We start from the raw sequence: 68,928 nt of genomic DNA, 5'->3' as shown, positions 1-68,928 counted from the left end.
ATTCAATTAAATAAACGTACTCTGACAGATATAATTATTTAAATTAGATATTATCAGATTTTTGTCGGATTTTCGTATTTACATGCAGGTAATTCTGTATTTTACATGTATGGACCCCTAATTTAGTTTTCTCTCGACATTCCCGGTCTTCCGTACATGAGCCCGTTTTGCTGGTCCTCATTGCTGGATTCGGACCACAGGCTTGACACAGGTGCAGCCCACCGAGATGAGGCGGGACTCCAGGCGGTAGTGGTAGTCTGCCGACCCTTCTGGCCTGATGCGCCGCAGCAGCAGCACCTGGTGCATGATGGGTCTGGACTCCAGGTTCCGGTCTTCCTGGCCCTGTAAGTTCAGGCAGCCCTGCAGCAGGCAGTGAGCCTCCGACAGGAAGGGAGGGAACAGAGTGTCGTCGGTGGTGACGCTGAGGATGGAGAAAGCGAGGGGACAAAAGATGATTAAAAGAGCTCTGTAAGCCCCGTGATTAAAGGGCCATGCCACAGTTTGTCACTCACTTGTACGTCCATGGCGAGATGGAGGCGTTGTTCAGCAGCCTGGTGTGTCTGTGGGTTTCCAGAGTTTTGGCGTCCAGCTGCAGGGAGACTGTTTCAAGCGTTGCACCATGCTTGTGTGTCCTTCCTGTCTTCGGCATGGCCGCTGCCTCTGTGATCATCATCATCATCATTATTGCCACGACACAGGCGGCCTGAGGAAGAGAAGCCACAAAACGTTTATGGTCCCCATTTTCAGATAACGTCACTGTAAAAACTTTTTCTCAGTTTTCAACGAGATACTGCAAGATACAATTTCAAAATCCAGGGTTATCTTTAGATGACACTTTATATTGTAAGCCTGCAATATCAGCGATAAAACCAGAGTGACCGGAGACTGTTGTGAGGAAGAACGTCATTTTAGCAGGAAGAGGCATTTGGCAGCAATGGAGAATAATTTTTTTTCATAAAATCAACACGTTTGTAAAACTTGTTCTTATGATGACGTAACAGAGGACTTCCAGACAATGTTGTTTTTTAAGTGAATAAAATGTAAAATAAAAGAAGAATAAGGGACCAGTTGTTGTTTTTATGGCACCGTTGCATTACATGAGTGCCGAATGGAAGTTTCTTGTGTTAATTTATCAGTAACCCCCTGAGATTGTGAAAAATAATCATGACAAACCATTTCAACATTTGCAAGTTGTATAGCTACGTAATCATTTAATTTGGAGCTTCGATAAAGCTTTTAGTGGCGTCTCTAACAGCTAACACAGGCAAGCGTTTTCTTACCGTCACTTTGTTTGTCGCTGAAAACATGCTGCCGGGTTTCTCTGTTCGTTCTTCGGTCGGATGTTCTGGTTGTTTCGTTTTTGGGGTTTTTTCAGGTCGAGAAGATATTGGGTGTTTTTTTTTAACCCTGGGGCTCTGCTGGAGGTTCAGGCTCTGCTGGAGGTTCAGGCTCTGCTGGAGGTTCAGGCTCTGCTGGAGTTTCACGCTCTGCTGGCTCTTGTCAGAAAGCGGAGGGTCAGGCTATGGTGTCGTCTTCCTTCTTGTTTCGTGGTGTTCTGTGTGACTGCAACTCGGAGCTGCTCAGATTTTTATGGTGAATGACACCTCCTCTCATGATGTCACCTTCTTTTCTCTCTCCCTCTTCTTTGATCTTCATCTCTAAACCACACAGAATACATGACGAGGCTTGAACGTCGACCCACTTTCGCGTTCGATCTCGAGGTTAAAGTTTTTTGGCACACAAAGAAAATTTGATGCAGATTTTTTTAGGTCAGCTCATCCTCTGGCGTCTCAGGTCTTCACCTTAGCACACGATATGATAATTCTTCATACAATTAAAGTGCATCTGTTTAAACGCTTCAAGACAGCTGAACTTTCGGTGCTCTGTGCTAAAGGCCTGAATCGCCCACACAGTTCTCTACGCCACAATTGTTTAATGTAGTAAATAATCCTTTATTATTTACAGTGAAAGAGCCCAAAGCAACACGTGTTACTGTCTAAATACTGTACATGTACATTCAGTGGCATTATTCCTCCTGATATGTCGTCAGCATCTGATTCCTTCAGTAAATATTTTACATTTATCTCTAAACTGAGTTTCAGATCGTCCATCTGCAGTCGGCTTATCAGCCATCATCTGCGGTCGCCAGTCTTTACTATCAAAGAGCCCAGAAAGATCTTCATTTCGTGTTTTATATAATGTTGTAACAAGCAAAATCCAGCCCTTCAACAGTCCTTATCATGATTGTAGATGATGTTATCACACGTGACTCCTTTGAAGTGGCTTTTTTCGATTATTTGGTTCTTTACATTTGTATATTTGTTACAATACGACGTCTGTGTTGTGTTTGTGACATCGTGGAGCTAAATTTACAGAGAATGTTCTTGTTTTCATTATCAACAAAGAAGCTCGGTTAACACTTTGCAGACCAGTCTGAGTCCTACTCGTGTTTATGCAAAGGAATCAAATTAAAATAATGAGTGAAAAGATCAAAGTCTCGAGCTGCAGCTTGAGGCTTCACAGCTGTCTGCTTTATACAGAAATACCAACTTGTTTTAGTTTTTGCTCTTCATTTTTGTTTCATTGTCAGTTTTAAAATTTCATGTTGTGTCAGAAATCTGGGTTCATAAAGAACCTGAAGATGATTCCTTTCTGTGTTCCTTGAGGCCCAACGTCAGGATCTGCAGATCTTCTAAGATGGTAGTTTCCTTCAAACTCCAAAGCTTGTTTCTGCCGCAGCACCCAGTGTGGTCTTCTGCTGCGTCAGCATTGACATGTCGTGCTTTCAGAGACCCTCCTATGCATATCTCAGTTTTAAGGAGTGATTATCAGAGTTGCTGTTGCCTTCCCTTTGGCTCAAAGCAGGGTGGCTATTCTCCTCCAGCATCAACAAGCATGTTCACTCAGAGAACTGCTGCTCGCTGGATGTTTGCCCTTTTCTGGACTACTCTCTGCAAATTGTAGAGAAGCTTGTGCAGGAAAATTCCAGCAGTTTCTGAAATACTCAGATCATAAACAAAAGAGAAGTGGACGGAGAGCAGAACCCTGTGGAACACCACTTTTAATGTCTCGGAAGGATGATTTTTAAATATTAACAAAACCGAAACTTTGAAGGATTTCATGTCAGTTTAGAAACTCAACATGTCTTTGTTTCTTTAAATCAAACGTATCAAATCAAGCGAGAAGAGGTTAATTGTTAAATCTGAGTGTTAATCCAGTCTGACACACTTTGTTGCATCACAGCCTCCATAATGTTCCAGTATGACTCATGCAACAGTCCAGTGTGACATCACCTCATCCTGAGACCCCGTGAATCGTCTTCCTGCCTCTCCTCCGCCGGAGTTTTGAGATGTGTGTTTTGTTGCGTTGTCAGAGCTGCAGCATCAGCCATGATTGCAGGATGCGAGCGCGCTTCAATCTCTGACCTGATTTGCAGTCGTGTTGTGACTCAGGCTGGTCTAAAGTGCAGCATCATCACTGTTTTCTTCTGTTTTCTTGCAGCCTACAGTATGTGACCTGGTTTGATTGAAAGCTTGATGTTTATCAGTAATTTTCTGCTTTCTGCATCACTTCACAGCCTCGGGATGCTCATTATCATCTTAACTTTGTTCTACATCTGTCAATGAAATGTTCACATGCCATTTAAGGTAAGAAAAGGGTCACCGCATTCGAAACTCGTATTTAAAAATCAACCGCACAACTCTTTCGTTTTTATTTTACCCACAAAATGTAATTACTGTAAAAGAACATGGCCGGAGTAAATAGAAATAACACAACATGAATAAAATTAAAAATGAAGCTATAAACTACATGCTACTACCATGCAACGCTATCTGGATTTAATATTATGTGTTTGCACCATTTAGACAGGCCTTATTCCTCTGGGGGAGGTGCTCTTTGTAACAATTACAGCTGATGCTGGGAAATCAGGAGCACACCATTATAAATATATAATGTACGTACATGCATCAATTTATCTGAAGGTGCATGTCTGTCATGCACTGCCTTTAAAAGTGCATGAAACAAACATTATGTGTTCAGGCTGTAACACATCGCACTTGACTTTTGCAGTTTCTGCTCTTGCACATCTCTTTAAGTCTCACAGCAGCTGTTTCACCAGTATGAACATTATGTCTCGAAAGCTGTGTGGGAAATTTCATGAAAAAGATCTCAGCATAGATAGCGTAGCTTCCCTGCACGATGCAGACTAACGTTTGCGATCTGTCACTTTTGGATTTGGCCTGAATCAGAGAAACTTGTGCTCTGGCTTCATGTTTCAGCTGTTGCATGGATTCAAACTTATAACAGAAATAAACTCTCATGCTAATGAAGTGCACCGGCTTCTCTTCGCACTCATCAAAGGCGTAGGCGACTCAGCCTCCATCTGCTCTGAAATCGTCTGCCTTCAATATCAACTTTCCTTCACCAAACAACACGTAGGAGGCCAAAATTCATTAGGACCCTCAAGTGACGTCTGTGGGTCGGATTTAAATCAGATTTAAATCTGATTTGTCGCGTCACATCTTTTCTGCCACTGCGGTGTCCGTGTCGAGTGCCTCGTATGGAAACGTGTGATAAAAAACAATTTGCACATCAATTAGCATCCGTCCCCTCTTTCTTTCAGCTTTTATGTGTATGCGTTGAGCAGCATAGTATAGCGCCCCACTATGTTGGAGCTGGTTTATGCTCATCACTACCATTGTTTTCCTTAAATGGAGTTCAGGTTTCAATGTGTTAGATTTCACAAAAACGTGTAAATATTTCCACATGCAACAATTTTTTTCTGTCTTCATGAACACAGAAGATATTCAACTGATTGAGCTGATCTGTGTGAGTAAGCCTAGAGGTTTCTTCCTGTTAAAAGTTCTTCATCCCCACCTTCACCAAGTGCTGCTAACAGTGTTGGGGAGTAACAGAATACATGTACCGCCGTTACGTATTTAAAATATAAAATATGAGTAACTGTATTCTGTTACAGTTACCGTTTATAAAGGGAGAATGGACCGCCATACCCGTGATGTGTCTGTGAGCGAGGGAGGGAGAGAAAGGAAAAGCACGAGCTGTCACGGAGCAGAAACGGGAGCTGGAAACATGTAAATATAATAATAACCACTGCAGCCAAGAAGAGAGCCTGACGAGCCCAGCTGTAAGTAAGCTATTAAGACTCGACTGTACACCGTGTTCGTGTTTTCCTCTGAAACAATAAGTCCCGTTGGAGCAGCCTTTCAACGCCTCTCGCTAGCAAAGTTGACCCAGACAACAAAGCAAAGCTAGTTTTCAGCTACGAGCCCGACACGAACCCGACGTATCAGCCAGAGGTCCCTTTACTGCGGTTCGGAGCCGCGGACCTGTTTTATATACGCGAGGAATAGTTTTCTACACGAGATCGCTGCAAAAAGTGCAGCCTTACCTAATGTCCACCTACTGTTACTCATTCATATTAAGATTTAAACATCTAGTTGGTGTTGGTGTGGAGAGTAACCTTCAGTAAAACTAATAAATCACACAGCAGTAGTACATTCATGTAGTTGTAAAAAGCTTAATAATATATTAAGTAATCCAAAGTATTCAGAATACGTTACTCTCATTGAGTAATGTAATGGAATACGTTACAGAATACATTTTGTGGCATGTAATCTGTAATCTGTAGTGACTACAGTGCAGTGGAAACACACTGGCTGCAATATGGGAACACTGGATTCTAAAATGTTTGATCTCATTGGGCTTCAGAACTCCTTGAATTTTAATCTCAAACAAGATTTTGGCTGTTCATGAATAAATGAGCGTGACTGAGTGATAGTGAAATGCTGCACCGATAGAACTCAAAGCAAAAAGCAAATCAGGTGCTCCCTCCATCAGCTGCATGCCTAATGAGCCAGCCCAGTTTATTGTGGTCTTGGTCAGTTTACTCAGTGTTTTTGAGTTTTTTACTCTTTCATGTTTCATGTATTGAAATATTCAGTATTTCTATTGTTTCGTGTATTTAGTCTGGGTCTTGGTCCTGAGTGGTTCTGGCATTTAATTCCTCTTTCAGTGTTGTGTTAAGTCTCCTGTATGAAGTTCATGCCTGTGAGTTTGTGTTCTTAATCATCTCGTGTCCTGCTTTGAAAGTTAGCGATCCTCATGTTTTGCTTTTAGCTTTGCTTTCGTTGTCGCATCTTCTGTGATTTAGTTCAGCTACGCCTTTTTCTCTCCAGCTGTCTCCACTTCCCCAAACTGCTTTCCTGTGCCTTCATTCAATTCATTTCAATCTACAGCTCGTGTCTCAGGGGGTTGGGAAGCGCATCTGTAACCTGAAGGTCGCCGGTTTGAACCCCGGGCTCTCTGTCTGTCCTGGTCTTTGTGTCCTTGGGCAAGACACTTCACCTACCGCCTACTAGTGATGGCCAGAGAGGCTGATGGTGCGATATGGCAGCCTGGCTTCTGTCAGCCTGCCCCAGGGCAGCTGTGGCTACAACTGTAGCTGCCTCCACCAGCGTGTGAATGTGAGAGTGAATGAATAGCTGCATTGTAAAGCGCTATATAAATCCAATCCATTATCATTACTTCAATTTTATTCATAACCAAAATCACAACAATAGTACAGAGAACCCCCAATAATTAGACAGCTCCCTACAAGCAAACACTTTGGCGACAGTGGGAAGGAAAAACTCCCTTTTGACAGGAAGAAACCTCCAGCAGCACCAGGCACCGGGAGGGGCGGGGCCATCTGCTGTGATAAGCTGGGGTGAGGGGAGGAAGACAGGACGAAGACCGCCTGTAGAAGAGAGCTATTAATAATAACTCATAATTAAATGCAGAGAGGTGTATAAACACAATATATAGTCGCTGCCTCCCCTCGTGCTTTGTCAGAGTGTCTGTTCACCTTGTTCCAGAGGTTTCCAGCCCAGGGTTCAGGTTCAGGTTTGTTTTCTGTTTCACCTTTTTGGATTTTTGTAACAGTCAATAAATGTCTCACTGCAAGTTCACCTCTGGCTTTGGTCCTCATGTCCACACGTACAACAAAGTGCTACACTAACAGACAAATATACAAAAAATGCGAATAATCCAGAGGAAGGTGAAGAGCTTCTCCCTCAGAGTGGACCATCCATCATCTAGAAATACTTTCAATTTAGGTCAACACATTTTAACCCCGAGAAAACAGAGAGGATCTCACACCTGTCAAGGATTCTGCTGTGAATTTTATTTACATCCACCTTTTTCTACATTACGTAGAAAAAGGTTACGTAACAGTTACGTAACAGGAGGAACTATGTAAAGGTCGAAGACGTGCAGTTTATGCATTTTAATTTACTTCAGCGTGATGGAGAGAATTCATGTGAACAATGAAGAGCAAATTTTATTTTGCTACAAAAATAAGTTCAGTAATCTCTATTATGATAGTAGAGAGAGGACAGGGAGGATTCACAGCCGGGCCTGAACAACATCCAGGTCAACTCAGTGAGAGCTCAGGTTATTAACCTGAGTTTGCCATGTATGCACTTTTTTTTGTTCAGATATTTCGTAAGCATAATACGGTGATATTTTGTTTCTTAGGCTGTTTCCACAAACTGTTTACCTCCCACTCTCACCAAAAGCAAGAAGAAATAAAAAATTGGGTCACAGTAATTCAGAAGTTTCAGCACAAAGAGATGAGGTAGGTGTTTGAGTTTTCGATGGACGTGATCCTCGCAGTGTGGCGTGTTTGACGAGCGAGCTGCTGCGTGTTGAGAGCTGTGCTGCTGCGGTGACTGGAAACAAAGTCAGAGTAGTGACGGGAGGGGGGGTTTCTGAGCTAACCAGAGCCTCTGCTGTGGTTTGGGGAACCACAGAGTTTGTGACATCTAGGAATATTTTATTCATTCAGAACTGCTTCTTAAGGTTCCCATTCATTCATGGCTCAGTCATTCCCTCTTTCCCTGCCTGGAAATTAAGCTTATGATCTCTACAGTCAAAGTGCAATGTGTCTTTATCTTTTGTCAAATTAGTCATTACATGTCTACTTAGGAAAATGAAGAAAGGTTAATTGTATTTGGGTAAGTGCAAGAACTGTGATTACAACCAAAAAACAAAGCACATGCCAAAACTTTAAACTGAATTTCCAAAAGTATATTTCTCTGTCTCTGTAATAATTCTGTTGACCTTTTACATAAAATAAAACTGATATAAAACATATTTGAGGAGCTAGAACTGATTTGATTAAGTTTGCCTCACAAAACACAGAAACTACCTGCCGGCTGAATTCAGTTTTACTGTATAAGTAAATTGTTTTAAGGTATTGCGTGTAAATGTGAAACTGTTCTTTATTATATTGCATACAGCAATATTACATAGTAAATTTTACTATTATGCGTTACATGCTATAAAAAGTGAAACAATAAGTTTAAACACAAAGCCCTGTTTCTATGACAACAACTTGTAAAAAGACCTAATTACCTAAAGAAGATGAAGCTGTTCAACTTCTTATTGGCTGAGCGTGGGTCAGACCGTCTCTATGCAGACAGCATTGGTTGTCAGATGGAGGCAGTGTCCAAATAACGTGGTACAGCTGGTCTGTGGCTGCTCCTCCATCAGCCAGCTGCAGAGAAGAGCAAAATTATAACATATGAAGATTTAAAAGAAAATCAAGTTGTAAAAACAATAAAAGTGTGATTTGCAGCCACCGTCTGTGATTTTCATGCTGCTTTTTAATCCTTGATGTTTCGTCACACTTCTCCCGTTCCTGGAAAACTCTGCTGTCGCTCCCTTTTCCGGCCCAGAACAGGCTGCTGGGTTTTTGGAGGAGTGCATGGTTGGTTCCATTTATGTTGGAAAGCTAGCTAACGAGATAGCTAAAGCTAGGCTTTAAGTTCTGTGTACGTGAGAGACACTACGAGGTCTGAAAATACCTCCCAGTTTTTCTGCGATGACGTTTACAAAGCTGAGCCTGTTTAATATTTGGATGAAAAAATAAACTTGTATGCAGATGATGCAGCACTTTTAAATGTTCCTGTGACCCCTCAGTTACTTCCAGTGACTACTTTGAGGAAAGAGAGGCCAGTTTATCTGCATTTATCCTTCAGTAGTTTACAACAGCTCACTGAGATTAAGAACAAGAAAAAAAATTTATCTGACGTCTCGATCACTGGTTTCGTTTTGCTGCTGCCTTAGATCTTAGTTCAAGCATAAAACTGCATGGATTCTGTTTTTTGATATAAAATGATTGTGTCTTAAGTCTAGTCTTTTTAAGTCTTTTTCAATCTGTACAGCTCTTGTGCCACATATTATAATAAATGACAATAGTAAAATGCAAGTTGTCTAAGGAGCTTGGGGAAAAAAGCGTCTGGACTTCTTTAAGTTGCAACTTAAAGAAGTCCAGACGCTTTTCTTTCCAAGCTCCTTAGACTGCGATGACCTGGGTGACTGAGAACCTTCACAGACATAAAATGCAAGTTATAACATTTTTAATAGACACAAAACATTGTATGGCTGGTGTCTCTTTTCCTTGACAATGAGAGTTTCTAACGTTTTTACTGTTACATTGCTCTCTTCCACTGAGCCTTTACAGGATGAAGTAACTTTGTTACTTTGTTTCTGGCCGTGGAGGCCAATAACGGTTGGCTGTCCTCTCCTTTAGCGCCACCCTCAGGTCAGACATTTTTATCTCACTACAGACAACGCTACAGCTAAGGCATCACCTTGTCTCCATCGCATTTGCCGGTGTCGCTGGTGAGGCTGCACAGGTTACCTTGAAACTTGATCGACACACGGCTGTGTGAAAACTCCTGACAGCCCTGCCAGTAACCAGCAGTGGTTGAATACTTAGTGATTTATCAGATGAATCCTCGTTTTGTCGGGTTTCCTGTGTCAAACCAGGTCAAAGGAAATATGCTGACAGCTCTGATAGAAATTCTCTCAGCTCAAACCTCAGGGTAGACCACAATCAAAGCTACACCAAACAGCTCCGCTGTGATGTCACTGCAGGGGGTGGAGCCACGGCAGGAGCTTCTGTGAGAACCTAATATGGAAAAAGGAAACATACAATACTGAAACATGGGGGCTAACTGAACTATGAATGCATTCAAACCTGCAGCTCTTTCCATGCTAGACACAGATGAAATGCATTGTTCTGATTGGCTGATTACACACATGCAGCTGTTTCTGTTTCTTACTGGTGGATTTTCTTTATTTGACACTTTAAGAATATGTCACTGGTTTCATTAGATTGGGATCCATGAATATGTAAGATTTCCCCTCATTTTTTTTCTCTGTAATGGAAAATCTCTCTTTTTTTACCTTCACAGAGAAAGTGAAACATTACGTTAAAACTCTGTGTTCTACCTCCACCATACAACGTTTTGACATCTCCTATGAAATAGTAGACATGTCTATCTAATAGTCTCTAATTTGTTCATGTAAATGGAGAGTCCTCGTCATATTTTTATATTTATTTCCCCATACCTCTACACAATCAGTTAAATACAATACTGAGAATTATGATCTAGAACCTGTTTGATTTTGTTCATGATTGAGAGGTTAACTGAAGTGATAAGAGCTAGCTTTTGAACACTTGAGTTTGTACACAACTGGTTTAATTGTCACGTATTAGTCCTAATAATTTAGTCTCCTTTACTATTTTAGTTTGTTCATTTTCTACCTGTGTTTGTATCCCATCATTCACTTTATACTCACCAAATATCATTGCTTTTATTCCCAGAAAGAATATATTAGTACCATTTCAGCAAATAATATTAAATTTGATCATTTAGAAATCTTGAACATCTCATTAATATATGTTCACACCAAGGGCGTAGATTTGGTTGTGGCATTGATGGGGACGGATGATTCAACCATCGAACCCTGCCCCGTTTCTTATTTTTTCCTGTTTGTTTTTGCTTCTTGATAAAAAAGGAGAAATATACTTGCCTACATATGCTATTCTACATGCTTTTAAACCGTTTAAAATTACAATTCATAGTTTTACATGTGAATTATATAATGTTAAATTACTATTAAACAAATGACTGACTAAGTATTTCAGGCTTTAGTTTACTTCAGCCATATTACATATCAATCAGGTATCATACAAAAGTAAAAATAGCTTCAAATACAGTCATGACAATAAAAGAATATGACTTTAAGGACTTAACAACATTACTTCAGTTACACCAACATCTCTGACACATTAGCACTAAGGAAACACTGAATGACCTGCTGGTTTTTGTCCATAAAACTACTCGTCTAAGATGACCACAAAGTAACAGATCTCTTAGCAACATTATGCAACATTTTAGGCACTGTTGCCCTGATCAAGTCAGTGAGCTGGGATGTTTTACTCTAAACATGAATTACTGTTACAGCAACAGACATGGACTATACGTCAGCTTGATAATCTGTTGTTAGAATTTATTTAATATTACTTTCTACACCAGGATCCTTTTCCACGCAGCTGACGCTGGTAACTGTGCAGGGGCGGATCTAGCAAAGTTTAGCCAGGGGGGCCGATAGAGCATGAACAGGGAAAAGGCGGCACAAAGACATACTTTTCTTTCTTGTTCTCATTTAAAATGTCTAGCTTTTAATAAATAATTATCTGAATCTTACAACCAAAGTTTTAATTTGATGTAAAATGTATAGAAGTCCATTACTGTATATAGTAACTGTTAAGTCTGATATACCCTAGTAAGCTATAGTACTTTTTCCTTTGGGAAGATACCATCTGTGCAGTCTGCAGTTCTGTAGAAGAAAGATGTTGAATCTATTTAATTATTCTTGAAAAATAATTTATTTCTGTGCATTTTTTTCACACTGCATCAAATTAAAGTTGATTACGTCGATTAAGCATCATGAGGTGGGGGGTGGTTCCCTTTTTTTTTTCACTGGGAGTTTTAGAGCCCTATTAGTTAGGTTGCTTAATATTTCTGCTAAGTACTCTTTAAAATACCAGAATAGGGAGGATGGAGTAGGTTTAAGTTTATTAGATTGATCAGTGTTGCTGAACTATGAAATATTTTGGGTGCAGTGTATTTTTACATACATGTATAACAGAATAGCGTTAGTGGGGGTTTTTTTTTAACTTGAGTATGAACCTATACAAAAAGCAGCAAGATATTAAAAAAAAAACAGTTTTATTGATTAAAAAACACTATATCGGATTCATATCGGTATCTCACATTAAAAAAAGTGGTATCGTGCCATCTCTAATATATATGTATGTAAGTATATATACACATACACACACATATATACATATACACATACATATTCCATCACTGAAAAAAGGAAATTGGGTGGTTGTTACATTTACAAAAGCCTAGCTTGTTTGCAAAACATGTTTCTATGGTGAACGTAGTGAAATAATCTAAGGTCTGAATGAAATTCAACAGATTAATTTGTTCTTGTTGAGATGACATGAAACAATCCTGTCAGAGAGATTACTTGACTGGACTCACAAAGTTCATAAGATCACACAAGATTTCAAAGCACAGGAAATGCACGAGTCAGAAGAAGCATAAAAGCATACGCACACCACGTGTAGGCTGTTGCAATATATTGTGGTTTAACCTGTCAAGGACAAAAAAATGTAAAGAAAATTCTGCATCAAGCCTTGTAATCATAGCTTTCCTACTTTTGTGAGGTCTGTATCGACAGCTCAGTGGTGCATTGGTTAGCATTGTTACATCACAGCAAGAAGGTCGTTGGTTCAAGTCCGCAGTCTGGTTAGTTTGCAGTGGGTTCTCTCTGGTTTCCTCCCACAGTTTAAAGTGTTGCATTTATTAGGCCTAGGTTAACTGGTAATTATAAGTGAACATTATGTAATATGAAGACAACATGCAGTATTTAAGTGACCAAGTAGTACTGGGGTAAAAAGGTATTTAATCAATCTGGAGAAAATCATAATATTCAAAGAGCTCAACTTACTTCATCTAAACATGTTTAATCACATTTTATCAACACAAAATTCACACGTTTATTAAATATGAATAAGTTGTGTTGATTTAACTCAGTTGTTTAAGTTGCTGCCAACGTGACTTAAACAACACTTTTTTCAGTATACCCAATTCTCCAAACTTCACAAACTGTTGTTCTTGATAAATGTATTTATTCACTTCCTTAAATGGACGACTGTAACTCATTATTATCAGGAAGTCCTAAAAACCCCTGAAAAGCCTTCAGCTAATCCAAAATGCTGCAGCAAGAGTCCTGACAGGGACTAGAAAGAGAGCAGATTTCTCCTGTTTTGGCTTCCTGTTAAATCCAGAATTCAAAATCCTGCTCCTCACATACAAGGTCTTAAATAATCAGGCCTCATCTTATCTTAATGACCTTGTAGTACCATATCACCCTATTAGAGCACTTCGCTCTCGCTCTGCAGGCCTACTTGTTGTTCCTAGAGTATTTAAAAGTAGAATGGGAGGCAGAGCCTTTGTACTGTAAAACTGTCTGTTTCGATAAAGCTTTTTCTTAGACGCCCTCTGGACCCAGTGGAGGTGGTGAGTGACAGGAGAACGGCGGCTAAGCTGTCATCCCTGTTGGACAACATCTCCCACCCCATGCAGCAGACTGTGACAGCACTGAGCAGCTCCTTCAGTGGGAGACTGCGGCACCCACGGTGTGGGACGGAGAGATTTCGCAGGTCTTTCCTCCCCACTGCTGTCAGACTCCATAATAAAGACTTTAACTGATCAAGCACACACATCCACACATGTGCAATAACACTAAGTGCAATAATCCTTTCTGTCATCGTTGTATTTTTACTCAGTTGTATATAGTATTTGTATTTGTATTCTATTTTTATCTTATTGTATATTTTTATTCTATTTTATTCTACTGTATATAGTATATTATTTTATTCTATTCTGTACAGCTGTGTACTGTATTTATTCTTATTGTATTCTCATTTTTGCGTCATAACTTTTGCACTGTCCACTTCCTGCTGTGACAAAACAAATTTCCCACGTGTGGGACTAATAAAGGTTATCTTATCTTATCTTATCTTATTAGTTATGTTGCAAAAGAGTGTTTCTTCTCCAGTCTTGTGTTCCCACTTCCCGCATTAGATTTGTGGAAGCGTGGATTTGGCACACTACTTTAAAGTGGGAGAAAAGCATTTCAACAAAAGCTCCTGTTTGACATTCACGGGGAGATATTTGACTATTTTTGCACAGGTGATTTCTCTCAAATGACTGTACAGTTGTGGCAGATGTTACTTGGTTGAAGTTGGTTGAATTGGCAGCCTAAATGGCAGCACTGAGGATTAAAATACCACAGCATGATAATGATGTCATGGGCGCAAACCTCCCTCGTTGCTTTGATGCTGGTTGTAGAATGAGTTAGTGTCAGCAGGCATCTGAGGTCAAAGTGACTTCTCATATTATTGCAAACAAATTTCAGAAAAATACCAGAATACCAAAAACATAATAGAGGCCCAAAGCATCACAGCTGCTGCAGACACAGTGCATATTACCTGCCAAGGATTCCCCTCTGATCTACGTGTTCCTCCCTCTGCTAGGTTACATTCACCCCCAATAGGGATAGACATGGACACCCCCATCCCCAAATTTTTATCTTTGAAACAGATCAAACTGTTTTCCATCTCTGAGCTCTTCTCTAATTGTTCTGTAATGTGCGCCCTCCTCTTGCCCTCTAACTAAGCAACTTAGGACTCAGCAGCTCACTCTGCACCTGGATACACTCTGGCGACAGTGGGAAGGAAAAACTCCCTTTTAACAGGAAGAAACCTCCAGCAGAACCAGGCTCAGGGAGGGGCGGGGCCATCTGCTGTGATTGGTTGGGGTGAGACAAGGAAGACAGGATAAAGACATGCTGTGGAAGAGAGACAAAGATTAATAACAGATATGATTTAATGCAGAGAGGTCTGTTAATACATAGTGAGTGAGAAAGGTGACTGGAAAGGAAAAACTCAATGCATCATGGGAATCCCCGGCAGCCTACACCTATTGCAGCATAACTAAGGGAGGATCTAGGGTCACCTGGTCCAGCCCTAACTATATGCTTTAGCAAAAAGGAAAGTTCTATGCCTAATCTTAAAAGTAGCTAGGACAGCCAGTGATGTTTCTTCATTAGTGACAGTTTTCTTGCGTCCACATTTTGGCAAATCCAACACTGAACCAGTTTCACGAAACTTAGCAAGCAGTTTGCTGACTGTAGCATGGGAGATGGGTGGTCTCGTAGGGTGTCTTGCATTGAAATCTGCTGCAATGACCCGGTTACTGCGTTCACCAGATATCAACACAATTTCGATCTGCTCCTCACGTGTTAACCTCTTCGACATGTCAATGGCTGTGAACAAATAGAAACTTGTAAATAACAACTTGTATCCAAGATGGCCGACTTCTAAATGGCCACCATGGTCACCACCCATCTTGAGGAGTTTGCCCCCTCACATATACTAATGTGCCACAAACAGGACTTTAATATCACCAACCATTCCCATGTTGTTACGGTGTATCCATATAAATGGCCCACCCTGTATATTTTATCCCTGCACAGTTGGTGTGGAGCACCCACAATTACGTCGTGCATGTACAAGAACAATAAAGCGCTATTCTACTCTGTTCTACTCTTCCTCTATTAGCTCCAAACATCAGTGCAGGTTTATGCTTTCTGTAGATCCACAAAGACACAGAGTGAAGCTCTTTCTGACCTTCTCTATACTCCACCAAACATGCAGACATCAGTAATAATAATATTCATACTCTAACAGTGGCGTATGGCACCACCCTGTTCAGGTGTAGAACAATAACACGTTTTGAAAGTGCACAAGAAACGAGAAAAAAGCAGGAAGAATGCAGTTTTTTTTAATATGATCCGTGTTTCCTGGTCGATCATTAGAGGAAGACGAGCACTTTGATCAGTCTTTACTAATCTGACCTCGTGCTACTGACGCACTGAGGCTCCACGACGTCTTCCGGGAATGGGGACAGTATTTTCAGTAGGCAGCAGTTTCATGTGCGTTGATCTCTATGGTTAGGTCAGCAGTGTTACTATGGAGATGAAACCACTTTCATAACAGAGAAACACGAAGTTAAACCTGAAGTTTCCTCCAGAAGCTGAAAGTCCTCAGGACTGCGGTACCCTTGTGGTTAACCTGTGTTACTGCAGCGTCTGCGGTTTCTGCTGATTTCTTCGATCTTCTCTCACCGTAGATTCACGTTGCTGTGTTTTTACCATAACAGATGCATTTGGTCACCAGAACAAGGAGAGGCATCACTGTTTGTTTGAGTCAATTTCAGACTAATGAATGACTCATTTAATTGTTGCGTGGGAGGTGCTACAGTCATTTAATCAAAGATTAATGGTCATGTAGGTGTGATTGTGGACGTCATACTGGTGCTGGTTTGTTTTATCTCTTCTGCAGAGCGTGCAGAGCATCTGTTTATTATCCTGTTTAAATATCAGGTGAACTGAAGTAGCAGCATGTCACTGAGAAACGCCGCCCGGCAGCTTTTCACTCATCGCAAAGCGATTTTATGGAAAATCTAACGATTATGACTTTGCTGCAGTTTTTCAGAGGGTTGAATTTGATGAGCTGGTCCTCCTTGGTGAAAACATGGTTCATGTGTTAAACATAAAACATCTGGCACAGCTGTGCCGGCCTGCACAGTCAATCATGATGAGAGTTTTTAAGAGGACCCAAATGCAGGACACCAGGACATGGAGTGAAATATATTATTGCTATTATGATTATGTTTATGATTGTTATTATCATTGTTGTTGTTGTTATTAATGAAAAACATAAAACCGACAAGTTTACAAAATAAGAAGAAAAAAAATGAAAACGACACACAAAAAAAATTCCACTCGTACTGATCAGCAAATTTTCAGCAGATGAGTTTTTTTCTGCAGTAATTTAATAATTCAGGTTACACCACAAACATTTAGCCCAGATTCTCTAAGGAAGTCAGTCAGTACATCAGCCCCCTCGCCAATAACATCAAATCAAAAGACTTTGGTATCATTTTTGATCAGCACCTGAAACTCGCATCAAAGGTTACCCAGTCTTTTTTCCTTCATCCGAGAAATATTGAAAAAATCAAACCTTTACTGTCAGTTAACCTCTTAAATTTTAGTCCAATCCTTGCATCCCGTCACTGACTTCCAGTGAGATTAGAAGATTAGATTAGAATTCTGTTCTTAACATGTGAGGCTCTGCATGGACAGGCCCTGCTCACACTGCAGAGCTCCTAACCTTCTGTGATTTTGGAGGTTGTTACGTCCAAACTGTGGAACAGCCTTCCTCGGTCAATCAGGTAGGCTTTATTTGTTATTTGCTATTTGCTGAAAAAGTCATTTTTAGCCATAGTTTGAAACCATGCATGTGTGTGTGTGCGTGCGTGCGTGTAATGAATTATGTGTGTCTTTATTTGAACTGCGAAGTGCTTTTCAACTCTGTGTTTGGAAAAGTGCCATAAAAATAAGTTATTATTGGTTAATATTATCATTTTTGGTTTGGAGCTGTGGAAGGACAAAAGCTTCAAGCCTTTAAAGAACATCTGTCAACATCAGTACAGGTTAAATAATCATTGGGCCACTTTTAAATACCAAGCTTTTAAATCAAATTAAAAACATGAAGGTGTGTATTTTTTATGAACATCAGGGTTTACAAAAGATATAAAATATTTTTTTTAAATCCTCCAATTTTAATCGTTAAGTTTTTCTCTTTATCTTGACCAATGTACAGAATTTTAATTAATTAATTATGAAGGACAAATGCACATTTCACAAATTGAAAAATGAAGTCTGGACATAATGTGTAGACTCTCAGCTTTCATATGAGCGTATCCACATTCAAATTGGATGAAGAGTTTAAGAGTTTCAGGTCGTTAACATGTGCCACACTCTTTCTATAGGGACCAAAAGTAATTGGACGATTAACTCAAAGGGTGTTTCATGGGCAATTCCTTTGTTATGTCATTATCAAAGGCCTGGAGTTGATTTGAGGTGTGGTTGCATCTGGGAGATTTTGTATGAACAGATGACATGTGGTCAGAGGAGCTCTCCATGCAGGTGAAACAAGCCAACCTGCAAAAACAGACAAAAACATCTGAGAAATGGCCACAATATTAGGAGTGGCAAAACCTACAGTTTGGTACATCCTGAGAAAGAAAGAAAGTACTGGTGACCTAAAAAGACCTGGATGACCACAGAAGACAACAGTGGTGGATGATCGCAGAATCATTTCCATGCTACAGAAGGCAGCTCATGACCCAAAGCACATCACATCATCTGTAAAACACGGCACAGGCAGTGTGATGGCTTGGCCGTGCAAAGCTGCCAGTGACACTGGGACACTAGTGTTTATGATATTGTGACACAGGACAGAATGAAGTCTGAGGTGTTCAGAGACAAACTGTCAAATACAGTCAAATTGGGCAGTTTCATAAAACTGATGAACAATGACGCAGAACATACAGCCAAAGCAACCCAGGAGTTTATTAAAGCAAAGAAGTTGAATATTCACAAATGGCCAAGTCAGTTACCTGATCTTGATCTGAACACGCATTTCACTTGTTGAAGACTGAGCTTCAGACAGAAAGACCCACAAACAGACGGTTGCAGTAAAGGCCTGGCAGAGCGTTAAAAAGGAGGAAACCAGCATGTGGCGATGTCCACGAGTTTAAGACTTCAGGTTGTCATTACCACAAAGAGTTTGCAACCAAGTATTAGAAATGAACGTTTCATTTTCAGTTATTTAATTTGTCCAATTGCTTTTGGGCCCTGAAACGAAGTGATTTACTTTAGCTCCCTCACATTTTTTATTTCAACCCACCAAATTAAAGCTAAGAGTCTGCATTTCAGCTACATCTGAGTTGTTCCGCTGGGGTACTGTACGGAACCAAAATTAGAAAAAAGTCTCTGTCCAAATGCTTATGGACCTTACTGTATCTTATCTTATATACTGAAATAATCAGAGCCTCTTTTCCCACCGCGATGATTAAACACCCAACTTTAGCTTTACAGAATAAACAGATACGGTGATTATCAAAGAGGAAACAGATATTTAGATCAGATGTTTTGCTGATGTGCTGACAGTAAAAGATGCAGATAAAGACGAGATAAACTGGAATGATCCCACGCGGGGAGCTGAATTCTCATGGTAGATGATGGATCGAACAGATAAGAAACTACTAACGAAACAACATCGTAAAATTCAGGGCAGCGTGCACTTTGAAGACACTTTTGGGGGGATTTTATGCCTTTTATTTCAGAGGAAAGAGTCAGCAGGAGATAAAGAACAAAGGACTCCTGAATGACACCACAGGACTGCAGACCTCGACACAAAGCCAACCAAGTCTTCTACGTATCTGTAAAGCAAACCTTCTTCCAAACTTTCTTTGTCGGCCAACCTCTGGAAGCACGATGAGAAGCAGCGCGAATGTGGAAAAGCAGCTTCTGAACGACATTGCTTCTTATTTTTTATTACAAATCAGAAGTTCAGAAAGCACATCGCAGCCTCGCACAAGTTTTATGTCCACGGACACAACTTTCCCAGTTTTCTAACCTTCCTGAACACCATTTGTCATCTCTCCGTTCTCACATGTGATGATTTCATTATTTAACAAGGACCAGAAACACTTCTGGAAGCTGGAGGGACCTTATCAAATAGAATAAACTTGGTTAGATTTAGGTTAGATAAATGTTGCAGATATGAAACCTGCTTCCTGTTGAGATACATCAGTTGCAAAAGCAGTGCATGAACACAATCAGATAATTTTTTTTGATCAATTTCGATCGATCAGGATAAAGATAAGTGTGCTGGAGCAGAGCGGCGTGTTGGTCAGGGTTGGAAGCTCTGAACCTTCTGCTTGCAGCTCTGCAGGTTTCACCTCGCGCTCTAAAGACATGCTCACTAACGATCGTAAACTGGCTGTAGGTGCGTCTGTCTCCAGGTGTTTGAGATCTTTTGCTCTCTGTCAGCTGGGAGAACTTTCCCCACCACCATGATCGTAGGTGAGGAAAATGGATGGAGCTGTTGTCCAAACAAATTACTTCAGGACGTCTCTGATCGCGAATGCTTCTTAAAATTGAACATATGTAGTTTCTGCTCAGGTAGACAGCATGGAGAACACCTACATTCTTAGCAGGAAGACCAGAGTTTGCTGTGCCTGAAGGAAATGACCAAATAAAGAAATCAGTGATGATCTCAGATCATCAGAGAGAAGCTGAGCGTACACTTATTAACACATTTAATGCAAACCGTGGACACTATATTACAGAAAATAAAAAAAGTAGAATCTGTTGTCATTAAAACAAATTCTGTTCTTTAAATTAATGCGACCAAACCTGCCACACTGAAAATAAAATTCAGCTTCTGCTGTTTTACACGTTTTTCCTGTTTTTCTGTCACAGATGTTATCAGTGCAGCAAACGTGTTCTTTTCATCTGACAGACCGCCTGTCAGGCTTTCATCGTGTGATTCAGATGGTCTGCAGAGATAACAGGAATCTCCCGTTTTGTTTCTTGAGCTGTTATCATCTCAGAGATCAGGCGTGATCACATCTGATCAGCATAAATTGTGCTGATCTGAGAGCAGTCGCACACAGACGCTGGACAGGACCAGAGCAACATCATGAAGCTGCTGAGGCACGGCGTCTACACTCTGCTGGTGAGCATCGGCTTTGTTCACTCTGATCATCTGTTTACTGCGACTGAAAGATGAAAAGCCAGATTATATTAGTCTGCTGGAAATTACATGCAAGAAATTACTCACGGCTGATAGTCGCAAAGGTTAGATTGGGGATGACTGGTGAGAAGTTCCAGCGCAAAGCAAATTTAGCAGTTTGACTGTGAAATTGATCAGACTGGAAGAACCAGCAGCGGCTGAAAGGTTTTACTGGGTTCATTTAATGGATGGACATGAAAAGTGTCGCAAACAGAAACTAGTTCCAAGCAGTCTTTTAGAGATGTCGTTAGCTGGCCTAGAAGAGTCAGGTGTGCAGCGCAGGTGTCAAGCTTTCCAGAACTGGACCCAGCGCGGGTCTTTAGGCAGGTGAGTAAATTTAAACTGGTCAGAAAACGCTTTTAATAAAGTAATGTTTTACTTCACGTTTCCAGATAATCTCCTGTACGGCTCACCGGGTTTATAATAATTATAATCTGTGTGGCTAACATAATATTTAATCAACTATAACAGTTTTTGGTATTTTTACCTAATAGTTACACAGTCATGACGCGTAATAGTTCATCCCGTCCTAAAACTCTCCGTGAAATCGTCCTCCTGCAGACACTCTGTGTTTATTTATATTTAAAACTGAGTTTTGTGTCGGCTGCTGCTGTTTAATGGACTATCATGTCTTTTTTTGTGCTTATCATGGTTCTTATTCGACCCTGTAGATTTGAAATTTAAACCCTGTTAAAACAGCGTTTAGAGTGATGAAGTTTGTCGTTGCTTAAATTGTCATCATCTCACTAAAAAGTATAATAAAATAACCTTTAAGGAACGGTTATAGACTCTCAGCAGCGCGCTCAGGTTAACAGATGCTGATGGAGGCTCGAAGCATGTCAGGTTTGGCATTTGATTTCCAGCTTTTTCTGAAGAGTCCACAGAATCTCCTTTAAAACAGTCCAACCCAGCATTTCCATCCAGCTTCAGGGTGACGCTCCTCTGGGCAACACCATGGATTAAATCCGGATAGACTTAATTAAAAAGAGCTTGTTTGTGTTGATAGTACATCTATAATTGTTGTTCTCACATTTTCACTCTGGATTTGAACTTTGTTCTCTGTGTGAGTCTATCGGTCTGTCTCATCACTGCCGAGCAGTTTTGGTCCACTCTCGGTAACAGCGTTGCTTCAGTTCATCGAGGTTTGCACCATTCGTTCATGCACAGCTCTCTGGACTCTGCACCACTGCAGCAGCTTGATTCTTTTCTTTTTCAGCCATGCATCTTCATGGAGCTCTTGGGTTTGAGCTCAGGGTGAATTTGCTGGTATGTCTGCTCCTGGGGAGATTGTGGCATTGAGTGTGTTAACATATACACCTGTATATAGAAGTGGTCCCTCGGGTCATTAATCGGTTAATGAAGGGCATTTGATTGGCTGATACTTACCCTCCGCTTCACGTGGAAGCAGTGAGAGAGGACTGTCTTTTTCACACGTATGGACTTTGAGGAATAAACGCTCTAACAGTCTTTAAAAGGCAGAGTTTAAAACTGTGAAACAAATAATTCTAGTTTTAGTATTTTAAGCTTCTAGTACAGACTAAAAACTTACTGAGAAACTTGCACAGATGAGCTTCACTAAGAGTTTCTAAGAGGTTCGTACTCTTCATACTAGATTAAAAGTTGAAACCACTGAACGATGTTTCAAACAGGCTGAGGATGCTCAGAAAGCTCTGGAATACATATATGTATGCAGAAAAAATGTAAAAATGGTTGAAATAGTTGCATTTAGTAAAACCCAAGATTGTAACTTGTTGGTAATCTTGTATATTCAGGTATGTTGCAGTGCATTGTGGGTCGCTCACTCCGAGGTTGAAACTGAATCTGCAGCTGAATGTGACACCATGCTGACGTTCTCCTCTGAGATCACCAGCTTGACTGAAGGAAACGGGGACATCCACAGCAGATCTCTGTCTCCGTGGAACTGGACGTGAGTAAACTCATGAATGAATTTGTGAATAAATGACTGAATGAGTAAAAACAGAAGCAACTCTGATAAATGTCTAATTTCACTTGTTGCTGTGTTTGTTGACTCAGGCCAAACACGGACAGAAACCGAATCCCCAGGACGCTCTGGGAGGCCGAGTGCAGTACCAGCTTTTGTTCCAGTCCCATCCCAGGACAGAAGGACCAACACAACCTGAACTCAGTCCCCGTCTACCAGGACATTCTGGTCCTGACCTCACACAATGGCCGGCGCTGCTACAAAGCATCGTTCCGCTCTGTGGCGGTCGGCTGCACCTGTGTTCGAGCCGAGACCGATCAGAAGTGAAGCCCAGGAAACAGAAATGTTTCGAAATAAAAGGAGCTAAAAAATAAGTTAATTGAAACCTGGTCATTTCATTCTTGCTGTTGTATTTATTTAAAAACTGCACAGTGCGTGTTAACATCAGATGTGCCAGATTTGAATCAGCTCTTCATTTTTATCTATAATCTCTGTGCAGGTAACATAAAAAACACACAAACAAATAAAAACTACGTGGAGTAAAAAATGATGACAAGTCTGGTTTGCTTGAGATCAGCTTTCATTGTATGTGCAGCGTCGATCTGAGAAGTGCCAAAATAGTTACTCCCCTTTACTGACCTCACATTTTACTCACATTTGGTTCGCCTATCAGGCCCCTCGCTGTCTACTCTAGCAGCAGCTCTAACACCAATCCCCCTAATAAATCAACTGAAAGTATTGGGGAAAGTCTATATAAAACTTTATACATAAAACTGCCATGTTTTTTAAATGATCGAAGCTTAAGAGATTGCCTTTATCGATTTTTTTCCCGGAAATGGCCTGATGTGCTTGGATTTGTGTAAATTAAATTTTAAATTGTTGTTGAAATTTTCAGTCATACTGTTACACCCGAGCCCAAAGTGAGTCAAAGTTAACTGAACTTGTTTACAGCGTCATTAGTTGTTTCATAAACATCACACTGTAACGTCGGGTTGTGTTTAGTGGTTGAGAGGAAGGGGCAAAACACTTAGCAGGATAGTCGAAAGAATACACACTCACGCTGGCTCTGGGAATTCCACAGCATGTTCTTTAATACACGTTCCCTTCGTCAACCATATAAGCCCGGTTGAACGGCTGCAGCTTAACAAACAGAGTAGTGGCGCATACGGATGACAACATTAACCCTCGACTTGGGTTGTCTTAAAGAGACACCACACCATTGTGACTGTTACAACACGGATGATCTGATATCGTCGTGTTGGTGTTGTTCCCAGATCATCATGAAAATGTTGTTCCAGGTTCAACATTGCATGTGACCAATCACATTGTTGTGACGTTATTCTTTTGCGCGCCAAGCCATACGTGCATTTATGAAATTCCAATGTTGCAAGGACAATATCAGTTCTGCTTACCGTTTATTAAAGGGTTAGGGTTGGGGTTAGGGTCAGGGTCCGTTGATCGGCGGACAGAGGCGGTTTCTCGCAGCTTAAGTACAGTTTTTTGTTTTACGGCGTTTTTTTTCCCGAAGTCGCAAAAGTATGACGTCACAACATTCTGATTGGTCACTTGCAATGTTGATCCTGGAACAACATTTAGTTTGATGATCTGGGAACAACACCAACACGACGATATCAGATCGTGCGTTACAACACACTGTTCAATAATTAGTCAAATTAATGATTTTGAAGTCACTCTTGAACCTGAGTCAGTGCCTCTGTAAGACATAAGAATGTGTGATTTTGAGCGTGTCATTGTGTGAAGACTACTGCATCATCTGCGTACATTGGAATATTAATATTTAGATACATGTTAATATGAAGTGCAAAGAAAAGTAGTCCGAGCAAAGAGCCTTGTGGAATCCCTGCAGAGTGAATATATGCACATTGCGTTCTCTGTGATAGAGAAATCCACAGAACAGCTTCAGTTCAGATAAAACTCGGTGTTTGATTGTGTGAAATGCTGTTTTCAAGTCTGGGTTTGGATGATTACTCGTTTTTGTTCAAGCACAAAATAACATTTTAATGTATTTTGTACAGTGAAAGACATGACTTCATTTGACAGTAACATTACAGGAACAGTCTTGATCTCTGAATGATGGCGTGTGAATATAACCAAACAAATCAAACACAAAACAAATTAAACATGTAGTTGTGGACTTGCAGTTCTCTCACCATCCACCAGTGGGCGTAGCAGAACTGCTTTTCTCCTCTTTTTAAAACATAATTCTTCTACAAAGCTTGTTACCTTTTACAGTTTTGTTTTGGCCAACATTCTTAAATATTTTATCATCTTACATTTTTATTATTTTAGAAGAGAATAAAATAGAATAGAATAGTTTTCATTTAGAATTTGGAAATATACCGGTAACTAAAATAACAAGAGAAAAACAAAACTTGAAGTTTACAGTTTTGCTTTGCTTTGTCTCTTTATTTTTTTTTTGTTGAATTAGTCTCCAAATTTACCATCATGTGCACTGGACGAATTAGAAAAGTTCCTAATCTTTCCTTTTATTAATCTGACGTATTTAGAGATTTAGAGAATAAATGTGACGTTACTGTGTAGAGGATTTGGTGGTGTATTGGCATGCACGCTGCAGCGAAGTGTGCATTACTGCTGAGTCTCATGATGTCTGAAATCCTCTGCAGAGAAAAACTTGTTCAGACTGAAATCAGCTCTAATTAGCTGAAAACAAGAACACATTGTGGAGTGTGTGTGTGTGTGTGTGTGTGTGTGTGTGTGTGTGTGTGTGTGTGTGTGTGTGTGTGTGTGTGTGTGTGTGTGTGTGTGTGTGTGTGTGATTTGAACACTGACAGCAGGCCCAAAGACCCGAACAGAAAACAATAGAGGTGAGTAGAAAATAAGTTGTGGAGCGTAGCAGCGAGCAGCTCACATCCAGGAGACGCTCAGGTAGGTTTGATTTCCTTCTTGTCCTTCAGATTCTGTGACCTCTGACCTTTGTACAGAGATGATTGAAGCTTAAGTGTTTCCAAAGAAAAAAGGCATTTGAAGCATCTTTAAGCCAAAGTTTGTTGAAGCTGAACAAGCTCCAATCAAAGCTGTTGGACTGCTTTTAACTCAATCTATTTGCCAGCTATCTGTACATTTATTTCCCTCTCATGCACAGCGGGGTAAAATAAGTACTGAATACCAATACCAATACCAATTCTCAAAATAAATACATTTTTAAGCTGCTATTGATGTGAAACAATGCAGTACACAGATGCAAAGAATTCAAACTTTCTAATGGTGTATTAATTAGAAAAACATAGGGAAAAAGTATTGAACACGTTTACTGAAATGTATTTAATACTTCGTGCAAAAGCCTGTATTGGTGATGACAGCTTCAAAACAACTCCTGCACAGAGAAACTAGTCTCACGCATTGCTCAGGTGTGATTTTGGTCCATTGTTCCACACAAACAGTCTTCAAATCCTGAAGGTTCTGTCGACCCCGTTATGAACTTTAGATCTCTCCATAGGTTTTCATTTGGATTCAGGTCAGCTGATTGGCTGGTTCATTCTAACAGGTTTATTTTCTTTCTCTGAAAGCAGCTGAGAGAATCCTTGGCTGTGGGATCATCGTCCTGCTGAAACGTCCACCCTCGTTTCATCTTCATCATCCTGGCAGATGGCAGCAGATTTTTATCCTGAATGTCTCTGTACATCTTTCCATTCATCCTTCCTTCATTTATATGAAGTACCGTATTTACTGCACTATAAGGCGCACTTAAAATCCTTCAATTTTCTCAAAAATCAACAGTGCACCTTATAATCCGGTGCACCTTATGTATGAACTGGTTGTGCTTATTGACCTCAAACTGATTTTATGTGCTACACGACGCTCAAAAATCTGTCAAAAAATGATTTAGTGCGACTTTGGTAAGCTACGAAGCTGCTAAGCTTGATGGATTGTTGGAGCATTACGGTACTGTAGTCAGGAGCCTCGCGGAGTAATCGGGGTCCAAAACTCCGTCCACTTCAGGTACCAAAGTCAAACGAACACTGAGAGTTAAAAACGGTCTAAATTCTTTCTTCTTTAATAAAATGATCAGTGTTGCTGCTTTACCAGGTGTAACAATTAAGTTTAACATCCAGGCATCCATAAAAACAGGATTTATTAAATGTAACGGAGTTAGTTAGGAGTTAGCAGGAAGTTAGCTCGCTAGCTTCCACCTAAACTTGATATAGCATGTTCTGACTGAGAGATTTCTGAAACAATTCAAACGTACAGCTCTGCTATCACTTCCAACATAAATGAAAACAGAAAACTAAACAGCAGTGATGTTTGTAGGGTTACTGAAGTTGGGCTAGCTGGTATATAATGATGTGCTACGTGATTGCTAGCGACACAGCTATGTTAGCATAACATAAACGCAGTGAAGCTGGAGGATGAACGCAAATTTTTTTCCACCTGATAAAAATTAACGTGAGGGTTCCCGATGGTTAGGGACAAATGCCAAACTTCAGTCAGGAGAACAACTGAGATAATCCATCCACAATACGAGGTTAGTCATTAATATACTGCAATAACATGGGAATAGAGCAGCTGTGAGAGAATTCAACATTAATGAATCAATGTTACGGAAGTGGAGGAAGCAAGAAGAATGAGTTGAGTAAAGTTTGACTTAGTTTTGTTTGGATTAATGTGCTCCAAAGAGTTCCATTTCGGTCTCAGCTAATCAGACTATATTCTCCCTCTGTTTCACAGGCTTGTCTAAATGTTGTTCAGCAACCCTTAAACGCTCTTCAACACGCTTTTTCTTTAGCAATGGACTCTTGCATGGTGAACGTCCATACAGGCCATGGTAGTTAAGTGCATAACTTGTTTTCTTTGAAACAACTGAAATTGTTGATTCCAGGTCTTTCTGTAGCTCTCCACAAGTGCCAAGTATCCAATGCCATCAGTATGTTTTACAAAAATACGGTTGTGAAAGTGTTGAGAGAGCTCACTGGTTTTATCCATCACGAGATGTTTACTTGTGTGACACCTAGGTGATGAGACACCATTTTTATAGGCCATCAGTTGGGACTGAACCAGCTGATATTAATTTGCAGTAATTACTGATTTTCTGAAGCTGATGCCATTTCCATGCCTTTTTGAACCTCCTTTTCTTCATGTGTTCAATACTTTTTCCCTGGGCGATCGTGGCTCAAGAGTTGGGAGTTCGCCTTGTAATCGGAAGGTTGCCGGTTCGAGCCCTGGCTTGGACAGTCTCGGTTGTTGTGTCCTTGGGCACTTCACCCCAGAGGTGGGACCAAGTCATTGTTTTGCAAGTCTCAAGTCTTTATCCTCAAGTCTCAAGTCAAGTCTCAAGTAATGTCAGGCAAGTCAGAGTCGAGTCTCAAGTCACTGGTGTAAAAGTCCGAGTCAAGTCACAAGTCTGAAACTTTGAATTTCAAGTCCTTTCGAGTCTTTAAAAAAAACAAACGAAAAAATAATGTTGCAGTTATGCTAAATGTAAATATTAGACCATGTAATTTTAAAATCTGTGTTTTTCTCAACACATGACAAAATAGTGAACTTAGAAAATATACACAAATTGTGAAATTGCACCTCTTTAAAATGCAGCTCAATTAAACCTAGCTCCAAGAATAATTTTCACCGACAGTTCTGAGATAAGCTGCATGTTATTCTTGGATGCGGTTGTAGGACCAGCTTTAAAATCGCATGACAAAAATATCATACACATTAAAAAAAAACTGTATCACCAACGTAGCCTGGAAAACATTTGCTAGTTAGATGAAGTCAGCTATCTCATTGTAGCATATTTATATGCATATTTATAATTATACGCTTCTTGGAGTGAGTGCATACACTCATGAAGTTTAGTAACTTCAGGTCACTGCAACAAGCCCAGGTACAGTTTACCGCCGGATGGGTGCAGGACCTTGAAATGCACTGTGTAGAACGAAAGACCATCGTACGTATCATAAGTTTACCAGTCTCACAAATTGTCGTCATAAATACACATTCCTTAACCGTTTATTAATAGGACCTTTGAGCTCAATGGTAATTAATTAGTAGTGGAAATAATTTCTGGTACCCATCACAGAAATGTAGCAGTGACAATAATACTGTATGCTGTAATCGCACTGGACAATTAGTGATACAAAAAACCTGTTTTATCCTGTGAATAAAAGTATATGTTTTTGTCAATGTACCATAATAACAGAAGCGAAACGCAATATTGTGTCAGGACAATTCACTATTTATGCACAATAAATAAAGGAGCATAGCGCGACAATTTCTGTTCTTGCTTGTAACCTATATCACCAATTATGTTATGAAAATGACGTATTAACTACTAAAAAACACTGACCTTCGTGTAAATGCTTGGAGCAGACTAACCTGTGAGCTGGAGTGTTCTGGGACGTTATATTTGATCTTTGAATGGCTGCAATCCAGGCCATCCGTCGCGTCTTTGTTACTTCGGAAACATGAACAATTTCTCTTCAACGACGTAATCCGATAACAACCGATCTCTTTACCCGTCGGCTTCCCGTGGCTGTCATGCGACCGGCTATTGCAGTTAATAATACAACAGCTTCTTGACATTTTTGTGTTTCTTTTTATCGCTGTGTGACTGATTTTAATTGAAAGCCTGCGTGCGCTAGTACCGCTTGCCACGAGTTCCCAGAATCCTTTGCGGTTCTACCCGTGAATGACGTCACATTTTCAATCTCTATATAATATGCATGTTAAATTTTATATTTGGGGTAAAATATCAAGTCTTTTCAAGTAAACCGGTTCAAGTCCAATTCAAGTCCCAAGTCATTGGTGTAAAAGTCCAAGTCAAGTCACAAGTTTTAGAACATTTTTTCAAGTCAAGTCTAAAGTCATAAAATTAATGACTCGAGTCTGACTCGAGTCCAAGTCATGTGACTCGAGTCCACACCTCTGCTTCACCCGTTGCCTACTGGTGGCGCCAGTGTCCGGCAGCCTCGCCTCTGTCAGTGCGCCCCAGGGCGGCTGTGGCTACAATGTAGCTGCCATCACCAATGGGTGGACGACTGGATATGTAAAGCGCTTTACAAATACAGGCCATTTTGCATTATTACACATAAATTAGTTTATGGACATCTGTGGTTTGATTTATTTGTATGTGTGCATTGGATGGGTTGTTACCTACAGCTGGTGTGAATTTCATGTTAACATCACCTTTAGAAATGTATTTATTTAGAAAATTAGAGTTTTAAAATAAATTACTTCAGAGCATTTTACTGGTATATTCATGGTAGAAATTTGTTTGATAAAGTACAAATATTTGACATTTTAATAACAAATATCTCTGCTGAATTACAGTCATTTCCCAGCATTAAACTTTTATTTTACATTTTATAATCTGGAATTCCCAACAGATAAAAGCATAACAAGGATATAAGCTTTACAGCTAATACTCTCAGCTTTTTGGCTTCCAAATAAATTTATAATTTAATTTACTGAAGTGTGATTTTCATTTTGTAGGGGTAATCAAATCAAACAGAACAGAATCTTCTTATCATTTCCTCCTCATCCAGCTGGGTCATCTCCCATCATGCCTCAGGTGTCGTTTGCCCATCCCTCGCTCTGTCTTAACTTCCTCCCTCTACTGCACCGCCTCCTCCCATCCAACCCCCCTACCGTCCGAGACGTGGATGTTCCCCCTCTGTTTCGGGAGCGCTTCATCCTGACGGGGTACCGTCCCACGGGCATGTCGTGGCGGTGTTACGCCCTCAGCCTGTTCCAGATCCACAATGAGACGCTGAATGTGTGGAGCCACCTGCTGGCTGCCGCCTTCGTGGTGCTCAGGTTCATGGTGTTCGCCATCATGCGAGGAGGGGTAGGATATTTACAGATGCTCTGATCTTCTGCTGCATGATGACATTCTGTTTGACTTCCTGTTGTCTGACCTTTGACCTATTAAGGGAATCCTGGGTTTCCGACTGCAGGGTCCTGAAGGTGAAGGTTTTTCTGTGGATGCCTCCTCTCTACCTCTGGTCCTCTATGTTCTTTCTGCAGTCACATACCTCAGCTGCAGGTGAGTGATTCATTCTTTAGTCACCAACGATAACAAAGTCTTCCTATATATTTGATTTGGGAATGATGTTTGAAGTTTAATGTAAACATTTTAAATATTGCAGCTTTAACTAACATCGTGTTACCTCCTGCAGTGCTGCCGCTCACCTGCTGCAGTCCCACTCAGAGCAGGCGCATTACTCACTATTCTTCCTGGACTATGTGGGCGTGGCCGTCTATCAGTATGGCTGCGCTCTGGCTCTCTGCCTGTACAGCTCCAACACTGCCTGGAGACAAAGCATGCTGGGACAGGTTTGTTTACAGATATTGAACTATGGTAATATTTGATGGCTGATTGTTGGACGTCTGCAATGTTGGTTGATTTTTTGGACGGCCTGGTAGTTTTCTGGTAAGGTAGTGGAAATTTAGTCTTGACTGACTGACTGGATGGAGGCAGGAGGTTGGACAGTTGGATGTTACATGTTGGATAGTCTGACAGTGTTATGTTTGGGTATTTTCACTGAATGATAGATGGCTGGATTCTGTGATGGTTGGGTGGTTGCGTGAGTGTCTGCTGTTTTGATGTGTTTCTCCATGCTGGCTCTGGTTCTCCAGTACCTGCCCATGAGGGCAGAGGCTCATTTCCACATGCATCATCCAGCAGTGATCCATCAGTGGCAATCAGCAGGCTGGCATTTAAGACCAGCTCACCCTTTGTCTCATTGCCAGTCCGTCAGCTACGGCTGTAACTTGGCTCTTCCATCTCTTGTTATTTGCCTCGTTGAATTCTAACTGCTGTTTCCTTGTGTGTCCAGTTTGTTTTTGCCGTTCCTGGAACTAAACTCCGCTGCAGCTTTCTTTACTTGTCACTTTCTTCAACCGTTAACAAGACAATTGGAAGATTTTTGCACAACTTTCGGAGCCAACTGGAAACTTTCATGGACTGAATATACTTATAACTCACTTCTCTCTTCTGCTATAGGTCTCTTGCCTTTTGAAGCCTCTCTAGGGTACCAACCCCCTCTTTTTCTACAGATGGAGCCTGATCTTGCGGTGCCCTCAGTTTGCTCCAGTCCACTGTGCCCGTCTGCTAGTAACTGCTAGTCTATTGTCCCTTGAGTCTGCTTTCATGTCCACTTCCACATATCAGCCTTTCACCCCCTGACAGTTAGATGACTGTATTGTATATGGATAGTTGGATGGTTTGATAGTATAACCATTGGATGTTTGGATACTGTGATTGTTGGACAGTTGGATTGTTGTATTTTGGACAGATGGATTGTAGGACAGTGTAATACCTTAATGGTCTGAAAGCTGGATGTTTGGATATTGATATGGTTGTATTTTTGGGGAGCAGGCTGACTGGCTAGTTGGATACATGGACTGCAAGATGGTGTGATGGTCAAACAGTTAGACGAGTTGATACTAGGTAGTTGGATGTTGAATACTGGTATGTTTGTATGGTTGGAGAACTTGATGGTTGGATAGTTGGGTAGTTAGAATTTTAATAGTGTGAAAGTTGCACAGTTTAGTGATTCGATGTTGGATGACTGGATGGTTGGATAGTTTAATAAATGGAGTCCTGGACGGTTTAATGGTTGGGAATTTGGTTCATTTGATTGTTGGATGTTGCATTATTGAATCACTGGATATTGTTATGGCTGTATATCCAGTGATGCAACTGGATATACCTCCCAACTGGAGCTAGGAGGTTGAATAGTTTGACTCATGGACTGTTAAATAGTGTGATGAGTGGACAGTTTAGTGACTGGGTGTTGGATGACTGGATGGTTTGTAAATGATATTGGTAAACAATTTGATAATTGGATATTGGATTGTTGGACGGGTATAGCTGTATGGTTGGAGATCTGGGTGGTTGGACAGTTTAATGATTGGATGTTGGACAGCTGAATACTGTGACTGTTGGATATTGGAAAGTGGGGTGATTAGATGACTGAATAGTGTGAATGTTGGACTGATGAACCCAGTGCAGGCTGGACAGGTTTGTTCATGGATGGACAATTTGGATGTTTTGTAGTTGGCTTATTTAATGGTTTGATGATTACTTTGTGGACAGTTGGATTTCTTATTGCAATGATGCCTGGATGTTCAGATGGAAGGGAAAACATGGTTAGAAAGGTTTGTGTTTGAGTCTTCCGTCCCATCGGTATGTTCAGATGTCCTGATCAGGTTTTTGGATTTCAGGTCTTCCTCCCAGCAGCTGCCCTCCTTGCGTGGCTCTCGTGCACCGCCTGCTGCTATGCAAAACTTCGTTTCCGCCGTCCATACCCCCTTCACAGGAAGCTCTGCCAGCTGATCCCAATGGGTGTGGCCTACCTAGTGGACATCAGCCCTGTTGCCCACCGTCTTGCCACCCACAGCTGGACAGGCAGCCCTGCACTACCATTGCACTTCTTGCAGGTAGTTCCTTTTACTTATTTCTTTAGTCATGGATTTATTAGACCTAACAGTTATATTTATTACTAGTTAGTAATTTTGGGTAAAAATATTGCACAAATTGTTCTTATTTGTATATTTTTGTGCTACTGTCAAAAAGCTTTCTGTCATTTTTCCACCAGGTGGTGCTGTTTATGCTGTCCGCCTTCTTCTTCTCTTGCCCCGTTCCTGAGCGCTTCTACCCCGGCCGCTTTGACATCGTCGGCCACGGACACCAGCTCTTCCACATCTTGCTGTCACTCTGCACACTGGCCCAGCAGGAAGCGCTGTTCCACGACTTCCTATGGCGGCGGCCGGCGATGGTCAGAGAGTTTGGAGAGGAGCGCCTCCTGCTGGCTTGCGCCTCCTTTCCCTGCCTGACGTTGTGTTGCGCCTTGACAGCCCTCGCCATGAGGAGGCAGGCTCAGGCACAGCTGATGAAAGAGCAACGATAGAAGAGGAAAAAGTTTGTGTACAGGAAGTCTCTTCTTCTTCTGAGGGACTGACTCTGCAGTGGAAGCATTTCTTTACTTTTGTTGGTTTGGGTTGTTTGTTAGCATCAGATGATAGTGATGCAGACCATCATATTCCTACACCGAACTTCTGGTTCTTCTGGTTTCTCTTTTTTACATTTTACTAAACAACGACTAAAATCAAGTGACCATTTAACATTATGGGACCAGTTTTTAATTTCTGTTTGCATATTCAATAAAGTAATATTGTCTATAGTTTGTACGTTTATCTGTTAGCTGAACACTGTTGCCTCACTGAGCTCCAGGTTGGGGCCTTGATTGAAAATAAATCTAAAACCTGTATTTAATAAGATAAGATAACCTTTATTAGTCCCACACGTGGGAAATTTGTTTTGTTACAGCAGAAAGTAATAATAATAATGGATTGCATTTATGTAGCGCTTTTCGGGACCCCTCAAAGCGCTTTACAATTCCACTATTCATTCACTCTCACACACTAGTGGAAGCTATAGTTGTAGCCACAGCTGCCCTGGGGCAGACTGACAGAGGCGAGGCTGCCATATCGCGCCATCGGCCCCTCTGGCCATCACCAGTAGGCGGTAGGGAAGTGTGTTGCCCGAGGACACAACGACCGAGGCTGAGCCGGGGCTCGACCCGGCGACCTTCCGATTACAAGACGAACTCCCAAATCTTGAGCCACGATCGCCCTCCAAAGTGGACAGTGCAAAGTTATATAGCAAAAATTAGAAACACTGGAATAGAATAAGAATAAGATACTATATACAACAGATTAAAATAATAAGATAATAAAATACTAAGATAACCGTTGACTGTTCTTCCTTTAACAACAGTCTGTAAGCATTTGGGAACCAAGGGTTTACATTTCTGTAGTTTTGTTGTAGTTTTTGCCAAAGGATTCTCATTCTTGCTTGTTTTAGGACTTGAGCCACATGTTTTTAGTGGTTGATGGTCTGGAGAACTTTCAGTTTAGCAGGCAGATTTTTTTTTCCTGCATACCCGTGCAGTTTGTGTCGGCGTAAAGGACGGTGATAGGTTTGTAGCATAAACCTATTTGCTGGAACGTTAAGGACAATTTAATTACACAGCAAAGCAAGACACGAGTAGGCAAAGTTCTTTATGGTTCTCATGCACGGGAGAGAACTGGACAAACGCCGTTCCTTCGCTTGACCCCAGGTGCTCTCATCCGCTCCCCCGTAACACTGCTCTTTTATTGAGGTTACATGAATATACATAGGTTCATTAACATATGACGTCTACATACACACAAAGAGTACCTTACCTGTGCGTTGTGTAAGTGTGTGTGTTGTCAGAGTGTGACCCCATAAATGACTTCCCTAACCCTGCTGGTTTGGAAGTCCAACAGTTCGTCTAAACAAAAGGCACTTAGCCTAAAACAGATATAGACATGTTTATCCTTCCATAAAACAATAAGAGAAGGTACGACCTCTCCCATGCTCCCAGGATGTGGGTGTGAATGCCAGAACACTCTGGAATGCACACCAAGCCTTTGCAGACTATTAAGGATCACACATCCTATCACTACACAATCGATTATGCACCTCTAAGCATATATAGTTAAAAATTTCTAAGCATAAATGACAATAAACAATACAAATCTAACAGACGGTTTCTGTAGTACCTCTAAAATTTACAGCCTGTCGATTTGTATGAACAATCATTGAACAACCTACAACCAACTTGTAGGTTGGTTTTTAATATATCTGTTATTAAAAACCAACCTACCAACACCCCATATTTTACTAAAGCTGATTCTCCCTTTATCTATCAAAATGAAATTTTAGCTGACATTTTACAGTAACTACAGGGTGTCTATGGACTTTAACACCACAATGCACGTATGACAACATCCAGACAGGAAGCTGAATGCAGACTGCGATAGAGAAAAAATAATGTGAATTCACTTTATGTGTCCTTTAACAGCAAGGCTGCTGTTATCTGCCTCTCACAGTCCTCAAAGGGCCTCACTCTGCCAGTCAAGCAGAAAGTGTCAGTTGCACAGTTCGGGTGGAGCTGCTCTTGGTGCTCCAGTTTCAGTTTGATCTCGGCTTTATGGAGCTTATCAGTCGCAGCTGCCTGTGGTTAGAAAGACGCCATAAAATGTAAAACACACCCCCCGTTCAGCTATCAGGAGAGAATATCATTCTCGGTTTGAACACTAAAATTATGAAACAAAGCCACTTCTGAAAGCATTTGTGGCTGTATTGTTGACAGCACAGAGTAAATGTTCAACACAGTGATTATAACAGATGTGTGAGGAACCACATGGACAGGTGAGGAACATCCTGTTCACATACACTTGTACCGTAGAGCAGGTCAAAGTTCATCAGTAAATCAGCAGTGAAACAGCAAATACGCAGAGGGTGTTAAAAATAAAAAAGCAGAGATATGAAAACATTAAAGCAGAAAAAGAGGCAGCAAGTGAGCTGCTAGCCTGTAGCTCTGTGAAAATAGAGGTTTCAAACAGGTTGATTTGCTTTACAGCAAATCTTTAACAAGACAGTCTGTGATGCCACGTTCCAGTTTTAGTTACTCACAGTGATCTCTGATGGGTCTAAAATGTGTCAGAGCCTCATTATTAATGTGGACTAATGTTTTTGACATAAATCCCCATGACTGTCAGCACTCTGCCTAAAATTAATATACACACAGTAGGTTTAGTGCCCATTAAACTATGATCATGCTGAAGCCTCTGTTGGATATTAGAGGAACTGCAGTCTTTCTGCACATTTCTGAATAATTACCGATTTTTGTTAGCATTAATAATCACACATTTTTAGATTTAAGCAAAGACTGCAACATTTTGAATATGTGCACATGCAGTCTTTGTGCTTAGCTAAGCTAAGCAGGTCTCAGTTCCTGTGGGGGAATCCGGAGTCCTGTGCAGTGTTTGTGCAGTGTGTCTTTAAGCAGCTCTCACAGCAGAGTGTTTGTTCAGTCTGTCAATGAGTAAACGTGCAGCAGGAACAAACCCTCATAGCACCACTGAACCTGAACACACAGCTGTCTGCACACAGGTACGTCCACACTGCTTCTTAAACTTTAGCGCTCATACATTAAGAAAGTAAACTGAACTGTTGGAACACTCAGAGCTGCACTCGTACTCTGGAGCTGCCTGCAGTTATTCAACTGACATGAATGTAGATGAGAAAGTTGATGTGTTTTAATTCACAGACATACAGTCATAATGTCAGTTGTAAAGGAAATTAATGTGCAAACACTAATTATCCTAATATTAATGTGTCAAGAGATATCATAAAGTAACTATTTTACCAAGTTTCACATCTGAGGTTCTGTTATCTGTTACTTTTCTGAGCTGTCTTATGTGATAGCAGCAGCATCAGTGTGTTCTTGATTTTCACGTTTGACGTGAAAAATATTCTCATAGTAGCACTTTTAAGACCAGGAAACAGGTTAAAAGACAGACTGGCATCGTTTGGTATTCACACCAGAAAACCAGAGACAGATGATGAGGCAGCGGGCCCCCAGCTGCAGACCCCACCCTGTTCTATGAGTTACAGGCTGAAACAAAGGGCTGTAATTTGGGGTAATTTGAGGCCAACTGTTGTGACTTCATTGTCTTTTATCAATACAATGTTGCTGTTTTGCACTTTGTCAGAACTATTTAGGGTCTCTTTATGGACTCTTAATGTCTCTTTTACTTGTTTTACGCCTCTTCGTGGCTTTTTTTTTCTTTTTTGACTTGTTTGGCATTTTTCTGGGACCTCACCGTGCTCGTGCATACAAAGATGGAGCGGGTGGAGCGACAGCACCACCTCCTCGTACAGAACAGAGGAGGCTTCGCTGGAAGGCAAAGGGGCTTGCAAATGTGCAGAAACTGTGGCCCGGCAGGATAAAGCAGCTTAAATTGCTCACCCATCAGGATGTGGACAAGGGTGTTGCCTGAGCCATCAGGTGATGTGGGCTGACCTTGAGATCAGGTGACCTGCTGGGACTGCGGCTCGCTTTTGTGGACGCTATAGGCTCGCTTTCTTTGCAAAAACAAAAAGAAAATAAACAGAAAGGCAGTCGTCTCCTTCATACGTGGAACTCCATCTCCAAACAACTGAGAAAAGAGAAGAAATCTTAAAAAGAGCAGCCCCGCCCAAACCTTTCACCGCAGCTCTGATCATCATCGCACATGGTGATGATGTTTCCTGTTTTCATTCATTTATTCTAATCTCTTCATGGTTCGCCTGCTCTGTGGCCTTACTTCACTTTAAGTTCAGTCTCAAGTTCGATGGACTACGATGTGTCTGCGTACTTGAGTCGCAGCTCTGGAGACAGGCATTGGAGACAACAGGAAGTTCCCCCTGCGCAGAATAAAAAACAGCCCCAGCTGTTGAAACATTTAACTGATGTTTTGTCACTGCAACATTTAACAGAAGAGATGTGGCGTGATAATCAGTGAGGTGGATACGTGTTAGCTTGGCTGTTTGCGCCTCGTTTCCTTTATTACAGTGAAATAACTGCGCTAAATGCAGTTTTTTCTAATCTGAACATGGCGTTCTCGCACCGCGACCCACCTCCGGCATCTGCTTCACTGTTTGTGTAACAGGAGTTGGTCAGGATGATTCAATCGCCGCTAAGCTGAAAGAACGAGTACACACCCGACGACGGACCGGCCTTAAAGCACACACAGGGTCACGTTTGATCCACGAGTGTGTTGCTTTGTGCGTTCATGACTCAGGGCTTTAGCACACAATGATATCAGTAAATTTGAGCTCATATTTGCTCAGTTATGTTTGAAGAGCGCATTTAAAGCATTCCTTTGATATGAAAACAGATCAGGTGGAATTTATGTTTCAGAATAGGTCAGAATAAAGTTTCTGACCTTTGACCTCTGCTGATTGTTAGACCTGTTAATGATCAGAGAAACTGAGGATAATTTACATCTGATGCTAATTAAAGTTCTTTACAAAACACTAAAATGCAAAGTGAGTTTCTTGGAGGTCATAAAGTCTCCAGGTCGTCCTCACTCATCTGCGTTTTCTCTCCTCTCAGGGATCATGGCAACCGGACCAGACGCCATCGAGCTGTGGCTCCTGCCATCAGGAGTGGTTAGCTTCTTCATCCTCCTCCTCATCCTCTCCATCTTCCTCACGGGTCTCTGCAGCGACTGCGGCAGGTCAGCAGTCTTTCTACATCACAGAATGATGAAATGAATGAAAATGAAAAGTTTAACGTGATTATCAGAGTCAATCTTAAACAATCCAGTAACATCTGAAATGATCAGTGAATCATTAAAACCTGATCTGACGCTGTTGTTTGTTGTTTTTCAGACATTCGTTTGAGCTTCAGGATCTGGAGGTGAACAGAACCCCGTCAACGCTCATCAGCGTGGTAAGAGACGAGTTTAACGACCTAAAACCTCTGATGGGACGGGGCGTGGCTTAACTTGTAGTCTAAGGAGCTTGAGAAAGGAAAGCTTCTGGACTTCTTTAAGTTGCTTGAAGACGTTTCACATCTCATCCAAGAAGCTTCTTCAGTTCTAGGGTCAAATGGTGGAGAGTCCCAGGCTACGTCCACACTGGCCCGGATAGATTTGAAAACGGCGTTTTTGTCTGAAAACGCTCCGCGTCCACACTAGCGTTTTCAGTCATTTTCACAGAGTTGTGCGTCCACATTGAAACAGCCGAAAACACTTACGTTCTAGTCCTGTGCATGTGTGAAACGCAAGAAGATTCGACCTGCCTCATTTCTGTCTGCTGCTTATTTACTTTCTGGCTCTTTGAAACGTTGCGGCAAAATGTGGAGGAAAAGCAGCGAGTTTTTAAAATGGACTAACAATGAGGTGGAGTTGTTGCTGCGAGTAACACAAAAGTACAAAGTTGCAAAAGCGAGAGAGAATTACAGAATTTGAAGAAAAGCTCTCTGGAGGATGTGCAGACTGATATTAATCTTTAATAGGGCCGTCAAACAAAACAACTGCTGCATAATGCCCTCCGCTATCTTAGTATAATTGGTCACATGACTGCATCATATGACTAACATGCGTCATCGTTTTAGAAAGTCTCTGTTTTCGCCGTCCACACTGCCACCCCAAGCACCATTTTGAAATGTATGTGTTTTTGAGAGCGTTTTGAAAACGCTGTATTTGCCGAAACAGAGAGAAAACGATGCATTTTTAAACTAATATGCATTAGTGTGGACGTAGCCCCAGATTTAAGCCCTGTGGGAGTGTCCACCCCAGGAGGGACAATGGACCCCCTAATGGTCCTCTACCTAATCACACGAGCCATTGTGAAACCTGGCCCCACCCTATCATGTGATTTCCTGAGGTCAGATGGCCCAGGATGTGAGTGGGCGTTAAGGCGTCTGGGAAGCATCTCAAAACTGGATTATAGATGGCAGAGAGTTGGTGTCGTAAGCCCCGCCCTCTTTTCAAAGATGGCCATTCACAGTGGACATAGATGCTTCTTTCACTCCTCTTTCAAACCATCTGTCCTCTCTGTCCAAAATGTGAACATTGGCATCCTCGAACGGTTGACCTTTGACCTTTGGATGCAGATGGACAGCCGAGTCTTGTCCCGTGGAGGTGGCTCTTCTAGGTAGGGGATCATTAGGGGGTCTTTTGTCCCTCTTGGGGGGGGACACTCCCACAGGGTTTAAATCTGGGACTCTCCAATATTTGACCTTAGAACTGAAGAAGCTTCTCGGATGAGAGGTGAAACGTCTTCAAGCAACTTAAAGAAGTCCAGACGCTTTTCTTTGCATGCTCCTTGGACTACGATGACCTGGATGACTGAGAACCTTCACAGACATAGTTAACCTGTCGTGTTGATTGACAGGTGAAGCTGGAGGAAGTGAGAGAAAACCCAACGATCAACGAGATCCAGAACGACGAGAAACGTGAGCAGACTTTTCAGCTATACTAAATGAAGTTTTAATGAAGTAGTTTCATCACATTTTCAGGTTCGTGCGACGGAGTTTACTTCAGTTTTATATAAGCAGCACCAAACTGCATGTGGAATGAAGTCAGGGTGGAGGAAGAGCTCACAACACCTCCAGAAAATAAAAGTCTTTGCAGAAAAATGTCTTTTACGCGTGAGTGCACAGAGGTAGACGAGTAATGGCCCTGAACCTGAAGATCGGAGGTGAAATGAATACCTCCTGTGCTGGAAACGATGACCACCAAGGAAAATAAGTCAGAATTTACTGCGCTAACAGCTACTGACCGTCAGCGAGAGCCGATTCATGTCAGTTAACAGTTAACCCTGTTAGGGACCCTCCCTGGAGGAGCCACCTGGGGGCGCCACAGACTGAGCAAGGTCCCACCAGGCAGACAGCAGACTTTAACTAAAGACATTTAAATTATACGATTCATGAGGTCAAATGAATGATGAGGCTGGGAAGACTGTTTTATAGTTTCAGAAAAAAAATATGAATGACTTCCTGTGTGCATTCCCACCTTTAACATAACTTTATTCTTCCAAAGGAAAAATAAAGAATCACAAAAAAGAAGCTTTCGACCTCGAGCTGAAGGATCTTTTAAATTTATTCTGCATTTAAAGGAGAGGCACGTTTCATCTGTAGTCTCATTTTTCGTGCGCAGAAGCAGGAAGGACGAGATGCTCCGTGATTATCAGCGGAGCTGATTTAACGTGAGGTCTGCAGAAATCATTTCATCAGTGTCCAAATGTAGGAGGAAACAGGAAGTATGACGTTGCACTGATCCCCTGGTGGCGTGGCAAATTTCAACGTGTCGCCATGAAGCACCAAGCTGCTGTAGATCAAATTGTCCAATCAGGGTTGAGCAGCAGCCAGCTGCAGACCCTAATTCGCTGGAGGTTTCTTCCTGTTAAAAGGGAGTTTTTCCTTCCCACCGTCACCAAGTGCTTGCTTAAAGGGGCTCATCTGATAGTTGTAATATTGTTGGGTCTTTACATTGCAATATAAAACACTTTGAGGCAAGTGTTGTTGGGGCTAAATAAATAACAGCGACTTGAATTTAATCAATGTGCTTTTTAAAAAAAATAAATAAAAAGATGATGTCCTCACCTCTCGCTGTCTCTCCGGCTCCCGATGTCCTGACTCTAAAGTCCCGACAGCTCCATCGTACCTGAAACTAAAGAATAAAACAGATGACATGAGTAAATATAAGTAAATAAGAAATATTCCACATGTGCACAAATGAGGCTCATTAACAGGTTCAGTAAGAATATTTAATGGAGTTTTCGTGTAGAACAAGATGCTTTTAGTTCGCTCTCATGCTCGATTTTCTGGCTTCAGGCTGAATCGCTTTCATGAACTCGTGATATTATTTTTTAATGAGAACACTTAAAAATTAAGAAACTCGGTGAAGAAACTCAGATTGCTGAATGTCCCATGATGCCTGTGTTTGTGTGTTCAGAGTCACGTCCTGAAGAGGAAGTCTCAGTGCAATTCACTCCCTGGAGGAGCCACCTGGGGGCGCAACAGAGCCAAGGTTTTATTCTCTGAAGGGAGAGAACGAAGAAACCACAGAAACTACTTTTATTGATCATCGTGATCTGATCATTAGTTCCTAACTGTCGTCTGTCTGTTCACAGATCAAAACGCTGAGCACATCTACCACGCCATCGGAGGACACGGCACCAACCCGGACATATCATCACCAGCAATGCCGGCCAATCACAAGCCAGCCAGAGCACATGACGCCGCTCTGGAGGATTTTAGCAACTACGACGGGGATTCAGTTTATGCTCAAGTCAGCAAGAAGCTGAGCTCCAGTGCTTCACCTCCACCTGTCCATACACCTGCGGAGATACCGGTACAGGAGGAGGAGCCTTCACCTCCGCTGCCCGAGAGGACGGCAGAGATGGAGGGATGATGGATGAAGGACGAGAGACGGTGTGAAGAGACAGAGAACGAAGGACGCCAGGTCCTCCCGCACGCATCATTAACGCCAAAACCTGAAAACTACATCTGCCAATCAGAGTGCTGGAACCCTAACACTCATGACATCACAGCGTCAACATCTCAGCTTCAGCGTCTTGATGTGAGGTTGAATTTCTAATGAAAAGGAGACACGTGTCACACGTGGAGTGACATCAGCGACTCGCTGAATCTGAACACAAGTTCAGAGAAAAAAACACGGAGCACGATTCAGGAACAGCAAAGACGGAGGGAAGTTTCTCTTCCATGGAGGGAAAAATATTTTTCATCTTTATTGTGGTTCAGCAGAGTTTTCAAGCATTTTTATTTTTTATTTTTTCAGAATCAGAAATACTTTATTAATCCCGAAGGAAATGTCCTGATTTTTATGTCCCAATGAGCCTTAAAATTAAAGACAATTTAGATAACTGGCCAAAAAAGTGCCAGAGGCTGTTTCAGAGTAGATGCTAAGTGGCGAGAGTTGTTTCTAGAAGGACTTTGGGGCAGATTCCACTACAAATATATATTTATGTATTTAATTCAAATTCAAATTTTTATTTGTTACGTACACAGTCATACAATTTATAATATACAAACAGTGTGACGGCCTGCAAGAAAACTGCAAAGAAAGCAAAAACACGTCTACATGAAAGGAAAGATGATGAAGGACGGAAACCTTAAATAAAGTTATAGAAAACAATTTTTGAAAGTCTTATGAATGAATTGTTGTTGAGTTGTTTTCAAAGTAGATCCATAAGGTGAAACCTTTACCTACATTAAGGTAGCGCCATTACCATTTTGCCCTTTTTGAGACAGAATTGATCATTTCTATGATCGTGGGGCGATCGTGGCTCAAGAGTTGGGAGTTCGCCTTGTAATCGGAAGGTTGCCGGTTCGAGCCCTGGCTTGGACAGTCTCGGTCGTTGTGTCCTTGGGCAAGACACTTCACCCGTTGCCTACTGGTGGTGGTCAGAGGGCCTGGTGGCGCCAGTGTCATTACAAATGCCCCAACAGCACAAACATGGTCCAGAGGTCCAGTTTAGGGTCAGGTGAAGCCTGGCTAGCAGCTACGGCCACCTGTGTCACCATCCACCTATCAGTCAAAGAGGCCACGCCCCTAATAAAACTAGCAAACTAAGCATTAATAAACTTTAAACAGCTGTGATGAGGCAAACCTGTAATTTGTGGCTGTGGCCGTCCAAGTCCACTGACAGGAAGTGTTCTCAGAGAGAGCCCGTCCTCCTCCAACCAGGCCAAACCTTCATGGGGTCTTTGTTTGCGCCACCACTCCCACTGAGCAGCGTTTGAGTGATCTTGCTGGAGTGTAACAGCTCTCAATTGTCTCAGTGAGGGAATAAACTGAGGCATGGCGGTGGGTCACATGACTTGCTGTTTGAGACACAGGAAAGGAACCAGAGTAGATCAGTTTACACGTCACATTTTGCTGCTTCCGTTTATTAAATCTTCCCTCAAAGCCGACATGTTTATGTCGGATTTCACTGCCTCGTGTCCAACATCGTGACATCGGTGTGAAACACTGAAGCTGAGCTTCTCTCACCATGTGCTGTTTGTATATTCCTGTAATCAAACCGTGGCCCCATCCTCGTGGTGACAGGAGGTGATTTCTTCTGAGCTTTATCATCTGACTGTAAGTGAAGTTACAGCATTTAGAAAGTCACGCAGAGTCACAGTGAAACCAGGAGAGGATGCAGTGGCGTCCAAATCACAGCTGAGGCTTTGTTTGGACATGTTTTCGCTTCTGAGACGCTTCTGCTCTGTGATGACGATCTGTCCGGTCCTCGTAAAGACACAATCAGGTCTGAGACTTCACACAAACACAAACACAAAGCTTCTGTGGAAGAACAGGGAACTTTATCAGGAGGTTTTAAATGAAAGAGGAAGTGAGGACAGTTTTGTAAGGAGGGAGGGAATTTCTGAAGCTTTGGGACATTTTTGTAAGGTGGAGATGCCCTGCAGAGCTTTTGTAGGACTTGTCTGACAGAGTTGCACAGATGTCCCACAATTATCACAGATGACACATCACCCTCAGCTTAAGCTGACGACTCCATGGCAAAGCCTGTAGCTGTGTGATGTGAGACGGCTGCACCTCAGTCAGGGACAGAACTTTAAAGGTTTGAGGTCCAGATCCAGGTTCAGGGATCTGTGAGAGTGCCGAATCAGTGACAGACAAACAGGGTAAACATGTGTGTGTGTGTGTGTGTGTGTGTGTGTGTGTGTGTGTGTGTGTGTGTGTGTGTGTGTGTGTGTGCGTCAGATCCTGTCATCGTGTGAGTCAGAGTTAATCAGAAGAGTTCAGCTGATGACTAAAAACAGTGAAACTATCAGCAGGCACGTTTACCACGTCCATCAGCTGCCAGTGGACGTATCCGTGGAAACGAGGAGTCTTCTTCACACACAGACGTTGGTATTGCAACCACAGAGGTGAAGAAAAGAAACGCACCTCCTGACTGACATCATGTTACGCACAGCAGTTATGAATGAGGTGATTTTGGGGTGGGGTTCGGCTATGACTATTTTCTGGAGAACAGAGTCCTGTTTTCTGTCTTCGCTGAGTTTAACATGTCACAGCGGCGGACACTGTTTACATCATACATGCTTCTCTTTGGTAAAATTATTAGCAAACACATTTTTTTTTCATTGCTATGGAGATAATAACCTGTCATATTCGACTATTTTTATAGCACCAACTCACCTCGAGGCGCTTTATATAAGAAGGTAAAGTTATTTAAATCACAAATACACGATATTGTGAGAAGTATTCACTCACCCATCCAAACCATTGAATTCGGGTGTTCCAGTCAGTATAAAATCAAGCACCTCAGCATGCACACGGCTTCTACAAACCGTGACAGTTTGCCACCTGTGCAACAAGTCCAAATATTTCCTCACTACTAAACCTTTCACGTTCCGCTGTGAGTGGGATTATATCAAAGTGGAAGCGATTGGGAGTAACAATAACCCCGCCATGAAGTGCTAGGCCACGTAAAATCACGGTGTGGGGTCAGCGGATGCTGAGGAGCATAGTGCACAGAGGTCGCAGACTTTCTGCATCCAAACTTCACGTGGCCTTCAGATTAGCTCAAGAACAGCGCGTAGAGAACTTCATGGGATGGGTTTCCATGGCGACCAGCTACATCCAAGCCTTACATCACCAAGCACATTGTAAATGTGGGATGCAGTGGTGTAAACATGCCGCCACTGGACTCTAGCGCAGCGGAGATCTGTGACCAATCACACTTCTCCATCTGGTGGTGCACGTGTCTGAATCTGGCGGTTGCCAGGACAACGGTACTTGTCTATCCTCATTGTGCCGAGTGTTTTGGTGGAGTGGGGTTATGGGTTGTTTCTCAGGAGTTAGTTCCAGAGAAGGGAACTCCTAATTCAGAATTTATGGTCGAGCGGAGCGAGCGCCTCTGCTGTGGGCTCCACTCCTGCCCGTCGCCTGCAGTGAGCTCTGCTGTCAGATGGAGGCGGTGTACAAAGTATGTGCTGCAACCAGTCTGTGGGCCCCTCTTGCTCATGTTGTTGTTGGTCCGTAAGCCAGCTGCCAAGGAGAGTGAAGTTCTAACACACCGGGCATTAAAAATAATGAAAAGTGTCACTGCAGCCACTCTCTTTATTTTTTTATTTTGCAGTTTTTTCCCGCTTCTCCCTGCTGAACTCTGCTATCGCTCCCTGTTCTATTCCTGCCCACCTATCAACCAGCCAACATTCAGCAGTCACATACGTGGACCGCACGACAGCAAATGTTCCCCCCCTCGGTCCGACCTAGAAAACATTTATGTGATTAATACCCTGTTAATAATTCAGCATACCAAGACTGTTTCATGTTCCCAACTTTGTGGGAACAGTTTGGAGATGACCCCTTCCTGTTCCAACACAATTGCACACAAGGTAGGTTCAAAAAGACGTGAATGAGCCAGTTTGGTGTAGAACAGGGCTGCCCAATCCCAGTCCTCGAGAGCTACTATCTTGCAGCTTTTAGATGCATCCCTACTCTTCAGCATGCCATCGTGTTTGGCAAAGGCCTGATAACAAGCCATTCATTTGATTCGGGTGTGTGGGAACAAGGATGCATCTAAAAGCTGTAGGACGGTAGCTCTCGAGGACCGGGATTGGGCACCCCTGGTGTAGAAGAACTTGACCGGCCTGAACAGAGTCTTGACCTCAAACTGACAGAACACCTTTTCATCCCACCTTGGGATTAATTGGAGATTGTCAGGCCTTCTCGTCCAACATCAGTGTGACCTCCCAAATGTGCTCCTGTAAGAACGGTCAACGATTCCCATAAACGCTCCTAAACCCTGGGAAAGCCTTCCAGTTATAGCTGCAAAGGGTGGGCTGACATTAAATTATGGATATTAAACTATGGATTAATAGTGGGAGTTACAAGTTATTATACATCTGAATGCAGATGTCCAAAATGCTGGGCATCCTCTGCACACGGCCATAAACAACCAGAAGAGTCTGTTCAGTGACAGGTTGCTTCTCCCAAAGACAAGAACTAACAGACTTAAAAACTCCTTTGTCCCACACGCCATCAGACTGTTTAACTCCTCTCTGGAGGGGAGAGGGAGGGGAAACAGGAGGACAAAGGAGGGGGGAACAACTAAGCTGTAGTGCCTCTTCACCTCACTGTGCAATACCTTGTGCAATACTTTTGTAAATAGTCAACAGTGCAATAGACTCAATACTTGAAATGTGCAATTCACTTGTATTTTTATTTTTTATTCCTATTTACTCTATTTATCCCCTTTGTATATTTTATTTATATTTGTTTCTGTATTTATATATGTGTGTGTGTGTGTGTGTGTGTGTGTGTGTGTGTGTGTGTGTGTGTGTGTGTGTGTGTGTGTGTGTGTGTGTGTGTGTGTGTGTATATATATATAACAATTCTGTAACTGTAACTTCGGTCGTTGCTGTGCTTTTTTTGGAAATCGAATTTCCCAGAGGAACCCACCCGAGGGATTAATAAAGTTCTATCTTATCTTATCTCTTATCTTAAAAGCTTATTGCAATACAGTGAATGTTTTTAAACATAAAGGCTGGATGAACCTAATATTCTTCCTCTAAGTTCAGACAAACTGATGTTATTATATTTGACTTATAAACCTTAGAAACAGGATTTCTAATCACACTGACTCGGACAGCATTAAATAAACTCGGCCATTTTAACATCTTTCTATTCACATACAAAGCCTTGAATAACCATCGTATCATCGCAGCAGAGCACAATCTTTGCTCTCGCTCTCTCATAGTTTCAGTTTTCTTCTCCTCCCTCTTCACTTTCTCCAGTAGGGCTGAGAATCGTCACTGATTTCTAGAATCGATTCGATTCAGACTCACAAGGTCCCGAATCGATTTGAATCGGGGAAATTTTGCCTCAGACAGTCAGAAATATTATAATTCAGATCATGCATCAGTACATTTCCATATTTTTATATCTATAAAAAGGAAGCTGACACTTGTGAGACTTTATCAAAGGTGTGAGCATCACAGCAGAGGCCTTTGTGTCAAAGTAGCTGCGGATAAAACACAGAAAAACATGAAGGTGATTTTCCTGGCCTGGATTTTATAAAAATATTCTGCAGTAGATCAAAAATGAAAGAAAACCATTAATCAACTTATGAACATTAGCTGATGCTGCTGACGTGAAGCAGAGCAAAGTTACAGACGTTTGATTAGAGACACAGCGTTTCGCAATTTTGCATAATTTTAAAAAGTTTAAATTTGTTCAGTATTGAACGGCAGAAATGAGGCTTTCTTGTCAGAAGTAAGTAAAAGGAAACAAACAGCGGCCGACAGCCTGTAAACTACGGTAGACTTGTGCGTAACAAGCAAGCGATTAATGCAGAAAACAGATTTTTAGACGGGAAACTGTTGTTGAAGTACAGAGAGAGAGAGAGAGAGCTGTGCATGAAGTGTGATTTTATCCTGGTGGAAGCAAAACAGCGACAGTCAGAGTGAGTTCATGACGATGTTTATGTGAAGCGTAGTTTGGATCTTCTTTTGCTGCTGGTTCAGTCAATATTGTTGGGAGAGAGATCAAACCTGCAGCTTCAGAATCAGTGCAAAAAGGGCGTAAACACAAAGCGCGGACCCGCCGAAACATCAGAATCAGCGAGCTGTCGGCTTTCAGCCCCGACCGTGTCTGTGCCGTCGGGTGAGAAAGGCGACATCTCACTGATCCTGATGTGTCGGCGGCTCCGCGCTTTGTGTTTACGTCTCTGTGCAGAATCCGTGTTCCTGCTCTCATTTACTGTTTCAGCTGTTTGGTGGTTGTTGAAATTTTGTGAGGTTTAACCTGAGATTCTGGCGTTTCAGGCAAAATAAATTTATATTAAAAAATCGATTCAGGATTTTAATGAATCGATATCACGTTATCCAAGCCAGAATCGATTTTAATCGATATATCGATAATCAAAACACAGCCCTATTCTCCAGCCTGTCACAGCAGATCGCTGCCCCTCCCTTCACATAGTTCTGTTGGGGGTTTCTTCCTGTTAAAAGGGAGTTCTTCCTTTCCGTCCACACGTTTAGAGTCTGAATGTCTAAAACTGATGAGAGAATCAGACTGAGAGTTATTCACCGAGTCATCTGACTGCTTCGGGTCTATCACGCCAGAGTGATGTCATCATCAGCTGATTAAACAACCCTGCATCCTGATGATGAATAGACCTTAAAAATAAGCTCTGCTATGCCCCAGGCATACACAGAAATGTGGCTCCTCAGGATAAAGAGGAGGCCACGTGTGCTGATAATGATGATGATAACTATTGGTTATAAATTTTTGAATATCGAGCAACGTTCAGGTTAATGCCTTTCAGATAAAAGAAAGCAGGGGAACGGGACTAACCCATGAACAGCTGAACTTTGTCAAATAAACAAACTAGTCTCAGGATGGAAAAAGTCTTTACCAGAATCACTCAGACACTTCCTGTTTAATTAATGATGACGAGGGAAGTATTTCAGTATTTCTGTTGCCTTGGCTGGACTGCATCTTCAGATCGCTCCGCGGCTGGTTTCAGGGCTGAATTTCTTCACCGATTTCCTTTCTGTCTTTTTTTTCTTACTTGTTGAATCACCCAACTTCCCCAAAGCTCCGGGTCATGGACTGCTGCCCTCACATCCTGCTGTGAGATTGCTTCACACAGTGCTGAATTCCTTCTTCCATTGCGAGAGTCTGAAATAGCAGAACAGACCCAAACCATGACGCTACCACCGCCATGCTTCACAACTATCAAATCTAGCTCACGGCGTCTGATCCAAAACGCTACGATGGCGACAGCCAAAATATCCTTTGACTCTGCACGACAGCATCTGTACATCGTTGATATACAGTCTATGCGTCACTGAGGATGAACTGGTCCAGTGTCAGACAAAGAAGGATTATTTTCAACTGTGAATCAGGCAAAGCTGCTCTGATAAAATCACTAGGTTTACAGTATACACCCAGGTGCTCTGCAGGGCTCCCCACACTTCCAGGCTTTAAACTACATGCCTCACTGGTGCATATTTATGTGTGTTTGCTTATTTTAGATATTTTCTACTCTGTTGTCCTCGATGAAGCCTCGAGCTGAAACGTGTTGGTCACGTAATGAAGTCTTTCATTACAAGCGTTGCTGTAGCTTTGGCCTCTTCAGGTTTTCTCCTCTTCTTCTACGAGCACTTTTGAAGGAGGCGAGGTTGAACGCTCAGCTCTGTGCCTCGCAGCCACAGTGAGCTTTGATAGGCCGCAGCGACACCTCCTCCTGCCCTGTCCGCCCTGAAAGCCAGCTCTTTGCAGCACGGGCGGATAAGCAGTGGAGAAAATGGATGCATGTTGCACTCCTGGTGTTTTCTGCGCAGGTCTGAAACTCGTAAGTAGATCTTAAACCGAGTAAAACTGAATTTCCTCCATTTGTAGCCATCTTATTTACTTGATCTGCTGAAGGTGAAGCACTTGCTTGTTTATTGGTTGGATGATAATGTCTCCTTATTACTGTCACGTAGTCATCGCACTGATGCTGAAGCAGCAGAAACAGATGTATTAATGTGATCCTTTTGAGGCCTTTATAGGTTGTTTTCAGTGTCTTAGTTCACTAAGTAGTTGTCTAAGTAATATATGTGCACCCAGAAACACGCCATAACTGGGCGTTGTGGAAACACACAGAGCTGCACTCCTCTCCTTTGCAGCGCAGCTCCATGCAGCACTGACACACTGCCACAGATTCCTGCATGCATGTAAATCACAGTGATTAGATGATTCCCAGAGAAGCCGTCTCAGGACACGTGTGACAGACAGCTTTGAAACACGCCTGATCTTAAAAAGCAGGTGACACGGGTACGTTCATCAGATCGCCTCCCGCAGAAAGCCTGAAACGGCCTCAGAGTCTGAAAGCAGACACACACAGAGGAGTGAATCACGTCTGTGTGTGTGTGCTGACTCAGCAGGAGTAAGATTACAGAGAACGGTGTTTAAAAGCACCACAGAGAGCCTTTTGGCTTTACTATTCTTTATATTCTAGGGTTTGCTGAATCTGATTTCTGTTTTCCTAAAACAAATAAAAATAAAAAAGAACAGCATTTCCATCTTAAAATGATAAAAACAAAGAGCAAAAATTCCAGAAATTCAGGGAATTATCAGTTTGATGCTGAAAATATCCTGATGTGGGCACCAGGACTTCATGTTTGGCCACCTCGCCTTCACTTCTCCTGCAAATCTGTCCATAAATTCCTGAGCAGCTGCTGAAAACTATCTGAAACAGTCACACGACGCTCTTCATAGAGCTGATAATAAATATCAGGAGGCCTTTAAACAGTTTTGAGTCAGACTGAGAAAATAATTCATTCCTGATTAAAATCTCTCCGCATCTTGTGTCCTGCTGATGTTTTTCTGGCTGTTATTTTTGCTGTGAACTGTCACACAGTGGGAGCTGCGAGCGCAGAGAAAGTGGGTCAAACTGTCGGCGTGACTCATTAACACGGAGCACAAAAAGAGGCGGAATGTTCCTTTAACGGCGGCTCTGCGGGGCCTGCACGTAGCTCACGCAAGCAGCGCAGCGTGTGTGTGTGTGCGTGTGTGTGTGTGCTACGTGCAGCTCTGTACCCCTGCACACACGCTCCGCCCACAGCCGTCTCTTTGTTATCTCTGCAGGATCACACCGCTGAAACTCCGCAGATGTTCCTGCGCAGTAATCGAGCCTTAGCGCGAAATGCGCAGGCGCAGCAGATGCGTACGCGGTGCTGGTGTGTGTGTCCTGCAGCTTTGCCACAGACGGTCGGTCCGCTCCTGCTCACAATAAACAACAGTCCTCGGTGGGGTGTGTGCCTGCGCTCCAGACCTCCGCCAATCAGAGCTCAGCTCCTCCCCCACGTGGTGAGCTTGTTTACTACGGGGCTCGAGCGGCACCGCGGGTGCTGATGGGAAAACCCGGCGCGGACCGGGGAGCACCAGAGTTCAGAGTTCATGTTTGTCAGTCTTCGATCCTCCGGGCTGTGTCACATGACGTTCTATGACGTCATAAACTCAAGGAAAGCGGGTTTTGGAGGCTCGTGCTTCTCTGGTGTACGTGACTCTCACTGGGGATTGTTATCCTTCAGCAGGAACATAGCTGTGATTTCTTTCATCTCATCGATATCTCTAAAATTAGAATCCACCTGTCTGAGAGTGAAACACTCGTTCATGCATTTATTACTTCCAGGCTGGACGACTGTAACTCATTATTATCAGGATGTCCTAAAAACTCCCTGAAAGCCTTCAGCTGATCCAAAATGCTGCAGCAAGAGTCCTGACAGGGACTAGAAAGAGAGCAGATTTCTCCTGTTTTGTCTTCCTGTTAAATCCAGAATTCAAAATCCTGCTCCTCACATACAAGGTCTTAAATAATCAGGCCCCATCTTATCTTAATGACCTTGTAGTACCATATCACCCTATTAGAGCACTTCGCTCTCGCTCTGCAGGCCTACTTGTTGTTCCTAGAGTATTTAAAAGTAGAATGGGAGGCAGAGCCTTCAGTTTTCAGGCCCCTCTTCTGTGGAACCAGCTTCCAGTTTAGATTCAGGAGACAGACACTATCTCTACTTTCAAGATTAGGCTTCAAACTTTCCTTTTTGCTAAAGCATATAGTTAGGGCTGGACCAGGTGACCCTGAATCCTCCCTTAGTCATGCTGCAATAGACATACACTGAGACCTCCTGTCTACCCCCCTCCCTGATTCTGGCTCTGTTGGAGGTCTCTTCCTGTGCAAAGCGGGTTCTTCCTTCTCACTGTCACCGTGTGCTGCCCACAGCGGATTGTATGATTTGGGGGGGTTTCTGTAAAGCACCTTGTTGTTTCCTGACACAGTGAGAGCATAGAAAAATGTTCAGAAAGACCAAACAGTATCTGAACCTCTGTGTCTGTGATAATAACAGTGTGAGTGTATTAACTGTAAGAATTGTCAAACTGAAGATCAAATTTCAACTTTGAAGCCAAAGTTTGTCACCCAGCAGGACTCAGAGTACGTCTACCTCAGAGCCTCATCAACACTGAGCTTATTATTCCCTCTATTTAAAATCATCTTTATTTGGAGGAATGTGTCATCTCACGTCTGTTTCCCTTCATGCTTGTGCTTTCACTCTGGTATGTGTTTTGTCCTGAGGGGCCACTCTAGTCCAAACTGGTGATTCACCGTTTAGTGGCACAAAGAAAGAAAAAGAAATCCTCCGACATCTGCGAGTCACGACGGTAAAGTTTGTGACTGACTGCATAAAAAAACACAAATAACATAAAGGTGGAGGCAGCAGGTATTCTTCTCACCTCAAATTTAGGATGACGGATTCTTTATCCAAAAAACTCAGAAGATTCCCGTTACAGCAGCAAACACAAACATACAGCAGCTTCATAAATGATATGAGTAAAAAGCAGAGGTGGGACCAAGTCATTGTTTTGCAAGTCTCAAGTAAGTCTCAAGTCTTTATCCTCAAGTCTCAAGTCAAGTCTCAAGAAATGTCAGGCAAGTCAGAGTCGAGTCTCAAGTCACTGGTGTAAAAGTCCGAGTCAAGTCACAAGTCTGAAATTTTGAATTTCAAGTCCTTTCGAGTCTTTAAAAAAAAAAAAAACGAAAAAAGAATGTTGCAGTTATGCTAAATGTAAATATTAGACCATGTAATTTTAAAATCCGTGTTTTTCTCAACACATGACAAAATAGTGAACTTAGAAAATATACACAAATTGTGAAATTGCACCTCTTTAAAATGCAGCTCAATTAAACCTAGCTCCAAGAATAATTTTCACCGACAGTTCTGAGATAAGCTGCATGTTATTCTTGGATGCGGTTGTAGGACCGGCTTTAAAATCGCATGACAAAAATATCATACACATTAAAAAAAACTGTATCACCAACGTAGCCTGGACAACATTTGCTAGTTAGATGAAGTCAGCTATCTCATCGTAGCATATTTATATGCATATTTATAATCATACGGTTCTTGGAGTGAGTGCATACACTCATGAAGTTTAGTAACTTCAGGTCACTGCAACAAGCCCAGGTACAGTTTACCGACGGATGGGTGCAGGACCTTGAAATGCACCGTGTAGAACGAAAGACCATCGTACGTATCATAAGTTTACCAGTCTCACAAATTGTGGTCATAAATACACATTCCTTAACCGTTTATTAATAGGACCTTTGAGCTCAACGGTAATTAATTAGTAGTGGAAATAATTTCTGGTACCCATCACAGAAATGTAGCAGTGACAATAATACTGTATGCTGTAATCGTACTGGGCAATTAGTGATACAAACCTGTTTTATCCTGTGAATAAAAGTATATGTTTTTGTCAATGTACCATAATAACAGAAGCGAAACGCAATATTGTGTCAGGACAATTCACTATTTATGCACAATAAATAAAGGAGCATAGCGCGACAATTTCTGTTCAGCGCCAGACTTGCTTGTAACCTATATCACTAATTATGTTATGAAAATGACGTATTAACTACTAAAAAACACTGACCTTCGTGTAAATGCTTGGAGCAGACTAACCTGTGAGCTGGAGTGTTCTGGGACGTTATATTTGATCTTTGAATGGCTGCAATCCAGGCCATCCGTCGCGTCTTTGTTACTTCGGAAACATGGCTCGAACAATTTCTCTTCAACGACGTAATCCGATAACAGCCGATCTCTTTACTCGTCGGCTTCCCGTGGCTGTCATGCGACCGGCTATTGCAGTTAATAATACAACAGCTTCTTGACATTTTTGTGTTTCTTTTTATCGCTGTGTGACTGATTTTAATTGAAAGCCTGCGTGCGCTAGTACCGCTTGCCACGAGTTCCCAGAATCCTTTGCGGTTCTACCCGTGAATGACGTCACATTTTCAATCTCTATATAATATGTATGTTAAATTTTATATTTGGGGTGAAATATCAAGTCTTTTCAAGTAAACCGGTTCAAGTCCAATTCAAGTCCCAAGTCATTGGTGTAAAAGTCCAAGTCAAGTCACAAGTCTTAGAACATTTTTTCAAGTCAAGTCTAAAGTCATAAAATTAATGACTCGAGTCTGACTCGAGTCCAAGTCATGTGACTCGAGTCCACACCTCTGGTAAAAAGCTCCGTCTGCGTTTCAGGTTCAAAGTTTGGCTCCACTTCTGAAAACAAATCTGAACTTTTTAAATAACCCTGTAAGCAAACTGAAGCGATCACATGACCGCGCTGACAATAGAAAACTGCGTTTCAATAACAGCAATGTCTGAGTTTATGTATTTCACTTTTACTTAACCAGGAGGAAAAAATGCTCTAGAGAGCAAAAACCTCTATTCCAGTCGCATCATCACAGCTGTGATCAGCAGACGTTTAGCCAAAAACAACAAAGAGCATATCAAGTCAGCTGCTTTGTCCTGACTAAATGCTGGCAGGTCGTGTTTGAAGGCCAAGAAAAACCATGAACAGGATTCATCCAGCATGAGCTCCAGCAACAGACAGACCGAAGGAGAGAACTTCCTCCACCTTTTTACAGGATGTAGGTCAGTCAGTGAGAACAGAGCGAGAAAGGTCAAAGGTCGAGCCTGTGGAAGGACAGACAAGCCAAGATAATCTAAATCAGTAAGTTTGCCACATAACATGACACAAAAAAGCTCCATAAAAGTTACAAAATCAGAGTAGCATAGAATAAAATCCAGAAAATAACCCAGTAGAAGAGCTCTGCTCAGTAGAAACCACATAAAATAGAATAAAAAGATTTCGTGACCTCGAAGGTGAGAGTTTCTTTCCAGCTTCACAGAAAAACCGAACCTGAACCAAGTCCTGTCCACGGCCTCTCTAATTAAACTCACTGTGGAGGTGGTGGGTGGGGGCTCTGCGCTGACCCCTGTGTGACCCGCTCAGCTGCCCCTCTGTTATTTTGAGTCTTCACTTGTGGCTTTTACAGAAAGCAGGGTCAGGGTCCCCGGACCTGCAGGGGAAAATGTGCCGGTTTGAATATCAGCCCTGCCTCCACCCTGCCTGCACCACCTCCCTGTCAGCTGAAAGATGCTGAGTGATGCCCTCCTCCCCCCATCCGCCCCTCCTTCGGTTTGGGTGGAAAGTTCCTACAGCAGCTGCTTTGCCTGCGTGCAGCTCTGAGGGTTTCAGGAGCTCCCGTCCAGCCGGATCCAGTCCGGGTCTTGCAGGTCTCTTGTCCCGCACTGAAGGTGTTGAACTGCAGCCACACACACTCTCCCTCACACACACTCTGAGCTCTCATTGAACGGCAGCAGACACACACTCAGGAATCCTCCGAGTCTTGTTTTTGGTGCTTTTCTCAGTCTGCAGGTAGGTGACAGCTGCTCGCTTTAAAGCACTTTTACTGCTCTCAGACTTTTACTGCTGAAGCATGCGCAGTGCGCGTGTGTTTTTATTTATTTATTTGTTTGTTTGTTTGTTGTGTGTAGACTGTGTGTAATGCTGTGAGGATGGGGCTGCTGGGAGTTACAGCGTCGGGCTGACTGCTTCTCTTTTTCTCACTTCTTCTGTTTGATAATCATTTTTTTAATGAAGGATTTTTTAGTTTTTTGTGAAAAGGTTCATATTTTTGTGTCCTCCTCCTCTGCGTCGTCCTTCCGATCAAACACAGCGTGAGGAGTTGGAGGAGCCTCACTTTGTGTTTCAGGAGTTAATGATCAGCTGCAGAGTTGCTATTTTCCTGTTCATGCGGGGCTCTTATTGTGGAGGGACGAAGGAATCCGATTGGTTATGTGTGCGTGGGTGTGTCGGTGTGTGCGCACTAACAGTCTGAAGTGCTTTATGTTGAAAAGCAAGGATCCTACAGGAGTGATTCCCAAAGTGGGCTCCGGGAGGCTGATTTTAGGAGTTGTTTGCACTTCCTGTTAATTCCATTTTACAGAAACTGGCTGCAGTTCAGCCAGAGGAGAAACAGAGCACGCTCTCACGGTAAAACTCGGTGAATATAGGCAGACAACTTCTAATATGATCAGTAACTCTATGGAGACGCAGGACAGAAATCGAAATACCACATTCATGAGTGGCGTGTTTCTGAGACCGATAAAAATTTACTGATTTAAACTAGAACTAGAAAAAATTGCATTTCCTGCGAAAATGCTGTGTGGATGCCTTAACGCGTAAGATGTCTGCTGAAAAAAGCTGAAAAAGTTAAAAAATTGCAAAACGTTGTATGGCAGTGAAGAAACTGAAAATTTTGCAGAAAACAGGTGAAGAAGCAGAAATTGTTTGCTGAAATGTGGTGAAAAAAAAATGTTGCCCTGAGCAGGATTTGAACCTGACCCTCCTGGTCTCAAGGCAGCCACTTGTCTCACTGAGCCAAACTCATTCTGACAAAGAACATGTGGAGAGACTGACAATTTTGCTGAAATGAGCAGAAGCTGCTGAGAATTGTGCTGATATGAGGTGAAAAGGCTGAAATTTTTGCAGAAAAGAGGTCAATCAGCAGAATTTCTGCTGAAAACAGGTGAAGAAGAAGAAAGTTGCGCTGAAAAGAGATGAATAACCAGAATTTCTGCTCAAGAGTTTTTTTTCTGAAAACAGCTGAGATTTGTGCTGATAAGAGGTGAAAAGGCTGAAAATTTTGCAGAAGAGGTGAATAAGCAGAATTTGGGCTGAAAAGAGTTTTTTTCTGAAAACAGCAGGAAAAACTGAAAATTCTGCTGAAAATGGGTGAAAAAGCTGAAATTTGTGTTGAAAAGAGTTAAAAAAGTTTTACTGTTAACTGAAAGAAATTTTGCCATAAGCGGGATTTGAACCCCGGCCTCCCAGTCTGAGAACGGATGCTCATCTCACTGAGCTAAAACACAGGTCAACCCGGCAAGGAAAATCAGTGAGGCCACTGATAATATGGCAGAAATGGGCAAAAAATATTGCAAAAAAAAATTCAATATCTCAAAAAGTATAGAAGTTATGAGCACCAAAAGTCATAGCACGCATTAGCAGAAAGAGCAGAATTTTTTAAAGAAGAATAATTTGAGGGCATCCACACAATAAAATAGAATAGCCCTTTATTGTGATTGCACATGTAGATAACCTCCAGCTGGGTGTTAGTGACGCTCCTGACCTCTGCTGGAGACATTGTTTGGAAACAGCTGACGTCCTGTCCCAAGTCATTAAAGGTACTTCATGTGAAACAGCCGTGCAGCCGAAACCACTTTCAAACCTTCTAAAGTCAGTGAAACGTGTGTTTGTGCTGCAGAGAGGTCGCCTGAAGCTAAAACACGGGCGGACTGCGCTCTCGTGTAATACCACTGTGAGCCACAAGGTGTGTAAGACAAGAACACGCCAACAATATTTAACCGCGTGTTAGCGCAATATGTGTGTGTGATTCGTATTTCCACCACGCTTGATCTCCGTGTTTGACCGCTGCACTGAAACATTGTTGCAAAGAGCTGCAGCGTTCTGGGGAAAGTTTTCATTGGAGAGTTTTTACAAAAAGCGTCTTTAATACTATAATACTGTGTAGATGTGTGTGTGTGTGTGTGTGTTTGAACTTTAAGGGACACTCTGGTGCTTTGGTCACTGACATCACCAAATAGGACACCATTTAAAGAAGTCAGCATCAGAAAAGTGTGCAGGGAAGAGTTCAGGATTGCCTTAAACTCCAACATCTGAAAGCCTGAAGTGAAGCTAAAGTATGTGGACGCCACCCCTGACAGCGCTTCCCTGACTGCTCGCTCTGAATGACGGGAAATGGAGAAATTGTTTATGCTGCAGCTTGTAATGATCATCAGCCATGGCCTTCCAGCTTTCTACCAGCTGTTTTTCTCTGCTCATTCAAGATGACAATCACCCCCCACCTCCACCCCACCCCACCCGAGGAAAGAAATACACAGAGGAACATGTCCACATACTTTTGGTCACACATGTTAACAGATGTAAACTGATAAAAAGAGGCTGATGGACAGTTACACCCATTTGCTCTCTTCATGTTAATCCTCTACGCTGTTAGTGACAGTGATAGTGAGCTGGTAATGACACACACACACACACACACAGCCTGACTGTAAATGACTCTGCAGCCTGTGACTCACTCAGATTTTAATCCACAGCCAACGTTTTCCCAGCAGAACGATTCAGATCCTCCAGTAAACTAAAAAACAACAACGATAAAAGTACACAACGTGTTTGTGTACTCGGAGTGGATATCTGCAGACTCACAGTTAGATAGGTAGTCCACTGGTGCCCAACCTGTGGGATGGGCCTCTCAGAGGGTCAGCAGATAAATCTTAGCCGTGAGTTTGTGCACAGATGCAGTGTTTACACAAAGGCGGAGGTGTGGCGTTGGTCCTAATCCAACACGGCGTGGGCGGGGCATGCACGGTCCCTTCAGGTTTTCTTATCTGAATCATTAAACACCGTTTATAAATTTCTCCTCTGCTAATATCTGTGACCGAAGCAGACAGTGATGTCCTGCTGACGAGCTGCTGGTGGAGGTCCTGGTTCTGCAGCGGTTCCTCTCCTGGACAGAACCAGTACCTCCAGCCACAGCCCTGCAGGTGTTTTTCTTCCAGCCACATGGTGGTTTCCTTCACCTGCAGCTTCCTGGCTGTGCTTACAGAGACTCCTTTGTTTCTTGCAGACATGATACCAAAGGCTCGTCTGGGGAAGCGTTCTCCTCTTGGGGCACTTGTGACCTCTACCTGTCCGGGGGTCAACCTGGAGACTGGTGAGACTGTGGTGACGATGGTGGCAGCGGGACAGCAAGCGACAAGCAGAGCAGACGGCCATCTTGGATTAAAGGTGAGTGCTGGTCCTGGATGTTGAGCTGAGCAATAATGTGGGGAAAACGCAGCGTCTGTCCAAATTAAGAGTATTTCTGTTCGTGGAGGTTTGTGTTGACTGGCAGCTTTCTGAGCCAATCACAGTGAGCCGTGTCTGTCTGATCTCAGATGTATTTCCAGTGTGGAGGAGCAGGTGAATCTTCAGTCGACAGCTCGCCTTCATCCTGCAGCAGATCCGTGTCCTCCAGCATCGATGTCCCGAAAAGGTCAGACGCGTCCCGCCTCTGGTGTTTATTTATCGTTTACTCTGTGTTTACCTGTAAACGTGTTTAAACGCCGCTTCCTGTCGTCCTGCAGTCAGAGGAGTCCTCATGAGGTGGACATGAACGAGCTGATGGCAGCGATGGTTCTCAGCAGTTTGTCCTGCAGCCCGCTGCTGCACAGCCCCGCCCAGCCTGACCTCGCAGGTACACAACATCAAACAAACAAACAAGCAACACGTTTTTCCTCCACGAAGCGAGGCTGGAGGTGTTTCTCCCTCTGATGGTTTTTGTTGTTTTTGCTGTTTCAGCAGCTTCGATGGAATGTGGCGGCGGCGAGCTCTCCGACAGCGGCTACTGGAGCGTCGGCCACGCTCACCGAAGCCCGGCTCCTTCCCCGCCAATCAAAGAGTCCGATGCCAGCCCGGCCACGCCTCCTGATGAGGGTGTTGACATGGAGCTGGACCAGGTGCTGTTTGATGAGCCAGCACCACGGAAACGCAGGGTAAGTGGCGGTTTACAGCAGTCACGGAAAAACGATTTATTGATTGTCGAAGTGTCGAAGACCACGAAAGCTGCCGGTGGTGATGATGCGTTTCCTCCTGCAGAACTCGGTGAAGGTGGCGTACAGGTGTCTGTGGCCGAGCTGCGGTAAAGTGCTGACGTCTGTGGTGGGAATTAAACGCCATATCAGGACGACACACCTGTGGTAAGCCTCACCGGACGGCGGCTCCATTCTCTGGCGTTGCTCAGCCTCAGGACGAGCTAAATATGGAAGCTCGTTACTGCCAGAAACATTTGAAAACTTCAGATTTATATCTTTACATTTTTATATCAAGTCTGACCGCAGCTGCTCCCACACAGATATGCAATGTGTTCATATTTACATTTATTTTTTAAATCCTGAAATTTCAGCATTTTAATGAAATTTCTGACATCAATGGGCTTCCATATATTTTTAAAAACCGTATTTATATAAAATTGTTCTTCAGAAAGTTTTTCTGACAGTAAGGAAGGAATTTGTTTAATAATAACCTCTGACCTCTGACCTCTTACAGCCGTGGTGGCGAACATGAGCGCTGTTCCCGCAGTGAGGAGGATTTTTACTACACTGAGATCAACCAATGGGAGCATCCGCAGCAACGGTCTCCTCCCCATTCTGGACACAGCGGCTCCTCCCCCGCCTCACCGGCTTCCTCCCCGTCCTCGCCTTCCAGCCCACCAACACCGTCTCCACCGTCTCCCTCCTGTGCCGCCCTGAGTTGCTCCGCCCCCTCGTCTTCTGGCAGCTTCTGGCAGGTCCAATCAGAGCACTCCTACCAGGTGTGTTGATGTTTTTTCGGCTGTAAAATATTAATGATTACTTTTATTGTTATAGCTAACTCGTATTTTTTTGTTTTTAGGCTCCTCCTCCGAGTCAACACGTGGTGTCAGCGGCAGCAGCCACACCATCCTGCCGTTGGACAGCCCCGCCCACCACCTGCCACAAACAGGTAAATCTTCAGAGCAACTAAGATCTGTATTTATAGGAACCTGAGAGAACTCGTTATTAACGGGTCGCTCCCGCACATCTGGGATCTCCATGTTTGATTTGATGTGGTTTCCACGTTTTTACGCCATCACGGGTACATTTATCCGGGCTTATGATGCCGCGAGGAGCACGCTAACTTGCGATCAGGGATCTGAACCTTTGTTATCTGTGAAAACATAAACACAGAAGTATCTAAATAGTCTCTGCTGCGGGCTCAGCACGCCCACAGAGGATAAACAGCGGAGCTCAGCAGGCGTGGGTGCTGCCCGTCTGCAGGCTCAGCTGATATCGCTCCCAACACGACGCGGATACCTGGATGTAAAGTCAGAGCAGTTGTTGATAAGCTGAGTTAATAATAGAACTTTGGCTGTTTTTAATCACACGGCTCTGCAGTAGGTGTCTGTGTCGCTGTAGTTGAAGCAGGATGCAGCTGCTGCTGGGGGAGGTGTGAGCTTAAAGGTCGAAAAACAAAAAACAGTTCGATCAGAAAGTTTCCCCAAAATTCAGACTTCAGTTTTTTAATAATCAGGTTTTATTGTGAAGGTGTGCTGAGCTCACACTTTGTGTCCTCGAAGCTACCGAGGAGCAGCGTGGACAGTTAGACACTACAGCTGCGTCGAATGGGCTAAAAAAAACAGTATCCGGTTACCATGACGTCTGGCACGAGATGTATCCTTCAGTGAGACCCACAGTGTAATTGGTTGGGTCCACGATGAGACCAGCTCACCTGTCCCCCCCCCCCCCCCCCAATTCAGAAAAAGGATCGTGAAGCAAACTTCTGTTTCATCCCTTTAATCCGACAGAATGAGTCAGACTCATCATTACTGCACCACAGAAGTTGTTGCTTCCCTGCTGGAGCGTTCGTAGGTATTTCAGGATCCATCAGAGAAAAAAGCTTCAATTAAGTTTGCTGCTGCTACCATGGCGGCACCCGGACACCGAACGTCTCTCAGTCTGAGGTGGAACCGACATAAAAACTAAAAGCGTCCTGCAGCAGGGTGTCAGAGGTGTAAGGTGAAATTTTGGCTCACTTGTGCTTTGGGCACAAAAACTCGGCGTGACAGAGCTCTGACGAAGCTGCTGCCCTCGGCCGGGTCTTTACGGCGGAAAGTCCACAATTAACCCAAAGTTATCCTTAAAGAAGAGTGAAGGTTGTGTCCTAACAGTGTGTGTGTGTGTGTGTGTGTGTGTGTGTGTGTGTGTGTGTGTGTGTGTGTGTGTGTGTGTGTGTGTGTGTGTGTGTGTGTGTGCACAGTGAGGCTCTGTCTTCATTAAAAACAGACTTTTCTGTCCCCGATCTGCAGAGGAAGCAGCACGGAGGACTTTCCCTGAGAATTTTAGGTTCTATCCAAGTTTTTAAAGCTAATTACGGTGCATCCCCCCCCACAGCCGGCTCTCTGCCCTCACTTCTCCAATTCGGTGTTTTCTCGGTGAGTGTGCACAGCAGCCGATTGTTTGCTTCCTGCCACCGCAGCCTGTTCAAACTGGTTTCATTCTGGAGAAAGGAGGGTGCGTACTCCTCCCTCATGGTTTCATTCAGGCAGGAAAATCCCCTCACATCATTTGTGATTAATTCTCCATGAGCTGTGCGCTGCAGAGCAGCGCTGCCACCTGCAGGCCGGCAGAGGACACTGCTCAGCGGTGACGGCTGTAAACAGCTGCTTCATGCACGACTGCACGACTGAAAACAGGCAGCTGGGCCTGAAAATAAAAACAAAACACCTCCTTACGACGAGCCAGACACACAATAACATGAACGTGTGGAGGCGTCTTGTCTTTTTCATCCTTCTGTGGCGATTTTATCTCATGTCTTCGATTCTTTGTCTCTGCTTTGGTCATTTTATGTTTGTTTTTTGAATTATCGTGCTTCTCTTTGACTTTCCAACGTGGAATATGAACACTTTAATCAAGGCTCCGTCCCCGAGAACGGGTCACGGCGCCCTGCTTCTGTTTTTTTTGTTCGTGCTTCAGAAAGCAACAGAGAAACAATGAAAAGCTCCAATCTGACCTCCTCTTCCTCTCTCTTCTTCAGAGTCTGTCATTCCGGGTGCGTTCGGTCAGTGTGGGAGAGCAGTGGCTGCAGCATCAGAGCGCCCCCTCCAGGTCAGTGCTTCTCTTTTGTTGAACAAAGACTGTATATATGAGATGGCTGTAGTCTATGAGATCCTCCCATTCAGCTGATCGCTGAGCTCAGTGCACACGTCCCTGATAACGAAGCCACAGGAGGAAAACTCGATGACACAGTGGCGTCTGATTGGCCAGCTGCTGTCCTATGTTGGCTCGAGCTTACAGCTTCCTTTCATGTGCGTGAAGCTTTAATCTTGAAGTCATTCGCTGACCCTTTTGTCTCCGTGTTTTTTCAGAAGGATTCGCGGCGAGGCCAAAAAGTGTCGTAAGGTTTACGGCATCGAGCACAGAGACCAGTGGTGCACAGCCTGCCGCTGGAAGAAAGCCTGCCAGCGCTTCCTCGACTGAGGCGATGGGAAGAGGCAGGAAGACTGGGAGGAAGAACAGAGGCTGGACTTTACTGGTGGATGTTTCTTTTAATGTTTTTACATCTGGAACCAGAAACGGTCCCAAACCTGTGCGATGAACATTTGGCAGCTCTGAAGCAGCTTTACACGTCCGCGTCACTTCCAGCTGAGCGCTCTGCGACTAAAGGAGCATTTCACGGTTTCTGCCGCTCACAGCAGCTGCTCTTATCTCTCTGTAAACACTTTGACTCTACTGATCTGAAGTAACTACACTCGGAGGTCAGTTTATTAGGAACACAGCAGCAAATCTGCCATCATAGAGGTTTCAACACGTCGGAGCTGCTTCACACGTATCCTGCTCAGCGATGTCGACCAAATAACAGAAACGGACGCCTGAAGTGAAGCAAAGGTTGAAGGTTACGTTTTTAATGAGTCAGATTTACAGACTGTCCAAGTCTGGTTTGGTGCTAAAAATCCAAATTTAAAAGAAAAGCAGCACACGTGAGATCCTGGAAGTCAGATTTTAGTTTGAAATCTCAAGCTCAGCGTCTCGCTGTGAGAGGGTGAAGAGAATATTTACAGGCAGTTTCTACAGTTTTTTCTTTTTTAACAAAAATTTTAAGCAGAAAATTCAGTGCTGCTTCCATTTTTTAAACTTGCTGCTCCTAATAAACTGGTGACAGAGTACGTAACATTTGTGTGCATATATACAAATAGAGCTATAATGAAAGAGTTCCTCTTGGAGCTAACACCTGGCACCTATTTTTTTGTTTCTTTTTGATATGTTGTATAAAGAGCAGAACTGACCGTCAGCAGCTTCTGATCGCTGAGACGTCGGCGAGTTTCTGAGAGGCTGAAAACACTTAAAACGAGACTTTTCTCGAGCAGGTTCTGCTGAAACGCGGCCGCTAACGTCCCGTTTCTCAACATCTCGTCTGGATTAAGTCTTTTTTTTTGTAATGTTTGGAAGCTGAAGCCATTTCCGTCTCTGTGCAGTATTGATCCGTTTACACAGAGTTATAATATCTATATTTTATATCTGCTCTTTTCTGAGATGTACATACAGATGATGTATTATGGGTCCAAATATGACGTCAATAATCAGTCTCACCGCAGCGAATACGAGACAAAGATGTGTTGATATTCTGCTTGTTTATGAAGCAAACGAGGAAGCTGAGGAGCGAAATCGTGTCGTTTTTACCGTGATTTCTTTTCTACATGATGTCAGTCCTGATGTTGTAGTAAATAAAGCAGAAAAAACTCTGGAAACGTCTTCGGTCCTTTTATAATCTGAACAAATCGCTGTTTAAGACTCATTTAATTTTGTGTTTCTCACAATCTTATTTTCACAGATCCGAAGCTTTTTATGAATCTCAGTTTTTGTCTCTTGGTTTAAGGTTTTTAATTCTCGCAAATCTGAAATTTTTTCTTGTAAATTTGAGCTTTTTCTCACAAATTTGAGGGGGGGGGATTTGCTTTTCTTTTGAATTTAAAGCTCAGAATATCAACCCCCACCCCACCTCTTTTTTTAAAACCTTTGTCCGTCATGATACCTGATGGAACAGAAGAGCTCGAATGCTCAGAGGTTCTTTGTGTTTTAAATAAAGTTTTTATTCATGACTCAGTAATCACAACAAACTGAACAAAAACTTCCGTAAACAATAAAAAACAAAGCAAACTGCCGCACACACCCACACAGGTGACCGCTGTAATAAATTATATGTACAGTCCAGGTCCATCCGGGACTTTGTCCCACAGAGGAACTCCCAGAGAGCCGGCCGCCCAAATCTAAAGAGAAGAAAAGACGACATTAACGACGAATAACACCGGCACAGAAGAAGAAAATGTGAGAATCTGCTGGAGCAACTTTATGTTGACTGCATCTTTATGCTGTGGTATCAGCATCTACTTTCACAAATCAGATCTTAAAGCCTTTTTTACTTATTAAACAGCATATTTATCTGTGGATTTTATTGTGAAAGGTCAAGGTAGGAAGTAGCTGCACTTCTGCATGTGTGTAAATGAAGAGACAGCAAAGTGTTTTTGAACGTTAAAACACGCACGCTGAGATAAAGGATTATTCTGAACAATCATGCAAAGCTCCTCTCAGAGTCCAAGCATTAAAAAAAAGAATAAAGCTGAAGCACAGAAACACAGCAGAACGTCTGCCGCAGAGCACGAGGAGCTCGTCGCTGCTGCTGCGTCGTGTCGGCAGAAAATGTTTTAATGAACAAAAACGATTTTGGTACAATTGATTTTTAAGAGCTGCACTCAAATAAAGTAAACAAGGAGGGCCGATTCTGATGGACATGCGCACGTGTGTGTGTGTGTTGTACTTGCCATTTATCAGTTTTGTTGTGGGTCGACTCGCTCTTTCCATCACAGGCGACAATCTTGACCTTGTCGACCTTCACGAGCTCGGTGACCTCTCTGAACTCAACGTCATTCAGAACGAACGTCCACACGTTGTCGCAGAACCTGTACGTGTTCAGAGATCCCTGAGAGGTGGAGACAGAGACAGAGGCGGGGTTGGATGATTTTTTTTTTAGGAGGCGGAGCTTGAGAAAATACAGATGGACTCACCCTGAAATTGACCCTGTTGCGGACTCGGTTGGCGAGCGCTGTGTTGATGGCTTTATCGAACTGGAGGAGGACCTGAAGAGCGAGCTGAGGAGTTATCTGCTGAGTCTGAACACACACACACACATTTATTAGTTTAAATTTAAGATTTTTAAATAATAAACAGCTCAAAGAAATGGTGGGAACACGCGATCATTGTAGTAAAACACAAAGTCAGGTGAACATTCGAAGAAGAAACCACTGAATCTATTTCACCTGCACAGGTGCAAATGAAATGAGATGAACTCGAGGGCAACAACAAGACAACACTCACAAACAGGAATGCTGTAACAGCTGATGGCACACGGAACAAAAACAGAGAATTACTTTTGTTTGTGTAGTTACTCTCCTAATTTTATACCCAGTTCCTAAAATTATAGCCCAGCAGTGTGCTGCCACCATCTGGTAGAACTCGGTACAACAGTGAAGTGCAGCCATTCAAACTTGTGTTGGCATCTTTGCCAACACGAATTGTTTTTGAACTAAAGTCTTAACGCTTTGTTAGTTCTAAAAGGTTTAAGACTTTTTTGAAACAAGACTTTACAGAAAAATCAGAAGCACAATTTACATTTTCAAGACAATTTTTTTCTGAAGTGATTTAAACAGATGTGCTGTACTCAGGTCATCTGCCACTTTGCACTAAAGTGGTTTGGTCTTTGAGCACACAGGACTTTCCTCTGCCTCTGGAGGGAGCACTGATTGGTCTACGTGTAGTTAAAGAGTCAGATGTTTCCTCGTATTTCTCACCACCTGAAGAACAAACTATACTCTCCCACAGTGCGGCACACCTGAGAGGGCGAGTGTCAGAGCATGATGTGAGGTTCAGACGTGAAAAAGAAGCGTCAACTCGTTTAATTAAAAGGCTTTCTCACCCTTGAACCAGGTAAACAGAACCTTCATCACTGTTACAGAACAGTAACTTGTACGTCTGTGAACTTTGACCTCCCCGCTTTTATTCATCCCCTACAGCTCACACCTGCAAAATTGTAACCCCTCTCTGGTAAAAACTTGATTTTTTTGCTTGTTTTCTGGAGTCTGAAACATGGTACAGCTAGCAGGCTACTGTTAGCTCATCCGGCTAACAGGCTAGCGGGGAGCTGAATGCCACCAACTGGCAGCACTGGCTCCGTGTCCGCGGGCAGTGTTACCTGTATAAGCTCGTCCAGACTCTCCTGCAGGCTGTTTCCCAGCGTCGTGTTCCTGTACAGCTGATACGCCATTATGGAAACTCCGAATGAGCGAAAACCAGCAGCGAACTATCCTCCAAACACAGGACGAGCAAACGGAGCTAACTGCTTCCCTCCACAACAACAGCCTGAAGGACCACAAGCTAAAAAGCTAACAACACACTTCCGCTAAGATTTTTCGAAATAATTGTCATTCTGACTACGTAAAATAATTTATGCTTTTAAAATATCAAGTTGTTAGTCGTTGACATTTTAATTTAATATTTTAAATTCATTTTATTAATTTAGTTCAAAAGGTATTTTGAATATGTCAACAAATTTACTTTTATTAGTTTATAATCAATAAAATATTTCCTTTATGATTTTGTTAAAAGTTATGTATATAATTTAAGTAATTTTTATTATTTGTTTAAATATTTTATTAAACATTTTCATCTATTTTTAATATTTTAAGAGATTGTGTTACTTTATTCACCTTTTTAAAAAATAATTTCATGTTATTATGTTACAGTATTTTCAGGACTTCCGACGAGTGGATGTGATGATGTTGTGTTTTTGTCAATACTCATGTTTGCTCAGAAAGGATTTTTTATTTTGGAGTTTTATTTTGGAGGTGGCCTCTTCCTAGTGTGTATTGCTTACTTGATGCAGAAAAAGTCTGTCTTTTTCCTTCGAGTTTTCGTCCTTTTAAAAAATGATTTCATCCACGTTCGATTTCTACTTTGTTTGTACCAGTTTTATAGGGTTTCTAGTTATTTTTCAGTTTTTTGCTCGTCTTGTTTTTAAAGTGAAGCTGATGAGATATCACAGCTGTGATTGTAATAGGAAGCACTAGATGGCAGCAAAGCTTCAAACTGTAGAAACACTAACCTTCCTCTGCAGCTCCTTCATTTATGACAGCGGTTCCCAAACTGTTTTTGCTAGGCCCCCCTTTGTTTTACAAGAAAAATGTTGTCCCCCACCCCCCGGGCGCGCGCGCACGCACGCACAAACACATCCTCCAACCACACGCGCCCATTTTTTGCTCCATTGCGGTTTATTTCACAGCTCAAACATTTAGTAAACAATTAAGCAAATACAAGTAATCTGCAATAAATCACAGGCAGTAATAAAATAAACTTCTAACTCTTTCACGCTGCGTCCGCACCTACACGGGTATTTGTGAACACGCAGCTGTTTCGTCCACGTAAACGGCGAATCACCGAAAACGGAGATTTTTTTAAAACTCCTTTTTGCATTTATGTGTGGACGAGGAATACAGAGT

General features: G+C 42.6%; 6 protein-coding genes and 3 long non-coding RNA genes across 14 annotated transcripts in view; 5 read left to right on the top strand and 4 right to left on the bottom strand.

Moving 5' to 3' along the window:
* The window catches only part of LOC113025615 (interleukin-17F), a 2,234-nt gene extending 639 nt beyond the window's left edge, over positions 1-1,595 (bottom strand). The window contains exons 1-3 of the mRNA XM_080303701.1: positions 1,281-1,595; positions 513-703; positions 1-421 (exon numbers count right to left, since the gene is read on the bottom strand). The exon at positions 1-421 is cut by the window's left edge and continues 639 nt beyond it. Coding sequence (XP_080159827.1) covers positions 178-421; positions 513-703; positions 1,281-1,307 — 462 coding nt within the window. The 5' untranslated portion in view covers positions 1,308-1,595 and the 3' untranslated portion in view covers positions 1-177. The remainder of the gene's footprint in view (positions 422-512; positions 704-1,280) is intronic.
* Positions 1,596-20,438: 18,843 nt separating this feature from the next.
* On the top strand, positions 20,439-23,136 carry il17a/f2 (interleukin 17a/f2). Its single transcript, XM_080303945.1, has 3 exons — positions 20,439-20,587; positions 22,417-22,571; positions 22,679-23,136. The coding sequence occupies exons 1-3, from the start codon at positions 20,552-20,554 to the stop codon at positions 22,911-22,913; spliced, it is 426 nt and encodes a 141-aa protein (XP_080160071.1). The 5' UTR covers positions 20,439-20,551; the 3' UTR covers positions 22,914-23,136.
* A 2,225-nt stretch (positions 23,137-25,361) lies between these two features.
* LOC113025549 (membrane progestin receptor beta-like) lies at positions 25,362-33,745 on the top strand. Of its 2 annotated transcripts, none has more exons than XM_080303633.1 (6): positions 25,362-25,493; positions 30,104-30,405; positions 30,515-30,603; positions 30,737-30,893; positions 32,787-33,002; positions 33,161-33,745. In XM_080303633.1, the coding sequence occupies exons 2-6, from the start codon at positions 30,121-30,123 to the stop codon at positions 33,470-33,472; spliced, it is 1,059 nt and encodes a 352-aa protein (XP_080159759.1). In that variant the 5' UTR covers positions 25,362-25,493; positions 30,104-30,120; the 3' UTR covers positions 33,473-33,745. The 2 variants fall into 2 exon arrangements, with proteins under 2 accessions (XP_080159759.1, XP_026029246.2); XM_026173461.2 differs by having other exon boundaries at positions 25,363-25,493; positions 30,491-30,603.
* Positions 33,746-34,904: 1,159 nt separating this feature from the next.
* On the bottom strand, positions 34,905-44,571 carry LOC145429743 (uncharacterized). Its single transcript, XR_013910033.1, has 3 exons — positions 43,944-44,571; positions 41,531-43,774; positions 34,905-38,670 (listed from the first exon to the last, which is right to left on the bottom strand). It is a non-coding gene; the product is annotated as an uncharacterized LOC145429743 (long non-coding RNA).
* On the top strand, positions 38,537-43,085 carry LOC145429725 (uncharacterized). 2 transcript variants are annotated; one of them, XM_080303677.1, is made up of 5 exons: positions 38,537-38,657; positions 38,812-38,872; positions 40,321-40,381; positions 41,883-41,957; positions 42,061-43,085. In XM_080303677.1, the coding sequence occupies exons 1-5, from the start codon at positions 38,539-38,541 to the stop codon at positions 42,339-42,341; spliced, it is 597 nt and encodes a 198-aa protein (XP_080159803.1). In that variant the 5' UTR covers positions 38,537-38,538; the 3' UTR covers positions 42,342-43,085. The 2 variants fall into 2 exon arrangements, with proteins under 2 accessions (XP_080159803.1, XP_080159808.1); XM_080303682.1 differs by lacking the exon at positions 41,883-41,957 and having other exon boundaries at positions 38,539-38,657.
* Positions 44,572-55,118: 10,547 nt separating the features above from the next.
* Positions 55,119-55,927, bottom strand: LOC145429751 (uncharacterized). Its single transcript, XR_013910040.1, has 2 exons — positions 55,618-55,927; positions 55,119-55,435 (listed from the first exon to the last, which is right to left on the bottom strand). It is a non-coding gene; the product is annotated as an uncharacterized LOC145429751 (long non-coding RNA).
* A 96-nt stretch (positions 55,928-56,023) lies between these two features.
* znf395a (zinc finger protein 395a) lies at positions 56,024-65,127 on the top strand. Of its 4 annotated transcripts, none has more exons than XM_026176672.2 (10): positions 56,024-56,180; positions 59,452-59,612; positions 59,762-59,859; positions 59,951-60,060; positions 60,168-60,358; positions 60,462-60,562; positions 60,912-61,176; positions 61,257-61,346; positions 63,417-63,487; positions 63,748-65,127. In XM_026176672.2, the coding sequence occupies exons 2-10, from the start codon at positions 59,454-59,456 to the stop codon at positions 63,857-63,859; spliced, it is 1,197 nt and encodes a 398-aa protein (XP_026032457.1). In that variant the 5' UTR covers positions 56,024-56,180; positions 59,452-59,453; the 3' UTR covers positions 63,860-65,127. The 4 variants fall into 4 exon arrangements, with proteins under 4 accessions (XP_026032457.1, XP_026032467.1, XP_026032448.1 ...); XM_026176682.2 differs by having other exon boundaries at positions 60,165-60,358; positions 63,751-65,127; XM_026176663.2 differs by having other exon boundaries at positions 56,025-56,180; positions 60,165-60,358.
* Positions 65,128-65,447: 320 nt separating this feature from the next.
* gtf2a2 (general transcription factor IIA, 2) lies at positions 65,448-67,849 on the bottom strand. The gene is made up of 4 exons (XM_026176699.2): positions 67,626-67,849; positions 66,442-66,546; positions 66,199-66,356; positions 65,448-65,646 (listed from the first exon to the last, which is right to left on the bottom strand). Coding segments are annotated over exons 1-4 (336 nt in total). The 5' UTR covers positions 67,698-67,849; the 3' UTR covers positions 65,448-65,645.
* On the top strand, positions 67,121-68,109 carry LOC145429745 (uncharacterized). The gene is made up of 2 exons (XR_013910034.1): positions 67,121-67,360; positions 67,447-68,109. It is a non-coding gene; the product is annotated as an uncharacterized LOC145429745 (long non-coding RNA).
* The last annotated feature ends 819 nt before the right edge of the window (positions 68,110-68,928 follow it).

The sequence above is a fragment of the Astatotilapia calliptera genome, chromosome 1, assembly GCF_964374335.1.
Source record: "Astatotilapia calliptera chromosome 1, fAstCal68.1, whole genome shotgun sequence".
NCBI classification, from domain to species: domain Eukaryota; kingdom Metazoa; phylum Chordata; class Actinopteri; order Cichliformes; family Cichlidae; genus Astatotilapia; species Astatotilapia calliptera.
This window is presented reverse-complemented; position numbering and strand designations above follow the sequence as displayed.

Bases quoted from the DNA above. Each gene is read 5' to 3' on its own strand.
- il17a/f2 (XM_080303945.1), top strand. From the start codon at position 20,552: ATGAAGCTGCTGAGGCACGGCGTCTACACTCTGCTG. The intron at 20,588-22,416 runs GTGAGCATCGGC...TTGTATATTCAG, and splicing joins ACGGCGTCTACACTCTGCTG to GTATGTTGCAGTGCATTGTG. The intron at 22,572-22,678 runs GTGAGTAAACTC...TTGTTGACTCAG, and splicing joins CTGTCTCCGTGGAACTGGAC to GCCAAACACGGACAGAAACC.
- LOC113025549 (XM_026173461.2), top strand. From the start codon at position 30,121: ATGCCTCAGGTGTCGTTTGCCCATCCCTCGCTCTGTCTTAACTTCCTC. The intron at 30,406-30,490 runs GTAGGATATTTA...TGACCTATTAAG, and splicing joins TCGCCATCATGCGAGGAGGG to GGAATCCTGGGTTTCCGACT. The intron at 30,604-30,736 runs GTGAGTGATTCA...TACCTCCTGCAG, and splicing joins GTCACATACCTCAGCTGCAG to TGCTGCCGCTCACCTGCTGC.
- LOC145429725 (XM_080303677.1), top strand. From the start codon at position 38,539: ATGGCAACCGGACCAGACGCCATCGAGCTGTGGCTCCTGCCATCAGGA. The intron at 38,873-40,320 runs GTAAGAGACGAG...GTTGATTGACAG, and splicing joins CGTCAACGCTCATCAGCGTG to GTGAAGCTGGAGGAAGTGAG. The intron at 40,382-41,882 runs GTGAGCAGACTT...TTGTGTGTTCAG, and splicing joins GATCCAGAACGACGAGAAAC to AGTCACGTCCTGAAGAGGAA.
- znf395a (XM_026176663.2), top strand. From the start codon at position 59,454: ATGATACCAAAGGCTCGTCTGGGGAAGCGTTCTCCTCTTGGGGCACTT. The intron at 59,613-59,761 runs GTGAGTGCTGGT...GTCTGATCTCAG, and splicing joins ACGGCCATCTTGGATTAAAG to ATGTATTTCCAGTGTGGAGG. The intron at 59,860-59,950 runs GTCAGACGCGTC...GTCGTCCTGCAG, and splicing joins AGCATCGATGTCCCGAAAAG to TCAGAGGAGTCCTCATGAGG.
- gtf2a2 (XM_026176699.2), bottom strand. From the start codon at position 67,697: ATGGCGTATCAGCTGTACAGGAACACGACGCTGGGAAACAGCCTGCAG. The intron at 66,547-67,625 runs GTAACACTGCCC...GTGTGTGTTCAG, and splicing joins GTCTGGACGAGCTTATACAG to ACTCAGCAGATAACTCCTCA. The intron at 66,357-66,441 runs GTGAGTCCATCT...TCCACCTCTCAG, and splicing joins GCAACAGGGTCAATTTCAGG to GGATCTCTGAACACGTACAG.